This window comes from Manihot esculenta, chromosome 11 (assembly GCF_001659605.2).
Source record: "Manihot esculenta cultivar AM560-2 chromosome 11, M.esculenta_v8, whole genome shotgun sequence".
Classification (NCBI taxonomy): domain Eukaryota; kingdom Viridiplantae; phylum Streptophyta; class Magnoliopsida; order Malpighiales; family Euphorbiaceae; genus Manihot; species Manihot esculenta.
The window spans coordinates 14543445-14615533 of record NC_035171.2 but is presented as its reverse complement, the minus strand read 5'-3'; the positions used below and the strand labels follow the sequence as shown (position 1 = coordinate 14615533).

At 33.8% G+C, this 72089-nt stretch overlaps 2 protein-coding genes and 2 long non-coding RNA genes across 17 annotated transcripts; 2 read left to right on the top strand and 2 right to left on the bottom strand.

Moving 5' to 3' along the window:
- The first annotated feature begins 6246 nt into the window (after positions 1 to 6246).
- Positions 6247 to 15604, top strand: LOC110626434 (protein root UVB sensitive 1, chloroplastic). 3 transcript variants are annotated; one of them, XM_021772337.2, is made up of 9 exons: positions 6247 to 6645; positions 9019 to 9496; positions 9590 to 10206; positions 10331 to 10606; positions 10978 to 11034; positions 11222 to 11420; positions 13888 to 14003; positions 14157 to 14333; positions 14991 to 15604. In XM_021772337.2, the coding sequence occupies exons 2-9, from the start codon at positions 9433 to 9435 to the stop codon at positions 15273 to 15275; spliced, it is 1791 nt and encodes a 596-aa protein (XP_021628029.1). In that variant the 5' UTR covers positions 6247 to 6645; positions 9019 to 9432; the 3' UTR covers positions 15276 to 15604. The 3 variants fall into 3 exon arrangements, with proteins under 3 accessions (XP_021628029.1, XP_021628027.1, XP_021628028.1); XM_021772335.2 differs by having other exon boundaries at positions 9019 to 10206; XM_021772336.2 differs by having other exon boundaries at positions 8573 to 10206.
- Positions 15605 to 35034: 19430 nt separating this feature from the next.
- On the top strand, positions 35035 to 60356 carry LOC110626858. Of its 12 annotated transcripts, none has more exons than XM_043961956.1 (18): positions 35035 to 35056; positions 40502 to 40776; positions 40868 to 40997; positions 41123 to 41229; positions 41365 to 41509; positions 41615 to 41753; positions 47134 to 47227; positions 48250 to 48402; positions 54516 to 54616; positions 55208 to 55321; positions 55749 to 55972; positions 56771 to 56829; positions 56918 to 57103; positions 57192 to 57315; positions 57557 to 57612; positions 58755 to 58900; positions 59058 to 59225; positions 59815 to 60356. In XM_043961956.1, the coding sequence occupies exons 2-18, from the start codon at positions 40716 to 40718 to the stop codon at positions 60115 to 60117; spliced, it is 2310 nt and encodes a 769-aa protein (XP_043817891.1). In that variant the 5' UTR covers positions 35035 to 35056; positions 40502 to 40715; the 3' UTR covers positions 60118 to 60356. The 12 variants fall into 12 exon arrangements, with proteins under 12 accessions (XP_043817891.1, XP_021628687.1, XP_021628683.1 ...); XM_021772995.2 differs by lacking the exon at positions 35035 to 35056 and adding an exon at positions 35715 to 36053 and having other exon boundaries at positions 41126 to 41229; XM_021772991.2 differs by lacking the exon at positions 35035 to 35056 and adding an exon at positions 35715 to 36053.
- Positions 37645 to 38794, bottom strand: LOC110626860. Its single transcript, XR_002489792.2, has 3 exons — positions 38125 to 38794; positions 37904 to 38033; positions 37645 to 37774 (listed from the first exon to the last, which is right to left on the bottom strand). It is a non-coding gene; the product is annotated as an uncharacterized LOC110626860 (long non-coding RNA).
- Positions 60357 to 60599: 243 nt separating the features above from the next.
- On the bottom strand, positions 60600 to 61508 carry LOC110626861. Its single transcript, XR_002489793.2, has 2 exons — positions 61323 to 61508; positions 60600 to 61180 (listed from the first exon to the last, which is right to left on the bottom strand). It is a non-coding gene; the product is annotated as an uncharacterized LOC110626861 (long non-coding RNA).
- Positions 61509 to 72089: the final 10581 nt, after the last annotated feature.

Here is a 72089-nt window from a genome sequence, read left to right as displayed (position 1 = left end):
GTGTTGGAGAAGAAGATTTGCTGGAAATGAAGGCTGTGATGGAGAAAGAGAAGAGAAGGAAGGAAGGAAGATTTGCTGGAGAAGAAGATTTGCTGGAGAAGAGAAGGGTTGTGCATGCAAAGCCGCGTGGCTGTGCATGCATCAGAAAAGAGTGAACTCTTTTCCGCATGTTCGGCACCAATGGTGCCGAACATGCCTCGCTGCAGCCACATCACAGAGTACTCTGCTCCCGTGGCACGGAACCAATGTTCGCCGCTATGAATGGCGAACATTAGTAAGTTCGCCATCAATGGTAACGAACAATTGATTGTCGAGCAATATTTCAAATCATTGACCCTATGGTTTAAGCCTATTTTCTTATTTTTGTGTTGTTCATTATTGACCCTTTTCTTATGAGGAATATCCTTATTTCCTTTATTAGAAGGATGAGATTTCCTTTTTTTTTGTTTGCATATCTTTGTCGTTAATTATTGGAGGAGGATTCAAATCCTCAAAACCCTCTTTTGCTACCGCTAAATCTTGCTCAACATCTACTTCTGTAAGAATAGTGAAATGAGAACTTGAGCCCGTTGATCTTGGCTAGTTAATTACCTTCCTTTTCTGGAGCAATTTTTCAAATCATGCATAATATAAAAAATAATTTTAAAATCATGTAGGATCCGAAAATATTTTCGAATTCTGTGTGTCAACTCTGTGGGTTCGCCAGTCAAACTGGCGAACATGCTAGTTCGATATTGGAGGTGTCGAACTTATGGAAGTTCGACACTTAAAGTGGCGAAGTCTGTCTTGTTCGACACTATGAATGCCGAACAAACATTTCATTGCCACGGGAGCAGTTCAACTGCCTCCGTGGCAGCATGCGTAGCTCTTCGGCACTTATAGTGCCGAAGAGCTGCATGCATGCAGTGAATGGCCACTGCCTGCATCCATAAGAAAATAAAAATCTAATATTAAGTTTGTATAAATATTTTGTAATATATAATAAAATTTAATATTTTTAAAATAAATATAATTAAGAAAATAAAATGTAATAATTTTTTTTAAAATATAATATAATTTTATTTTTTGTTCACTGCATACATGCAGCTCTTCAGCACTTGCTACGCATGCTGCCACAGAAGCAGTTCGACACCCATAATATCGAACTAGCATGTTCGCCAGTTTGACTGGCGAACCCACTGAGTTCGACACACAGAATTCAAAAATATTTTCGGATCCTGCATGATTTTAAAATTATTTTTTATATTATGCATGACTTGAAAAATTGCTCCCTTTCCTGGTTCTGCCTTGTCGATGCTGCACCTGCATCCATTCCCCGAAATCCTCCTTCGGAGTCTAAGGTTAAAATATTTAGAGTCTACGAAGGGAAAAAATATGGCCTCTCGCGCTCTCTCTATGACCAATGAATGACCTCTTACAATGGCTGATGTTGAAGAAGATCTGGCCACAAAAAAGTGCAAAAACCGGGAATAAGATTCCGCTCTAGTGCGCAAGAGGATCTCCTTCAAGGATAAAGTGGTGGCAACCATGGATCTGGATGTGGAGAGGGACTTGGCTACGGAGAACGAAGTGGACTTTGATGAAAACAAAGTTGTCATCTCACTGAAGGGGCCCATTCCACTAGTTAATTTCTTGGATCAACTAGAACAATGGCTTGCAGAGCAATTTTTTAAATCATGCTAAAATGAAAATATATTTTTAAAATCATGCAGGATCTGAAAATATTTTTGGATTCTGTGTGTCAACTTAGCGAGTTCGGCAATCATAATGCCGAACTCGCAACAGTTCGGCGCCATAACTTCGGCATCTATGGCGCCGAACTGTTGCAAGATGGCATCTATGGCGCCGAACTGTTGCAAGTTCGGCACTAGAAGTGCCGAACCTTGCACGTCGAGGCTTGTTCGGCACTATGAGTGCCGAACAAGCCTCGTCCATGCCACGGGAGCAGTGCACTGCTCCTCCCGTGGCCACTGCCACGCTTCGCCAGATATTTGAAAGAAAAGGTTCGGCACTATAAATGCCGAACCCTTTCTGCATGCATGCAGGCCACGCGGACTTGCATGCCTGCTGCCTGCCTGACTTTTACCAAAGTCTCAGACCCACCTATCCAATTTATTTCACCCTGCCCGACAGTTTCACTTTCCTTTCTTTTTTCTTCTCCAGCTTTCTCTTCTTCTTCTCTGAGCTCTCTGTTCTTCTCCTCTCCAGCTCTCTGTTCTTCTTCTCTTCTCCACACTTTACCTTGTTTCTGCACCTCCACCTTCAGCAGCACGCCGGATCTTCTTCTCCTCTTCCACCTAACCGCTGAAAATTTTAATTATATATATTTTTGTTTTTATTTTATATATAAAAATAAATGTATAAATTTGAATGTTAAATGTTAGGAAAAATATAAAATATGTAAAATTAAGTAATATTAATAATATAATTTTTTATGTAATTTTTATAAATTTAAAAAATATAAATAATAAAATAATATATATTTTTAATTATTAATTTCAAAAATTAACCGTTGAACTAGCCAACGCTCAGTCCAATTACTTTTTTTATATATAATTAATTTTTTAATTTTTTTATATAATTAATTTTTTTCATCTCTCAAATTTTCAGCGGTTAGGTGGAAGAGAAGAAGAAGATCCGGCGTGCTGGTGAAGGTGGAAGTGCAGAAACGAGATAAAGTGTGGAGAAGAGAAGAAGAACAGAGAGCTGGAGAGAAGAAGAACAGAGAGCTCAGAGAAGAAGAAGAGAAAGCTGGAGAAGAAAAAAGAAAGGAAAGTGAAACCGCCGGGCAGGATGAAATAAATTGGGTGGGTGGATCTGAGACTTTGGTAAAAGTCAGGCAGCAGGCATGCAAGTCTGCGTGGCCATGCAGAAAGGATTCGGCACTTATAGTGCCGAACATTTTCTTTCAACGCTGACGCGTGGCCACCTCAGCCGAGCGTGGCCACGGGAGCAGTGAGCGTGGCCACGGGAGGAGCAGTTCTGGCATGGACGAGGCTTGTTCGGCACTCATGGTGCCGAACTTGCAACAGTTCGGCGCCATAGATGCCGAAGTAGCGAGTTCGGCATTATGACTGCCGAACTCGTTCAGTTGACACACAGGATCCGAAAATATTTTCGAATCCTGCATGATTTTAAAAATATATTTTTATTTTAGCATGATTTAAAAAATTGCTCATGGCTTGCACAGAGATGGAAAAAGGCTGTGATTGCGAGCAATTTTTTAAATTATGCATAATATAAAAAATAATTTTAAAATCATGCAGGATCCGAAAATATTTTTGGATTCTGTGTGTCAACTCAGTGGGTTCACCAGTCAAACTGGCGAACATGCTAATTCGATATTATGGGTGTCGAACTTATGGAAGTTCGACACTTAAAGTGGCGAAGTCTGTCTTGTTCGGCACTATAAGTGCCAAACAAGCTTCATGCATCTCCTGCATCCATAAGAAAATAAAAATTTAATATTAAGTTTGTATAAATATTTTTTAATATATAATAAAATTTAATATTTTTAAAATAAATATAATTAAGAAAATAAAATGTAATAATTTTTTTAAAAATATAATAATTTTATTTTTTAGATTATTTCATCCATCCGTTTTATTTTTTTATTATTTTAAAATTATTTATTTATTTTATTTATATTATTAAAATATATAAATTAATTAGTATTAATTTTATTTTATGTTTAAATTTTTGTAAATATTTTTTAATATACGCTCAAACAAAATCTGAATTTGTAGTATAAATAAAAGATTGGAATTCAGCCCTGCATGCATGCAGTGGATGGTCCTGCATGCATGCAGATGAAGGTAAGAAAATAAAACTTAATATTAAAGTTTATTAGAAATAAAAAATATTTATAAAAACTTAAATATAAAATAAAATTAATACTAATTAATTTATATATTTTAATAATATAAATAAAATAAATAAATAATTTTAAAATAATAAAAAAATGAAACGGATGGATGAAATAATCTAAAAAATAAAATTATTATATTTTTAAAAAAATTATTACATTTTATTTTCTTAATTATATTTATTTTAAAAATATTAAATTTTATTATATATTACAAAATATTTATAGAAACTTAATATTAGATTTTTATTTTCTTATGGATGCAGGAGACTGCATGCATGCAGCTCTTCGGCACATATACACTATAAGTGCCGAAGAGCTACGCATGCTGCCACGGAGACAGTTGAACTGCTTCCGTGGCAATGAAAAGCTTATTCAGCACTTATAGTGCCAAACAAGACAGATTTCGCCATTTTAAGTGTCGAACTTTCATAAGTTCGACATCCATAATATCGAATTAGCATGTTCGCCAGTTTGACTGGCGAACCCACTGAGTTGACACTCAGAATTTGAAAATATTTTTAGATCCTATATAATTTTAAAATTATTTTTATATTATACATTATTTGAAAAATTGCTCTGTGATTGCCAGGCTCCTTGGCAAGAAAATAGGCTATCGTGCCTTGGAATCAAGGCTCCAAACTCTATGGAGCACTGAAAAACTTTAAGATTCTTGACCTTGGTAATGATTATTTTCTAATAAAGTTCTTTACTGATGCATGTTTTCAAACATCGGTCTTGGATGGCCCATGGATAATTAATGGGAGCCATCTTCTGACACAATCGTGGTACCTTTCCTTTGATGTAGCCAATGATGAACTACATATGGCAGTGGTTTGGATTTGTTTATTAGGACTCCTAATATGATAAAGGTGGATATAAACACGACGGATGAAGTCCGAGAGAAATACGCTAGGCTTGCTATGGTAGTGGATCTACGCAGACCATTAGTGTCTAAGGTACAAGTTAGAGATAGGGTTCAAATCATTGAATATAAAAACTTGCCGATAATCTGCTTCAACTGTAGTAGAGCAGGCCATAAGAATTCAGATTATTCTTTGAAAGCCCAACAGGATGGAGATATGATGGGAAAGAAGGCACGAAGGAAATAACTCAGTATTTAATAAAATTTAATGTCTTTAATTTGAATATAATAGAAAAATTAATAAAAAAATTATCTTTTTTAATACATATAAAAAAGTAAAATAGACAAAAATTACGAGATAGAGAGATTTAAAAAAAAATTATTTGAGCCCTTAAATACTTCTCTATTCTATAATATTCAGTTCTATTAGGAGTGTAAATGAACCAAATTATTCGTGAGTTGCTCGAGACTCGACTCGATAAAAGATTAATCGAGTTTGGCTCGAGCTCAATTTTGAAACTCGTTATTTAAACGAGCCGAACTTAAGTTAAATAATATTTAATTTATTAAAACTCGTGAACTGACTCGTTAAGCAGACTCGTTAAATAAGCTCGTTGAGCATGCACGGTAAATAGGCTCGTTAAGTAAATTTGTGAAATAGTTTGTTAAATAAACTCATGAACAGGCTTATTAAGTAAGTTTAAGAACATGCTCATTAACAAGCTAATTAAGTAAACTCATAAACAAACTCATACATTATTTCATATTTAAAATCTAGTATATATTGTTTTATTTGAAAAACAATTTCATTATTTGATATACTAAAATTATTCATAATATAATCATAATATTAATTTGATTTTTTATTACAAAATTAATATTAACATCGTAAATAAAATGAAATGAAAACTTTAATTAAATGAAAACTTTAATTTTTGATATTTAAACATTTGAAAGATGATAATAATTATAAAAGTAATTACAATGTATATTATATTTTTAAAGAGTTTTATAATTATAGTTTAATTTTATTTAGTATATATATTTATAAAAAATATTAAAATATAAATAAATAATATAAAATATAAAATTAAATTAATATTTATGTGTAAATTCGAATAAATTATTCTAAAAATTAATATTATTAAATAATTAAAATAAAAATAACTACAAAATTATAAAATATAAATTATTATAAATGCTTAAAAATCATATTTTTAAAAACCACAAATAACTAATATAAATTATTATAATAAATACTATTTAATATCATTATTCAAATAATATTATATAATAAATTAAGTTGTAAAATTAAATATTTTATAAAATTAAAATATAATTATACAAATATTTCTAAACTAAATATTGATATTTATATCTAATTAATTATTATTATTATATTTATATAATTATTCACATGTTGCATATAAGTCTTTTCACTAAACTTCATAATTTTAATTAAAACAATTTAATTTTAAATGAAATCCTCCCCTGCAAATTGCATCTGAAATTTGTCTCCCAAGCCAATCACGCTGCATCAGACATCGTATTTCAACCAGAGAAGAGAGGACCCTTCGACCGCCTGAGCAGCAGCACGTCGTGCCAGCACACCGCCGCATCACGTGCCTGTGAGGTGCCGCACCACTGCATCTCGTGCTCGTGAGCCGCCGCACGCCGCACCTCTGCTTCGACCGACCACCGCTCGTTTGCAGCCCACCTCTGCATCGCGCGACTGGAAACCCCCGCACCACTGCACCTCGTACTCGTGAGCCGCCGCACGCCGCACCTCTGCATCGACCGCTCGTTGCAGCCCGCTTCTGTATCGCGACTGTGAACCGCCGCCGCACGCCCGCACCTCTGCATCGACTGCTTGTTTGCCGCCCACCTCGCTCCTCTGCAGTTCAGCAGTTCAACGGTAAGTATTTTTTTTTAAATCTGAAGAAAATAGTTCTGGGTCGAATTTTGATTGGTATTGTTGGAACCATTATGAATTTATTAAGACATTCAAGTGTTTATAGGCATCATAATGTTGATTAGACATACTTAGCTTGTAGTTCCAAAAAATGGAGTCCTTTATGGTTTTCTTTGACAATGGAGGTGTTTATTCCATTCTGTTTCCTAATCACAAGTAGATTGAGTGTTAAAAGTACGCAACATATGAATATTCATTATTTTTATCAATACTTAAGTAGTTAACTTGCAGAAGAGATATATTTGATAGCATCTTGCTGTGCAAAGTTCATATTGTTAAACGTGATTGATATGGTATGTTATTGTAAAGTGGGCTTGGAGTAATTTCACTTTGGTTTTTGGATAATTAATTATTTTATAAAAAAATTATTTTTTAGTCCCTTAACCACTTACGTCCCTTTATCTAGCCGACCCAACACTTAAATTCCTCACTTTTTCTTACGTCCAAATTCATAGTCCTTCCATCCATTTAAGCCCTTTGGTCAAAGATTCAAAGGTGATTCAAAGGGGAGAATTGAAAATACCATCCTCTCTACATGAAATCTCTATTTTTCTTCAATTTCATATCTTCTCCATTTCCTTTTATCCATTGTTAATTCTCCTCTTCTTTTTTTCTCTCTTTTTTTCATCTTTCTCTCCCTCATATTTTCTCTATTTTCTTTTGACATTGTTGATTTTTTTTTTCTCTTTTTCATCTTTTTTCTCCCTTATATTTTCTCTATTTTTTTTACATTGTTGATTTTTCTTTTTTTTCCTCTTTTTCATCTTTGTTCACCCTCATATTTTTTCTATTTCTTTTGATATTGTTGATTTTTCTCTTTTTTTTTTCCTCTTTACCATCTTTCTTCTCCCTGAAGCATTATTTGAGAGCAGAAAGGGTAGGAGTTATGGTGAAGAAGAAGAAGTTGCAGAAATGGTAGGAGTTATGGTGAAGAAGAAGAAGAAGAAGAAGAGACATTGAGTTTGGGTTTCGTGGAACTTTTAGTGATGGTCAATTTTGTCAATTCACGTGTTCCAAACGGCTATTTTGGAAGGAAGGACTACGAATTTGGACAGAAGAGAAAGTGAGGGACTTAAGTGTTCGGTCGCCAAAATAGAGAAACAGAAGTGTTAATTACGTTAAACCTCAGGGACTAAAAAGTAATTTTCCCTTATTTTATTGTTTCCATCATTTCTCAACATGCCCTCTCAGCATTTGCAAAGTGGAATTGTTTGAAAAATTACAGTGAATTCTCTCTAAAAAAAGTTATTATTATTAAAGGGATAAATATGATGAATTTAATTAATTTTAGAAATACTCGACTTATTAAAAGTAAATAAAAAAATATTTAATAATAATCGTTAGAACTATAAAATATTACTTAATTTAGTAATATTTTATATTAATATTACTGTTTTTCTATGAGATTGATCAACTTCACATGATTTAATTTGGTGCTGTAAATATGTTCACGCTTTCATGGGATGCCTGGGTTTGCATTTAATCTGGATTCTACTTAGTATTCATCATTTTTGCTGTTGTGGTTTCATCATATTTGTTTTATGGAAATTTTGGGTTTTGTCAACAGTTGAGGTGCCTCTAACTTATCAATGCTGCTCCATTTTTACGGTTTGCTCTTTTATCTGCTAATAATGTATATGTGTTGATATTTTTTTATTCTTGTTTATTTGCTATTTAGTTAATTTTGAAATGTCAGCATTAAATGGCAAGTTGTACATGTGCTATTGAGGAGGATGTGGATTGGAGTATGCATTTCGTAGTTGCATTTTATGAATCTTTTCCAAAGTTTTTGTTTATAATTTATATTATTATTATGACATGTTTTTTAAAAGTGTAATATTCTAATGCTTTTTATTTTTCTTTTCCGAAGGCTTTGAAGGAAAACCATCTTGCATTGATATCTTGGAGTTGGAAGATTACATATTTGAGCTCCTTCTTGTTGTAATTTGTGATAACATTTTCAATATAGTGTTGTTTGGCTTGCTTGTTTTATTTAAAATGACTATGTCTTGGAGCTTCTTTTTATTGCAATTATTTTTATGTTCTATAGTTATTATTAAGTGTTATTACTACTGCTACACTTCTTCTTACTATGATGCCGAAAATCTTTTTAGTGCATAGTTCTATTAGTTTATTGCATTCCCACATGTTGGGTCTATAGGGATTATGGATAGCAAGGTAGGAAAATAAATTTATGCATTAAGTGTTTTTGGAGTTATTTGATTTGAGTGTTTTTTCCCTTCAACTTTGGCCCTTTGATTAAAGACGTGGACGGTTACACTAGAGAATTTTCATAACAGCCTTCACTCTATGCAGGTACAAACTAGGTGGGATGACTCTTGATTTTTGTTTCACCCATTGTATTCTGCTGTTGATTTTTGTTTCACCCATTGTAATCTGGATAGCTTCTTACCCAAATTATATGGTTTCCAAGCTGGAAGCTATTGAGCTAATTTTTAGCTTTCTACGGATTGAGAAACATATGGAGAAGCTTTAGATCCATTCTTCTTTTACCAAAAACAAAACCTGTTTTTATCTCCAAAACTATCCATGCATTAAGCCTAAATTTAACTTCAAATATAAAGTTGAAGTTACCCCCAAGTCTTACATTGTCACTTGAGCAAAAACCTAGGGATCCTTGGACGTTCTCTCTTTAATTTCTGCAGACAAAGCCAAGACCTATATTTCTTTACTGTTAATCCCCTAAGAAGAAGGAGAGGAATAGATAAAATGGGTTGCAGTTGCAGTCCCTTGTTCCTTGGGAGATGTTGGACTTCCACTTCCATTAACATCAGTCAGTCTCCAACTATTTTTAATAATAGCAACAGCAATAGAACCTCAATTTTGCCATCACTGACTCTTTTTCATCTTTGTCATGCATCAAAAGACCTTCAAACTGGTTCTATGCTTTGCTTCAATGCATCACTGGAAACTAATGCCAGTTGCAACAAGGAATTGACAATTACCCAAAGAAAACCCTCGCCATTTGATTTTCCCTTGGGGAGTGGTGGTAGTTGGAATAACAACAACAACAATAACAATAATCCCATTGATCCATGGTGGTGGAATGATGGTAGTGACTCCTCAGAGAGTCATTTTCCCTTTATCTGCTTCTTATGTTGCTCTGTGGTTTTCTGGGTTTTCATCAACCTGCACTTGGCTTCTTCAGCACTTGCAAAAGCAACTCTCTCTCCAGAGGAAGAGGAGGTTGTCGATGAGAAGGTTTGGGAAATTAAAGGAAGCAAGTGGATTAGGCTCATTCCTGATTTCTTCAAGGATGAATTTCTCGTTGCTCCATCATCATCAGGACCATCACATGATAATAGATCACCGTCATGGTTGAGCATTGGGGGAAATTTATGGCTACAATGTAGAGCCCTCTTCATTCAACTCATGCTCCCTGAAGGATTTCCTCTCAGCGTGACATCTGATTACTTGGATTACTCACTTTGGCGGGGTATACAAGGTGTTGCCAGCCAAATAAGTGGTGTTCTTGCCACCCAGGTATATACCATTCTTAAAAATATTATTTATATTTTTCTTTCCATTCGGTTTGTTTCACTTGTGCTGTTGCAGCTACTTATTATTATGATTATCATATTTTTTTGGTTTGTTAACACATAAGTAGGCATTGCTTTATGCTGTTGGATTGGGTAAAGGGGCCATTCCAACTGCAGCCGCCATCAATTGGGTCCTCAAGGATGGAATTGGGTATCTCAGTAAAATCATCTTGTCCAAATACGGGCGCCATTTTGATGTCAATCCTAAAGGGTGGAGGTTGTTTGCTGATCTTTTGGAAAATGCTGCCTTTGGTTTGGAGATTTTGACTCCTGCTTTTCCTCATCTCTTTGTTGTTATTGGTGCTGCTGCTGGAGCTGGACGCTCTGCTGCTGCTCTTATCCAGGTACTTATACTTACTAAGCAAGACTGATGATATCCGAACATTGCCAGAAGGAAAAAAAAGGCAATGCTTTTGACTTTATAACCTTCTGATAGTTATTCCTTCTGTGTTTCATTGTGCTTTTGGGTGTCATTTGGCACAGAAAGGTAAATTTCAATTTTTGGCATGAAAGTGGCTTTCTTTTGGATTTTTTTTTCAGCAATTGTTTAGCTTAATTTTTATATGCAATTATATGCTTGTAGCTTAATAAAAAGTTATGGCATTTGCATATTTGAATTTTTTTTAATGTTGTTATTTCATAAAACGAGAGTCTATCTTCCAGTATTAACTAGACGTCATGATAAAGGGTTGCTAAATTTTGACATAATTAATAGGCTGCTACAAGGAGCTGTTTCTATGCTGGTTTTGCTGCTCAAAGGAACTTTGCTGAGGTATGAAAATGTTGCTTTAGATTAATTTTTAGTTCAACTGCATTTGAGAGCATACAAAGTCTCTTTCCTCCATTGTTTGGCACAAAGTTGGATTCGTGTGTTGCTACGGTCGATGCTACCATGTCCTCATTTACTTTCGTAACTTCTATTCTATGTTGTTCTTTCTAACAACAATTATTAATTGTAGGTAATTGCAAAGGGTGAAGCTCAAGGAATGGTGAGCAAATTTATAGGCATCATGCTTGGTATCGCACTCGCCAATGGCATAGGCTCTTCTACTCCCCTCACCCTTGCTTCATTCAGCGTGGTGACATGGATCCACATGTTTTGCAATCTGAAATCATATCAATCCATTCAACTGAGGACCTTAAACCCCTATCGTGCAAGTAATTTGCCTATTCCTTTTGTTGTCTTTTTTCCCATTTACAGTAGTTTCCTAATGATGTTCTTATTGCTTTGCTTAAAAAATGAATTATTATAGAAGGAAATGAAGTGAAATTAGAGGCAATAAATCACTGATTTGGAATAAAACATTGTGATGCAAACAACGGATATGATAAATTATTGGTTTTACTTCATTTAGCTCAGGGATTTATAGCATACTTAGACATACATGGATGCCCCAGCAATGTAACTTGGATGCCATTATGCTGGTAAGGCTATCTGCAACCCTAAATGCCTAAGTTAAGCAGCAATGGACATCCTCCAAAAGAACCATCTGAGCTGCTCCCTTTATTATCGGCAAATTTGTTGGCTATGGAGTTTCTTTGTTTTGAAGAATCATTTAAGAAAAGACCTTCTGTGTGAATGTGATTAGATGGAGAGAACAAGTTAATCACTTCTGAACATGGAGAGTGAGGAGGATATTTCTCGAAGAAGGTAAAATGAATAACATGGTGATTAGTGAGGTGTGATGTCTTATTTAACAGCAAGGTTGTTAAGTTGATGCAGAAATTCTAAAAAACCTCAATTTGTTCAGCAATGATAAGTGTAGGTGATAAGTTTTCATAAGATGACTATGGTAAAGGATGGGGACACTGAGATGGATATGTGGAAATATAAGGATTGGATGAGAAATGAGTGCATTCGTAAGTGAAAGCAGCCTTCATTGAGAATAATTTGTCAGAGTGGGGAATGAGATGCGTAGACTATTAGATGTACTGATGCTAAAAGTCGAAAACTTATGCAAGTTGTAGGAAAGAAGATGAGAGGTAGATGAAGTCACGGGCGGCTAGAATGACTTTAGCATTCCTTACACCTTAAGGAGTATGTAGCTTTAAACTGAGTAGTGCAAATGAAATGATCATATGACTAATTAAATTACTAACTTAGTTTTGGTTGGGTGGCAAGTTAAAGTCACAATTTGATGTAAAATATTACTTCATCTCTACGAAGTTGACCTGAAAGGAATCTTTTAGCTGCTTTCTTTCTATTAATTTGAAACAGAACAAGGCAGTGTCATTGATGTTTTTACTTCTCAGTATAATGTCATATGGCAGAAATTGCACTGTTAAAGTTATTTCTGTTACAAATTGATTTAGACCTGGGCTAGTCTCTATAACTGAAAAAGAAATGCGCTTATACATGCATATATGTGTATCTTATAAAAAAATGGATCATAACAAGTTAGCAAGTAATAACTTCTCGCAGAATATTATTATAGGATACATATAAGATTAATTTTTTTAGTTTTCTTTTTTAATTAACTGTTTTAGATTCATTATAAGTACAGCTATTAAAGCATGAAAAGTACGTAAGTGTAGCCATTGTCCAGTTTAGGCCAGGAACCAGGCAATAATTAGACTGACTGGAACCACAACTTGAACTAGACCAGTCTGATTCCCAGTCCAAACAGGATGTCCCCTTTTGAAAATTGGAAAAAATGGGTTAATAATTAGATTGTTCAAACCAGACCAAACAGGCACCAACAAGCACTAGGGGGATCCTGCAATCTGATCCTGGTATCCTTGAGCCTGAACAAGCACTGGACCAGCGATCAAGCCCAAAGGTGTTTATTGCTTAATGTTTTAATTAAATTTAGAGTTTGTTTGGTTTGAGGTTGGGGAGTTAGAAAAGCACTTGTTAGGGAAAGTGTTAAATTTGGGTCAGACCTGACTCATCCCAAAAGCTAGCTCAAGGGGGATGATTGTCTATGGCCCATATAAGGGGCCCAAATTTAACAGAAAGCAAAATTTTGGATGCTTTTTAGAAAAAAAGATATTATTTTGGTGTTTTTATGGCTAAATTATGACAAAAATAATTTTAAATCAAGTTTTAATATTTTCTAACTGTTATTTTTTAGGAAAGTGCTTTTCTTACTGCAGCTCTAACAAAAATACCAAATAGGCCCTTAGTATCTTGAAAGCTTAAAATAATTAATCATTTTTGCAGTCATGAATTTATTTTTAGTTTTAATTTTGAAACATTTTTTTAAACATCCATGCAGTTGAAGTGTAACTTTTCTAAGCAAAGTCGATAAGTATAAATCATTTACTTATGATATAGAGGAAGAAAATGTTGTATTTTATTTTAAATAGTTACATATGTTTTTTTTTTTCTTTTTTTTTCTGTAAATGATCATCTCACAGCAGCTCTAGACAAGTGTTTGGCAGCAACTAGAATTACTCTTAAGGTTGAGTGTTCGATTGAGAGTCTTCTAAAATGTCAAATTCTCTTTGATTTTTGTTCAATTGGGTGACATGGCATCTTCTGAAGTTATTAAATTATTTTTACCTTGACCAGTCCATCTATTTGAACTATGACTAGAATGCATTAATTCCCACATCGTAATCTCCATCATAAGGCATAACCATAACGTATAATGGAATGAATTTTCTTTCATTGTTTTATCAGGTTTAGTTTTTAGTGAATATCTTCTCAGTGGCCAGGCACCTCCAATCAAAGAGGTTAATGATGAGGAACCACTTTTTCCAGCTTTGCCATTTCTTAACGTAAATTGTAAGGATAAAGTGAGTTGCTCTATTTGGGACTTCCAAGTTGCCTTTTCTGATATTATTAATGACATTTCAGTTCTGAAAAGTTACAATTATGTGGATTAAGAGTTTTATTTGTTTTCATATTGCAAGTTGCTTTATTTGTATCTGTCTTGTTGTCTATTTCAGCCACAGTCAGCTGTACTATCTTCAGGAGCAAGGGATGCAGCTGCTGAAATTGAGAACCGGTTGCAGCTTGGCTCAAAGCTTAGTGATATTGTGAAAAATAAGGATGAAGTGCTTGCATTGTTCAATCTGTATAGAGATGAAGGCTACATTTTGACCGAACACAAGGGAAGATTCTGTGTAAGTCTGCTACCTTATTATTTTGAATCTGAATTTTCGCTCACTTTCAGTCCAAACTGAAGGGAAGAATAATACTAAAGGTTAATTGGGTTACTTTCTATCACCTTTATGCTTTGTTTGCATCTTTTTCATCCCACGTTCATTGATTTCTTTGTTTGGTTTCATCCTTCATTTTATTGATATCTTTGATCTGTCTGTTACATCAGGGAAAAGGGGGCCTAAAAATCATTACTTCAAAAGGCCATGTTACCTTGCTTTCTTCGTAATTTCTTGTTTCCAATTCATTTCTTGCAAAATTCTCTTAGATGTCGCCTGTCATGAAACAAGTAAAATCCCACTGAGGTGAAAAGTGAATAGAATGAACAATATTTCTGCATGTGCATGTGCCCAACCAGTGTGTGGTGTTTCTGATGAATTGAGAAGGTAGTGAATTACCATAGTAAGCATGCAGTCGACGAAAGAAGATGTGAACACCCAAGGCATGCTGGTGAATGAAGACAATATTGTCCATTTAAAACCTGTTTTAATTTCTGCAGAAAGCAACCGAAAAAATGAAAGGACTGTCGTTACTTTTATTGCTTTTATTTGAGTGACAAATTATTAATACAAGGTATTGAGCTTAATAGTGTTTTATTTTGATTTATTGGGTGGGATCAGGTAGTGCTTAAAGAAAGTTGTTCAGGACAAGACATGCTCAAGGCAGTATTCCAAGTGAATTACTTGTACTGGTTGGAGAGAAATGCGGGCATTGAAGCAAGAGGTACCTGTGCTGATTGCAGACCAGGGGGAAGGCTACAGATATCTCTAGAATACACGCAATGGGAATTCACCCATGTCAAAAACGATAGCGTATCAATGGGTTGGGTTGCTGATGGACTTATTGCAAGACCTTTACCAAACAGGATAGGTCCAGGTGATATGGCTCCGTCAATAGCAACCTGAACTGATACCATCTGCTAAGGATCATGATTGGGAATTGTTTGATCATCTTTATCCAAGAAAGAGATGCAAACTACATATCCTGCTTCAAAAATGGTAACTAAACACTGATTCAACCAACCATGATTGAAAAGTTTCACAAGGTTAAGCGAGCGAGGCACTGAACACACAAATCTAATTTTTACAAATAATTTTCAGATTTCAATCATTGATAGTGGGAGAATGTCTTTGCAATGGGACTTCCTTTAGATGTAGTTAGGGTTTTGAAAATTGGGTAGTACTATTTGTATTGCTCAGTGAAATGTGGATTTTCGCCTGTTACTATTGTTCTCTGTCTCGTCTTTCTCTTCTATTCTCTCTAATTCTGCTTTCTTTCTCCAGAATCTCTGTTTTATTCTTCCTAATTCTTCTCTGTTAGGGCTTAATCCTAACAGTGCAAAGTAATTTTATTATCATTATTTTTAAATTAATGCATTCACCAGCTTTGGAATTGAGAAACTGGTTAGAATGGGTAAACTTTTATGTTATAAATTAAAATTTGGTCACGACCTTGTTAGATTTAATTTAATTACCTGAAAATATTTTTTACGTGAATTTAATTCAGTGAATTTAATTCAGTTCGTGGAAAGTGCATCCTGTAGCCTTGAAAGGTCTAAGGTTCAACTCCCCCAACCCCTATTTCAAAAAAAAAAAAAAAGAATCGAAAAATTAAATCGAATGGAGTTTGAATTGGTTTTTTTAGTTCAGTTATTACATTTTAACAGTTTGGATGTTTTTGGTTCGGTTTAAATTAGTTTAGTGAGGGAACTGAACCAACCGATCTTTCTTTTATCTTAGTTTTATTCCACCGTTACATCGAAAATTAAGTTTTAACTCAATTCACCTACATTATTTTATTTAAAATCATATTTGTCATTCTCATTGCAAAAGATAATAAAATAATATACATATTTTTAATAATAAAATATAATTTTTTTTTTTAGTATGTAAAAAAAATTAATAATGAACACTAATTATTCTTATTTTTATTGTTTTAATCAAAACAAACAATAGTTATTGTATTTTTATTATTTTAATTATAAAAATAAATTTTTCAATATTAAATATAAATTTGTTATTTTATTTTGCAAAATTATTATCATTTTTAAAGTAAATCTAGTCCTTAATAAAAAGTTTTGAGTAAATTAAATGAAAATTTAGATTCCACTTATTCGCAAGCAAATAACTTGTATTCAAAATATATTTTTCACTTAAAATATTTTAATAAAATATTATATAATTTTTTTAAAAAAATAACTTATTTTTTATTTTTTAATTGTAATTTTAAAAAATTATTCACTTTCTTTTACATTATGATTGTTATATAAATTGAATATTATAATTTATTTTTAATATAATTTTTTTATTAATTATTTTTTAAAATGAGAATTTAAATTTTAAAATTAATAATAATTTTATTTTACTCAATTTGTATTAATATGAGTATAATGGAAAGATTAATAGAAAAAATTTATATTTTAATTAAAACGAGAAAAAAAAAGTGAAACTGATAGAAAATAAAAAGATAATAGATAGAAGGTAAACCTGTCAATCTGAGGTTTATACTTCAGCGTTGCTTTCTCTTAGCCAAAAAAAAAAAGTTTTTTGAAATTTATTTAATAATTTAAGATTATGATAAATTTATTTATTAAAAAAGATTTTACGGTTTACGTTGGTGAGGCGCTACTCTTGACATACTCGTAAAATATAATTTGTCAGTCAACATTTTCTTTTTAATTATAATTTTAAGTGGCGTCAGGTCAAGAAATATATATATATTTTAATTATTAATATATTATAATAATATATTTATATTATATTAATTTAATAATATTATTTATAATATAATTTTTTGTAATAATAAATATTTTTAATTATTTTTTATAAATATATTTTATTATTTTTAATATATTATTGTTTAATTAAATACTATCAGATAAATGTGTATAAAATTCTATTTATAATTTATTAATGAAAAATAAATAAATAAATATAAATATTTAAAATTATAAAAATTAAATTTATATTTTATTAAATTATTTTATATATGTCTAATAGTAAAATAATATTAATTTTATATAGTGTAGTAATATTTTTTATTTAAATATTAATAATAAAATATATTAAATATTAATATATTATATAGGGCTGAGCATTCAACTTAAAATTAAAAAACCGAATTCATGTGAATCGAAATTTTTGTTTGATTTAAAATTTTAATTGATCAGTTTGGTGTGAATTTTAATTTTTAAAAAATTTTAATTTTTAAAAAATTTTAATTTTTTGATTCCATCAGTTTGGTGTGAGTTTTAATTTTAAAAAATTTTTAATTTTTTGATTCGACATTATTTTTTGGAATTCACTTGGTGCATTTTTGAGTCCAAAAGGCATAATGTTCCATTCATATTGTCCAAATGGAACTGTGAAAGCAGTTTTATACTTGTCTTGTTTAGCTATCTGAATTTGCCAAAATCCAGATTTCATGTCAAATTTTGAAAATATTTGTACCTTATATAATCTGTTTAATAAATCTTGTTTATTTGGTATTGGGTATCTAATCCATTGTAAAACTTTATTTAAAGGTTTATAATTTATAACTAATCGATGTGCTCCTCTTTCAATTTTTGCATTTTTTACTACATAAAAGGCAGCACAAGACCATGGTGATTTGCTTGGTCTAATAAGTTTTTTATCTAGTAAATCTTGTATTTCTTTTTTACAATATTCTAACATTTCTTGATTCATTTGTATTGGTCTGGCTTTTGTTGGTATCTTTTGTTCACTAAAATCTGGTTCATAAGGTAAAGTAACAATGTGTTGTTTTCTGTCCCAAAATGCACTTGGTAAGTTTGAACATAAATCTTTTTCGAATTTATCTTGAATTTCTTTTATATATGTTGTTGAACATTTAGTTTTTCTAATTGTTCTTCTATTGAGTGTAAATCTTCTTTTAAAAACTTTATTTGGTTTTCTAGATTATTAATTTTACTTATATTTACTTGTTGGAATAAATTTATATCATGGTAATTTATTGGAGATATAAATTGGAAAAGAATATCTTGTCCTAACACATTAGTTTCTAGTCCTAATTGTGTTACCTTAAAGGGATATAACATTTGTAAAAATGGATTTCCTAATATAATTTGTGTATTAAGATTTTTTATTAACATAAAGCTAGTTTTAAAACAAATTCCATTGTTACAAATATGTGCACTAGGTATTTTGTAATCTATTTTAACTTTAGTAGAATTTGCTGCAGATAGAGTTTGTTTAGTCTTATGAAAGTATTTGCTTGGTATAATTCCTTGGTCTATATAATTCATATCTGCACCTGAGTCTAACATAGCTATGGTTTCTAAATTAAAATCTTTAATTGTTAAATTTAGTTTTACATACCATTTCTGATATTTAATTCTAGTAATATCATTAAATTTCAATGTTTGTTCTTCTTCTGTATCTGTATCTGTGTCTACTATTTCTTCTAGTTTAGTTTTGTCCTTTCCTGAACTCTGTCCTACACTTTGGTTTTGATTTTGCTGTATTTTTTGATTCTGTTCTAAATAATCACATCTTAATTTTAATTGTCTAACTTCTAATTTTAATTGTCTTATTTCTGATTGTAAATCTATAGAAGAAATTGTTGTTACAGGTTTTTTCTGTTTAAACATTTGTTCAATATCTTCAAACTTAGTTGGTGGTTCAGTTTCTTGTCTTATTTCTTCATTAATTAATTTTGTTAATTTTTTAAACATTTTTCGTTTAATATTAGAATCTTGTACCTGTTCTATTTGTTCTAATACTTGTTAATATTCTGTTAAAACATTTACTTTATTATTACAATTACAAATTTCTCCTTGACAATTATGATTACTATCGGTGCTATTTATTGTATCTGATGAATTGTCGCTACTATATTCATTTTCGAGTTCTGAAGAGGATAATTTTATTTGATCTATTTTATCTAGTAATTGTTCTATATTGTCAATTTTTAATGCTAAACCTAATTCATATATTTTCTTTCTTGCAGGACATTCTTTTGCAAAATGTCCTTTTTGGTTACATAAATAACATGTTATATTGTTCTTATTTTTTGGTCTTCGGAAATTATTTTTCTTATAAGTATTTCGTCTAAATTGTTTTCTTTTAAAAGGTTTTTTGTCTACTTGTTGATTATATTGCTTATTTCTATATGTAGATTTTCTATAAATTTTCTCTGTTCTGAAAGGTTTATATTTCTTTTTTTTATGTTTCTTTATTGTTCCAAATCCAAATTGTTCACACCAATTTCCTAACTCTTTTCTAGATTGTCTATTCTCCATTTTTAATTTTTGTTGTAATTTCATATCTCTGCATAATCTTAGTCCTGTTAAATTTACACATGTTATTAAATCTCCATATGTTAAATCATCGTATGATATATGGCCAAATTTTTGTTCAATTGTTTCTTTTACTTTTGTTGTAAATAATCTAGGTAAACCTGTTAAGAATTTTTCTTTCCAATGGTATGCATTTGGGTCTGCTAAAGCATAGACTCGTTTTAGAAAGTTGTCTTTGTACCATCTAAAATTTTCTAATTTCCTACATTTTAAATTTTGTAATATTTCACTGTTTCTTTCTGTATATAAGTCTAAATCTCCTATGAAATGTGAGATAATATTGTATACTAGGTATGCTAAGGTAAAAGATTATGGTTGTCCTGTTGTTGGGTCAATAACTGGTTCTCCTGTAGTACTATCAATTCTTCTTGCTGTTAGTATATTGGTTTTTATTTCATTACTTAGTAATTTGTCCCACCAAGTTCTTAACTCTCCTGTGAATCCTAATATTATATTCTCGGCTGCATCTCTTTCAGTAATACCAACTCTTTGTTTATAAATATTTCCTACGATGACCATTTCTTTGGTTACTTGTATTATTTCTATTTCTGATAAATCATCTATGTTCCATTCATAAATATTCTTCGCATTATATTGTTTTTGTTTTCTATCTAACCATTTCTTTGGTTACTTGTATTATTTCTATTTCTGATAAATCATCTATGTTCCATTCATAAATATTCTTCGCATTATATTGTTTTTGTTTTCTATCTAAGATTTTTAAATCATCTGGTTTATTATTTTGCCTTTCTATGGTATGAATATTAATGTCTTGGTCAGAGTCTGATACTTCTAAAGGATTGTATATGGTTTCATCATCATCATCAGAAGAAGTTTCATTGTATTCAGTTAGAATTGTTATCTTACCTTTATCTTTACTAATGGTTGGTTCTTCTATTTTTATTCCTCCTGAAGTACTAGTTTTTGGAGACATACTTTGTTCATCTAGTATTTTCTTTAATATTTTTGACATGTCATTCAATTCTGTCTTTGGATTTATTGTTACTATATCAATTGGATTTTGTGATGGTGGAATCATTTTTGTGAAATGTTTATTAATTTGTTTTTTAGCTGGATCTATGTCGTATGGTTTTGGATTATTATACCTTTGGGATAAATATGTTGTGTTTGGTTTGGGCATTATAGGAGATGGTGTTCGAGGTGTTTCTATATGTTCTATATTTGTAATTTCTTCGTGATTTCTATCTATTTTTTCTTCTATTCTATGTAATGATACATTGGTCCAATTGTTTTGTAAATTAATATCTCTTATATCATTACTTTGTATATTTGTAGTATTTACAATTGGTTGCATTCCGTGAGAAATTTGGTTCTTTTTGAAGAATACTCTATCCAGTGGTGGTCTTTCAGTTTCATGGGCTATATCACTAGGTTCTTCTGCATTATTTACTTTGTGCCATTTATGGATTTTCTTTTCTAATACATTTAATTTATTTTCATGAAAATATTTTAAGTATGTAAAAAATGGAATAGTTTTTTCTACGTGTTCACAAAATGTAAAAAATTGTTTTTTCATTAAACTCTGTTCTTTTCGAGAATAGGTTTGTAAAAATATGTCTCTCTTCCCCCGGTTTTTATCTGACATATAGTCAGCTTGAATTTGATCTTTGTCAAGTATAAAAGTTTGAGTTAAGGTATTAATAGAAAAATCACTATCTTCATATGGTTGACTAAATTGGCCTTGTCTAAATACTCCTTCTTGTATTTTGATACCTTTGGTAGTAGGCTGTGGTATGGTTTTATGATCAAAGGTTTCTTCTATAGGTTTAGTTCCTGATGTTTCGCCAACAAAGGGTCCTTGGTATTGAGGAATAGTAGAGTCTTCTGAGATGCTAGTATCTGTTTGTATTTCTATATTGTGTCTCCTTCGAGAAGCTTCTAAAGAATGTCTAGATGGTTGATATATACTAGGAGTAGTTTGTCTAAAAGAATTGGATCTTTTGAATTTTAATTCTACCGTTCCATCATTATTTTGAATAATATAATCTATTTCTGTGTTTTCTTTAGCAGGTAAACTTGGCATGGTTTTGACTGGATATTTCTATGTTTCTGGTAAGCTAACGTCTTTCCATTGTATAGCTTTTGGTATATTTATATTAGCTTTGGTTTGGTCAATTTCCCAAAAAATTGTTTCTCCGGATTGTCTATTATGATCAATAGCATTAGGACATAATCCTGTATTCATTATTTTATAATTTAATCTATAAAATACTTCATAAATATGGGATCCTTTTAACATATTATAGTTATGTGTTAATATGTCTAATGTCAATATTTTCATTATATGAGGATCAGTTAATGAAATTGTAAAATTAGGGAAACAGTTTGAATATATGGGTCCATTAGTTAAACTGGTTTCAAATAATCTTAATAAAGAATCTTTGTAATTCAGATGTCTACAGTCTCTTAATGCTACATGCATACTTGTATTTAATCCTTCTACTGTTAATGGTTTTATGGCAATTTGTACTAATCCTATATGCATAAATCTATATCCTTGATTGATATATTTTAATATGGTCTTTTTACTTAATAGACTCATAGATTGGTTTTCAGAATATAAAGGTACTACTTTTTCTTTTGTTGTAATCGCTCTGGCTGATTTAAAATCTAATATACCTGTTTTATATATTGTATCTATTGGTGTTTTAGGAGGCTTCCAATTTGTTAATTGTTGATTGTTCCAAATACTTTCTCTAGATAATATTGTTTTACTATTATCTGTATTAATATTTAAATCATTTATGAGCTCGTCATCAGGTTGTCTCGACCTAGAAGATCTATTTCTTCTAAAGAAACTCATCTTAAACGTCTAGGGTTTTCGCATACACTTCCTTCTCTACTCGTTCTGCAGGACTTACACCTTTTGCCTGACTTATGACTTTCGTGACACAGTTTCAACCCTAACAGTTTAATTTGAATTTATTTACAATAAATAGAGCCTTCACTGGCTCTGATACCATAAATTCGAACCCAGGTAATTCATACAGTTTTTATATAATTAATTACTTTCTTTTAAAAATTATTGTTTCTTAATAATTGATCTAAATATCTTATTATGCAATTAAATAAGTCTAATGTTCTTTGTGTTTCTCTACAGTCACATAAATTGTTATGGTTGGTTACATGCCATTCATACATATGTGTTCCTTGTCTTACTAAACAATGTCTGAAAATTTCTACTTCACCTTTATTTGTTAAGTCTATTAAACTTAATTGTTCTAATGCGCTTATTATAAATCTCATTTTATTGATGATAGATTATAATGTCCAAGACGGAATGGTAAAGTATATAAAGAGATACTCCATAATAAACATGGTATTCAGTAACATATCTATTATCAGATTCATAAACATAAATTAAAATTAAATATTCCATTATTTGAGTTTAAATTTATACAATATCAAGACTAAGATAAGGATCGGTAATATCAACAGTATACCAATTCCTACAGTCATAACAATAATATAGAATATAAAATTGATTACAAATATGACAATAGAATATTCCTATTTCAATTTCCATGGTGAATACAATTTCTGATGTGCCAGATCAGTTTATACTGCAAGCACAGAGCATACTTATTTTGGTTAAGGTTCCTGCACTGTTAACCTGTAATCCCAGAATTAACTCAGATTGGTAATCGGAGAAAGAGAGAAATAGTTTGCCGTCAACACGGACTTACACAGTACCAATTGTATAATACAAATATTATTAATACAAAATATCAAATACAACTTACTTAATACAAACTTTGTTTAAACATAAACTGCTACGTTCCAGTTGTAGTAAACTTGGAACTCCTTACAGATTGTAGAAAAATAGGCTAAACTAAGCATGAAGTACATAGAGAGAAATTTCTTGGTGAATTTCGGTGTGTCCCTCAAATGGTCTGGACCTCCATATTTATAGCCGCGGACGTCAAGCATTGCTTCAATTTGGTTTAGCGGTCCGTGAACTTTGAGTGAATGGTGGGTCCCTATGTCTGTGTCGGTGTCTGCCACTTGTTCATGTGTGCGAGTCATTTGTCTTTAAGCGGTCCGTGAATTTTGAGTGGATGGTGGGTCCTTGTGTCTGTGTCGATGTGTCGGCCATTTTGTCGGCATGTGACGTCATTGCTTACGTCATTATTTTGTCAGCTTGTGGGTCTACTGTGGGTCTACATCTCTGCTTGTGTAAAAAAGTCATCATTGTCTGTAGTGATATCTACAAGAGATGAGACAGAGCTCTTTGTTTCCTTCAATTCTTCCAATAATTTCTCATATTCATCTTCAGAAACACATTTGGCCATTTGGGCCATAATTTGTTGTTTTTTGGCCAAAAAGGTCTCTTGTTTGGTTATTTGAATTGGGCTCAGGGTTTTGCAATATTGAGGTTGAGAAAAAAGAAAATTATCAACAACTTTAGTACCACAGTTGTCAAGGTCGGTTTTGGACCACCATTTTATTTTGTATTTGCGGATGAGATTTGGTATCTAGAAATTATTGAGGGTTTGGTCTTTTATCTGGTATTCGGTCATATGAATCCAGGGGATATGAAAAAGGTGAGAATAGATTAACCATTTTGGAGATAGGAGAATAGTGTCAGGTAGTTGGGTATTTTCAAAGAATTGGTCTTGAGCAATCTGGATTTGTTTTGGTATAATACTTTGGTCTATGCCAAATTTATTCCACCATTGGTGGAACCAATAAGGTATTGGATAGGAAAAATCATCAGATATGTAGAAAAAGAAAGAAATTGACAATTGGTCATTCTGCTTTAAGAATGTGCGTTCCCAAGCAGTTTGATAATCATAGTAATTAAATTTGGTCACTTGTCCATTTGACAAAGAGATATCTTTACTTTTGTGAGGTTCTTGTCCCCAATCTGAGATGGTCAATACTTTGAGTATCCTTACTTTACAATATCTTATTTTATCTTTAAAATGAGGATCAAAGTTATTATGCATGATTATAGAGTTGGTTTTCACAAGTATTGATTCATAAAAGGATTGACTTTTAGAGAAATTATCAGGAATATAAAAATGGGTTTTTGGGAAAATCGAATTGCAAAGTTGGTAGACATTGAGATTGGGATTTTGTGACCAGTATTCTGGTTCAATGGTAAGAATAATGTCTTCAATGGGTTTATAACAGTATTCTATTTGGGTCATAGATATTGGTGATGGATTTGGGCTTTGGCTTTGTCCAATGACAGCTTGTTTGAAGGTTGATGGAGTTATTAGTTCTTGAGGCTGTATGGGAGAAAATTTGTTGAGTAAAGTAGATTGTGGGCTTGATGGTTTAGGCTGAGGAGAGCTTGGCCTTACAATAAGGGCACTGGACATTGGGCTTAATGGTCTATTTATTATACTGGTAGTACTAGTATAAATTGGTCTATGAATATATGCACTGTGTCCTGATGAACTTGGTCTAGGATTTTGCCTGGATAATGAAAATGCAGTTGGTCTAGGACTTTGTCCTGAAAATAAATTGATATTGGAAGCATTGTTCACATGGGTTTTTGATCTTAATGAGATCTTTGGGGCTTCTTCCTCCTTGTTCTTGTCTTTGTTCATGATTTTCCCTGCAAAAATTCTCTGGTTAGGAAATCAGCAATGGAATTGTCAGTCCCTTTAATATGTACAATATCAAAGTCAAATATAGATAAAAATGCTTGCCATCTGGCCAAAATATGTTTTGCTGCTAAATTTTTTATGTCTTTTGTTAGAACATCTTTTGCAGCTTTGCAATCCACACGTATGGTAAATTTTTGATTTACTCTTCATCTTCCTTCTTTTTACTGTTTCTTTCACTCCTCGTCTGTCTTCTTCTTCTAATTCTAATGGGTTCATATTTTTTTACAAAAGTAATGAATTCATTCGTCCCATCTGCTTCATCTTTATTAATTTGACCTTTCATCTTCATCTGCTTCATCTTTATCTGTTGGATCTTTCGTCTATTTAATTTGTATATATCAATTATAGGTGGATTTAAGATCCGTATATTGTTTTAAATCCTTTATTACATTCTTAAATTATATGTATTTATTATGTATATGTTTATGGATATTTATTTATTAAAATCTGTAAATAGATTAATTAAATAGATTTGAGGTGTATTTGCGTATGGTATTTGAAAATTTAAAATTTACAGTTTGTTAGGCTGTGTTAAATGATAGATTATTAAATTTTTTGCTTCAAAATCAAAGGTTTTTAATCGAGTCAAATTGAACCGATCAATTTGATTTGATTCAATTATTCTTTTATTTCAATTCGATTTTAATTAGCATTTTTTGTTAAATTGATTTTTCAGTGTTTTAATTTCGATTCGGTTTAAAACCGAACCGACTGAATGCACATCCGTAATATTAATTTTATGATACTGAAATTATATAGTGTAAATAATATTTTTTATTTAAATATTAATAATAAAAATATTAAGTATTAATATATAAAATATATTAATATTTAATTATATTGTAATTAAATGCGAGATCACTGAATTTTTTTATAATTTATAAATAAATAAATAAATTATTTAATTAATATGAATGTTTGAAATTTCAAGAATTAAATTTACATTTTATTGAGTTATTATTATGCAACCTTACCTATTTAATTATAAAATAATATTAATTTTATAGTTCTAAAATTATATAATAATAATAATATTTTTTATTTAAATATTAATATATATAATATATTAATATTTAGAGTTATAAGATAATATCATACTATAACTAAATGTGTATAAAATTAATTTATATTTTATTGAATTATTTTTATACAATTATACACATTTAATCGCAATATAATATTAATTATATAATATAAAAACTATAGTATTAATAATTTTTTATTTAAATATTAATAATCAAATATATTAAATATTAATATATTAAAAATTATAAAAAATATTTATTATCATGAAAAATTATAATATAAATAATATTATTAAATTAATACAATATAATATATTATTATAATATATTAATATTTGAAAAAATAAAAATATATATTTCTTGGTGTGGCGCTACTTACACAAGCGCGAAGCCAAAAAAAAATTCCACTGTCAGGTTTATAAATCGCGCCAGATCCTGACGTACTTTATGAGCGCTTTAGGAGCGGGTCTGACCGCTGTATAAGTGATGAAATCAATTTTTAGCAAATAAATTTACTATAAACTTAAATTGTCAAATATTTTTTTTTTTAACCTCAAAAAGTTAAAAAGTTCAAAAAAATACAGTCGCTCTATCTCTATAAGCTAGAATACGCGACTTCGCCACCTAGGAGTACCGCCGCCTGGCACTTCCCTGCATCCCTTGCCGCTCAACTCCTCCTCGGTAACTCTGCTCATCCTCAGTTACACTGTCGCTGCTCCTTGCCACTCGTCCTCAGTCCTTTGCTACTGCAGCTCCGCCTCGCTGTTGCCGCTGCTCCATCTCCTCCTCTCTGTAGGCCTGCAGTTCCATCTCCTCTTCCCTGCTGACCCGCTGCTCCATCTCCATCTCAAGCTTGTTGCTGTTATCAATAGAAAAAGTCTGAGTTAAGGTATTAATTGTGAAATCACTATCCTCATATGGTTGACTAAATTGTCCTTGTTTAAATACCCCTTCTTGTATTTTTATTTCTTTAGTGGTATGTTGGGGTGGAGTTTGATGGTTAAAGGTTTCTTCTATAGGTTTGGTTCCAGAAGTTTCTCCTGTAAAAGGTCCTGTATATGGAGGAATAGTAGAGTTGTCAGATATACTTGTATCAGTATGTATTTCTATATTCGGTCTTCTTTGTGAGATCCTAATGAATGTCTAGAAGGTTGGTATATACTAGAATTGGTTTGTCTAAAAGAGTTTGATCTTTTAAATTTTAATTCTACTAATCCATCATCATTTTGTATGATATAATCTATTTCTTTATTTTCTTTTGCAGGTAGACTTGGTATTGTTTTAACTGGATATTTCCAACTATCTGGTAAGATTACATCTTTCCATTGTATAGTTTTTGGTATAGTAATATTTGCTTTGGTTTGATCAATTTCCCAAAAAATTGTTTCTCCTGATTGTCTATTATGGTCAATAGCATTTGGGCATAATCCTGTGTTCATTATTTTATAATTTAATCTATAAAATACTTCATAAATATGTGATCCTTTTAACATATTGTAATTATGAGTTAAAATGTCTAATGTCAATATTTTCATTATATGTGGGTCAGTTAATGATATTGTAAAATTAGGAAAACAGTTTGAATAAATTGGTCCATTAGTTAAACTAGTTTCAAATAATCCTAGCAAAGAGTCTTTGTAATTAATGTGTCTACAGTCTCGTAAGGCTACATGCATACTAGTATTTAGTCCTTCTACAGTTAATGGTTTAATAGCAATTTGTACTAATCCTATATGCATAAACCTATATCCTTGATTAATATATTTTACTATTGTCTTTTTACTTAATAAACTCATTGATTGATTTTCAGAGTATAATGGTACTACCTTCTCTTTGGTTTTAATAGCTCTAGCTGATTTAAAATCTATTATTCCTTTTTTATATATACTAGATATTGGGGTTTTTGGTGGTTTCCAATTTGTTAATTGTTGATTAGTCCAAGTACTTTCTCTTGATAATATTGTTTTTGTATTATCTGTATTAATATTTAAATCATTTATGAGCTCGTCATCAGGTTGTCTGGACCCAGAAAATCTAGTTCTTCTAAACATATTCATCTTAAAATCCTAGGGTTTTCACATACACTTCCTTCTATACTCACACTGCAGGTCTTACACTCTTCTGCCTGACTTACGGTTTTCGTGACACAGTTATAACCCTAAAATCTTAATTTGAATTGTTTAAAATTGCTAGATACTTCAAAGGCTCTGATACCATAACTTCAAACCCAGGTATGATTTAAATATGATTAATAGACAATACAACTTATGAACTTATGACAATTATAATAACGGTTTTAATTAATATATCATTTAATATGCAATTTATACACATGCATTTACTATTCTTGTATTGTTTATCCATTTATTTAAAAATTATTGTCTCTTAGTAATTGATCTAAGTAATTTATCATGCAATTAAATAAATCTAAAATTCTTTGTGTTTCTCTGCAATCACAAAAAGTATTATGATTTGTTATATGCCATTCAAATATATGAGTTCCTTGTTGTACTAAATAAGATCGGAAACTTATTACTTCCTGTTTATTTGTTAAATCAATTAAGCTTAGACTTTCTAATGCAGATATTATAAATCTCATGATAATGGTCTAATCGATGTATTCATAAAAACAATATGCAATTATATATTCTGTTCGTGTGGACATATAATATTTAAGAATATAACCATTTTCTAGTTCAATAATATCAAATAAAACAATAAACATTATCCAACAGTTACTGTTTGTTTTAATTATTGCAAATGAACAACACACTTTCTGATGTGGCAGATCGGTATAAACCGCAACCACAGAGCATACTTATTATGAAATGCAAAATTTTAATTTGGTTTAAGGTTCCTGCACACTTAAACTGGGATTCCCAGAATAAGCTAGATTGTAAAGCGGAGAGAGAGAGAATGGATTGCCGTCAATACGGACTTACACAGTAGCAATTGTATAATACAAGTATATTAAAGCTTGAATACAAACTTACTTTGTAAATAAAATAATTACACAAATACTGCTATGTCTAGGTTGTAGTAAACCATAGACTCCTTACAGATTGTTGAAAATAAAACTAAACTAACTGTTGAATACATGAGAGAGAATTGAGAAGATTTTTATGGTGAAATTTCTCGGTGTCCTTGTAATGAACCGAAGGTGCCTTTTTATAGCCGCGGACGGACTTCAAAATTTTATCCAATGGAACTGAGCGGTCCGGACTTCAAGTTGGAATTGAATATGGTTGAGCGGTCCTTCAAGGTAAGTGCTTTGCTGGGTCATGGTGGGCCATGATGTTGGCCATTTGTGTCTGCCATTTTTCTTTGTCGGTAAGCTGATTTTGTCTTGATGATGATCTGGCATTGTAAGGCATCTGCTTTAACTTTGTCGGCCACTTGTCTAATATGGGTCATGTTCTGTCAAGTCTTTGTCAGATTGTGGGTCTACTGTGGGCCTTACATCTCTACTTGTGTAAAAAAGTCATCATTGTCATCTGAGAGATCCACTGGTGAAGCTGTTGAATTTTTTGTCTCATTTAATTCTTCTATTAATTTCTCATATTCTACCTCAGAGGTACATGCTGCTAATTGAGATATAATCATTTGTCGTTTTGCCAGAAAAGTTTCCTGTTTGGTTATATTGGCTGGGCTTGGGCTTTTGCATAATTGTGGGTATTTTTGAAAAAATGGTTCTAAGGCTTCTGGGCCACAAGCCTGCAAATTAGTCTTGGTCCACCATTTGGTTTTATATCTTCGGACAAGAATGGGTACTTGAAAATCATCAATGGTTTGATCTTTGATTTGGTATTCTATCATTAATATCCATGGTATGTGAAAGTAATGGCTGTAGATCAACCATTTTGGGGAGCAATTGATAGTATCTGGTAATTTGGTTTTTTCAAAAAATTGGATTTGGGCTGTCTGGACTTGGTCTGGAATAATATCAGTATGGATGCCAAATTTTTTCCACCATTGGTGAAACCAATATGGAATTGGATATTCAAAATTGTCAGCAATATAAAAGAAAAATGAAATAGACATATGGTCATTTTGCTTTAGGAATGTTCGTTCCCAAGCAACTTGATAATCATAATAATTGTATTTTGCATTTTGTCCATTTGTCAAAATAAATTCTTTTGTCTGGTGGGGCTCTTGTCCCCACTCTGCCAGAGTCCAAACCTTCAAGAGGCGGACTTTACAGTATCTGATTTTGTTTGGGTATTGGGGATCATAATTGTTTTGAATGAGGATGGAATTTGTTTGGATAAGAATGGCCTCATAATATGTTTGAGATTTGTTAAAATTGTCTGGTATATAAAAATGTGTCTTGGGAAAAATGGAATCACAAATTTGGTAGGCATTAAGATTTGGGTTTTGGGCCCAATATTCGGGTTCTATTGTAATAACATGGTCTTCAATAGCCTTGTATTTATAGTCTGCTGAGATAAGTTCTTGTGAAATTGTTGGGCTTTGGCTAGAATATGGAGTATTTGTCACAATTTGCTTAAAAGTAGAGGGTGTAATGGGCCTGATTGAGCCCATAGGATTTTGTAATGGACTATATCTATTTAGTGAAGTAAAATTTGGAGAAAGGTTTGGTCTTGGCGATCTTGGTCTAGGATAGCTTGGTTGGGTTATTAATGCACTAGAAATTGGAGACAATGGTCTATTTATAATGCTAGTACTACTAGTATACAATGGTCTTTGTTGAGTGGATGGTCTAGAAGTAATTAGTTTTGCATTTGTCAAATTTGTCTTAATAATATTGGTCTGAGATCTCAGGGAGATCTTTTTAGTTTCTTTCCCTTTGTCGGTCATTTTCCTTGTAAAAATTCCCTGGTTAAGAAATCAGCAATGGAATTATCAGTACCTTTAATATGAATAATATCAAAATCAAATATAGATAAAAATGCTTGCCATCTGGCAAAAATATGTTTTGCTGCTAAATTTTTTACATTTTTTGTTAATACATCTTTTGCAGCTTTGCAATCAACACGAATGGTAAATTTTTGGTTTAAAAGATCACTTTGGAATTTGGTTACACATAGAACAATGGCTAAAATTTCCTTTTTTATAGTAGAGTATTTTTCCTGAGTCGAATTCCAAACTCCTGAATAGTATCTTATAATATAGTCTTTATTATTAATGTTTTGTTTTAATATTCCACCATAACCTTGATCAGAAGCATCTGTTTCTACAATTTTTGGTATTTTTGGATTACAGATATTTAAACAAGGTAAAGTTTTTACATGCTTTTTTATTTCTTGTATTATTTTAGTATGTTCTTCTGTCCATGGTTTAGGATTCTTTTTTAATCTATTATATAGCGGTTTACATAATATTCTTAAATTTGGTAAAAATTCAGCAATGTAATTTAAGGAACCTAAAAATCTTTGTAATTGATTTTTATCTTTAATTTCATCTGGGAATTTGTCAGCAAACTCTATACTTCTCTGGATTGGTACTATGGTATTTTGATATATTTCATGACCTAGAAATCTAATTTTTGTTTGAAATAATTTCATTTTTGGTTTTGACAACACTAAACCATTTCTTTTTACAGCTTTGTAAAAACTATTTAAATGTTTCATGTGCTGATCTATATTTTGGCTAAAGATTAAAACATCATCAATGTATGTAATAATGAAATCATATGGATTAAATATATCATTCATTATTTTTTGAAATTCACTTGGTGCATTCTTAAGCCCAAAAGGCATTATATTCCATTCATGTTGTCCAAATGGAACTGTGAAAGCAGTTTTATATTTATCTTGTTCAGCTATTTGAATTTGCCAAAAACCGGATTTCATATCAAACTTTGAAAATATTTGTGCTTTATATAATCTATTTAATAAGTCTTGTTTATTTGGTATAGGGTATCTAATCCATTGTAAGGCTTTATTTAAAGGTTTATAATTTATAACTAGTCTTGGTGCTCCTCTTTCAATTTCTGCATTTTTTATTACATAAAAAGCGGCACAAGACCATGGTGATTTACTAGGTCTAATTAATTTTTTGTCTAATAAATCTTGTATTTCCTTTTTACAATAATCTAACATTTCTTGATTCATTTGGATTGGTCTAGCTTTTGTAGGAATGTTTTGTTCATTAAAATCTGGTTCATATGGTAAGGTGACAATATGTTGTTTCCTATTCCAAAAAGCAGTTGGTAATTCTGATCATAAATCTTTTTCAAATTGTTCTTGAATTTCTTTAATTTGTTGTTTAATCATTGGTTTTTCTAATTGTTCTTCTATTTTCACAGAATGTAAATCTTCTTTTAAAAATTTAATTTGATTCTCTATGTTATTTATTTTACTTATATTTTCTTGTTGAAATAAATTTACATCATGGTAAGTGATGGGTGATATAAATTTGAAAATAATTTCTTGTCCTAATACATTAGTTTCTAAGCCTAATTGTGTTACCTTTAAAGGGTATAACATTTGTAAAAAATGATTTCCTAAAATGACTTGTGTATTAAAGTTTTTTATTAGCATGAAACTTGTTTTAAAACAAACTCCATTATTACAAATATGTGCACTTGGTATCTTATAATCTATTTTTACCTTAGTTGAATTTGCTGCTGACAAGGTCTGTCTAGTTTTATGGAAGTATTTACTGGGTATAATTCCTTGATCTATACAATTCATGTCTGCTCCTGAGTCTATCATAGCGATGGTTTCAAGTTTAAAATCTTTTATTGTTAATGTAATTTTTACATACCATTTTTGAAATTTTATTCTTGTAATATCATTAAATTTTAATTCTTTGTCACTTTCATTTTCTGAAATAATTTCTTCATATTCTACAATTTTTTCTTTATTTTTTAGATTTTGGTTTTGTTCTAACTGATCACATCTATATTTGAGTTGTCTAACTTCTAATTTTAACTGTCTTATTTCTGATTGTAAATCCATAGAGGAAATTGTTGTTACTGGTTGGCAAGTGACGCATAACCGCCATTCTGCGTTGATACCCGCTGTCATTATAGAATCACACGTATGAATGTATTATGCCATTTTTCATTATCAGACGATCATTTCATTCGGAATGCGGACACAATTATAATATATTAATATATTATTATAATATATTTTATTAAATTATAATAATTAATTGTATATGTCTAATCACAATATAAAATTAATTTTATAGTGCTGAAATTATATAGTGTCAATTATTTTTTATTTAAATATTAATAATAAAATATATTAAATATTAATATATTAAAAATTATAACAAATATTTATCATCATGAAAAGATATAATATAAACAATGTTATTAAATTAATATAATATAAATATATTATTATAATATATTAATAATTAAAAAAATAAAAAATATATATATTTCTCAATCTCATCCCACACAAATATTAAATTAAAAATTAATTAAAATAAATTTAATTATTTTACTGACATATTTGTAAAACGTGTTACGTTTTTGAAGCGCGTTAGATCTTAATGTATTTTACCTATTTTATAAGTGCGCTAAAAATAGAGTACGACCACTATATAAATGATTAAAATTTTATTAATAAATAAATTTGCCATAAATCTAAATGGTTAAATAATTTATTTTTTATTAAAAAAGTAAAAGTCTAAAAAAAACAGTCACTCTCTTTCTAAGCCAGAATACGTGACCCCGCCGCTTAAGAGTGCCGCCGCCGCCGCACGCCACTGCTCTGCGTCCCTTGCCGCTCAGCTCCTCCTCGGTAAAGCTGCTCATCCTCAGTTACACTGCCGCTACTCCTTGCCACTTGTCCTCAGTTCCTTGCTGCTGCAGCTCTGCCTTGCTGCTGTCGCTGCTCCATCTCCTCCTCCCTACTGGCCCGCTTTTCCATCTCCTCCTCCCTGCTGGCCCGCTGCTCCATCTCCATTTCAGGCTTAGAAACTGCTGCTCTATCGACAGACCTGCATTCGCAGACCAACTAAGTTCTGTTCAGGTACGCCTTTTTTTCTCATGTGTTATTTCTGCAGTATTCGGTTTAAATCCAAATAACTGACAGAATTCATTAATTTTAATTTTAAAAATTTTATTCGATTTTATTTTTAATTTGATTTGGTTCGGATTTAATTTTTTAAAAAATTTATAATTTCAATTAGATTCGACTTTAAATTTAAAAATTTCAATACTGAACCGAAATTACCTATACTAATACTACGTCACTGAGTAGCGACGACGCTAATCTCCATTTCACACTGCCTCACGTTACACATGCCTGTGCCTCTGAGCAATGAGCTCCACCACTTTCAGCGGGTCCACTGTCCACCATCCAACCTCCACTCTCCTTCCGACATATGTCGACTGATTAACCATCGCAGCTAACTCGGATCATCGATCTTCACTACGTTGCGGATGCGCGACTTAGCAACGCCGAGTCGCCGACTCCTCTCACCTCACTGTCACTCTCTATTCTCTCTCTCCACACAATTGTCGGCGTCAGTAGCTCTCCACGCAATCGTCTGCCGTCGCTCTCCAGTCCATCGGGCTCTCCACACAATTGTCGGCGGCGTCGCTCTCTCCATGCAATCATCGGCCATCGCTCTCCATCGTCGGCCATCGCTCTCCATCGTCGGCCATCGCTCTCAAGTCCATCGGCTCTCCGCCCCGTCAGCAACTTGGTTGTCCTCAATACTCTGTCTTTCTCGGTCCTCAGTCTTCCTCAGTTCTCAGTCCTCGTCAGCAACTGTAAAAGGTAATTAAATTTTTTTGTTGTTTAATTTTATGATGATGTTTTTGTTGTTTAATTTTATGTCCTTTCAATGTTTGGAATTTGAATCATGTAATTTTGGCCTTTTATATTATTTTATGATTATTATTGATTTTTTATTTGTAAAAATTAAAATTAAAATATTTCAATAAAATTTTAGAATGAATGTAAAAGAAAAAAAGAAAGTTTAAAAATCGGTTCAATCGATTGAATCGAACCAAATCGGTTCGATTCGATTCAGTTATTCTTCTTATTCAGTTCGGTTCTATTTGCGTAAAATTCTACAATTCGGTTTTTGATTTATTCGGTTTGATTTGATTTTGAACCGAATTGACAAAATGCTCACCTTAATAGTAGGGTGAATAATATTCGGTTTAAACCGAAATAACCGATCAAACTGATTAATTTCGAAAATTTGATTCGGTTTTATTTTTTAGTTCGGTTCGGGTTGAAATTTTTGAAAAATGATGATTTTGGTTTGGTTCGATTTTAGATTCAAAAATTTCTATTAAAACGAACCGAACCGAAATCATCACTACTAAGTCGTTTTTAACAGTTCACTTATTTGCCCTAAATCTAAAAGTCATCTTGTCTGCCACAGTCCGCATTCACGCTCTGTCGCTCTCCATTTCAGATTCCACGCCGCCTGCCCTCACCTCACACTCACAGTGCATGTGCCTCCATCCACCACTTCCAGCGGCGCTTCCACCGTCCAACCTCCACTTTCCTCCCGGCAACATCGACCGATTGACCATCGTCGGGTAACTCAGCTTGTACGTTGTGGCTGCTTGACCCGTCGCCGCAATCGTCGGTGCCGCGTCACCCATCGCCGCTGTCGTGTGCTGTTGTGTCGTACATCTGCATCGTTGTCGTGCACTGCCGCGTGCTGTTGTGTCGTACATCTCTCTCTCACGCCTCCCGCCCTCAGTTCAGTCAGTTGTGTCGTCCATGTGTGCTGTTGAACTTGTGGCAACCGTAGAAGGTGAGTAAATATTTTGAAAACAGTCCGTGTGATGTTGTGTTCTGATTTATATATATTAGAAATTAGATGTTGTGTTGTGTCTTTATTTCAGCATCTTTCATAGATAGTAGTACTACTACTATCTGGGTAAAACTATTGAGAAATTTATAGTCTATAAAGAGATATTTTAATAAATATTTCAGTTATAGTCTATAAAGAGATTCTCCAGCTTTTTGTCATGTTTAGCCTTATTGACGGTTTGATGGGTACTTGTTTTTTTAAAAGATTTCCTGCTTATCCTGGAAATAACCATTTCTGTTATATTTTTAAGCTTGCGCTGTTTTCTTCTTCTTTTTTTAATAATGTTTCCAGGTAGAAAACTTAGATCCCTTGCTACTCCAGATCTTCGGGGTAAATGCTAAATATAGAACATGGAAATTAGGTTGCAAATAGCCTATGTCCTTCATGTTTTTTAAGTTTTCATAATATACTTTGTTCTAAGACGAGATGTTTATTCTTCTGATATTGAGTTTATTGGAACTCGTTTAATAATTGAGTTGATTTTTTGGTGCAACTATTCTTTCAAATTCTTTGAATAGCATAATAAAATTGATGAAAACCCAGAACTTTTGAGGCTTCACGTGTCATTAAGGTAAAAGGATGGAATTGCCATTGCTGGCAGGTCGTTTAGCATTAAGTTTAAACGAATTGCTCCAAAAACCAATCGAACTGACCGAATCGAACCGAACCGATTTGGTTCGGTTCAATTCGGTTCGGTTTTTGTAAAGTTCTTCAATTCTGTTTTTTCGGTTCGGTTTTGAACCGAACCGACCTAATGCTCATCCCTAGCTAATAGTGTACATTCGTTCATATTTTTTACACTTGTTTATTTGGTATTTAGTAGAGAATGTGGATTGAACTTTGAAGTATGCATTTCATAGCTGCATTTTATCAATATTTTCCTATATTTTTTTAATAATTTATATTATTATCATTATTATAGCCTATGTTTTTTAAAAGTGGAATATTCTAATGCTTTTATTTTTAGAGTAAATTACACTTTTATTCTTAAATTTTAGCATAATTAATGTATTAATTTCTGTATTTTTTAAAACAGAATACTTAAATTTCTCTGTTAATTAGTCCATTCAAATTAGAGATCTTTCCATATATTTTTACTATTAAAAGTGTGAAAATATTTTTTATCCCTTTTAAATGGATAAACTACATTTTAGTCCTTGAGTTTTAGCATAATTAATGGATAGATCCCTATATGTTTAAAATTAAATACTTAAATCTCTCTATAATCAGTTTATCTAGAGTCCAATCTTTTCAATCATTTTAAATGGATAATTAAATACTTAAATCTCTCTTTTAAATGGATAAGTAACTTCATTTTTTCAATCATACTAACAATATGAGAATTCTCAAAGAATTGTCCAGCAAGAGCCAAAAAGATTCCATCTTTCTTGAAGTGATCTTCATCTCCTTCAACCCTATTTGGACCTGTACAAGTCATTCCAAAAAGTTCAATAAGAATCCAGTCTCAAGATGTGTCTTGCAGCAAAATATAACAAGTAAAATTAAAAAGGGAACACATAAAAATTAGTATAGATAGACACTAGTTTTGGTTTCAACCTTCAAGCTCACTAAAAGTGGACTGGATGAAGGATAATATATCATCAACAAGGAGAGGAGTAGACTCATCTGTCACTTGGATATTGTTGGGTACCTGAGAGTAACTGCTGTTCATGAGTTAGGCAAAATCACCAATAATTACTGTGAAGTACTCAAATAACTCGACCAAAAAAAAAACAGAAAGGAACCAAACAAAATCGCAAGAAACAAAAGAGCACGATGCAACTAATTACCGCTGAGAATGAACCTCTTTATCCAAAATCCTCGAGTCACTGATTCTATAATTGCCTGAATGGTGCACTGGGCCTAAAAAGGAAGACGAACACAAGTTTATGGCTTCTCTAGATTGCTATAAATGATTACCTGCCAACAATTACAAGAATAATTAGACACATCACCCTGCATCTCTATGAATCAATTACAAACTTAAAAAATAGTAATGAAAATGCAATACCTAGGAAAATTCGAGACAAGGAGACTGAAATTTGTCTCAAATGTCGATATCTCAGAGACATTTTCTCAAAGAACTTCTAGTTAAGCTGGTGTTAGATGCAAAAGAGTATAATCTTAGCAAGATTTTTCACGGTAGGATTTAAGCCACCCAGTTGCAAAATCCAGCCATCTCACATCGTGTTAAATTGTTGGCTTGGCAGGCGTAACAATCGGTTGAACTGTAAACTGAAAAATAAAAATCTAAAATTATGAGAACCAAACTGAAAAGGAGTTGAATTTGATACATCATTTCTCAATACAACGATAGTCACAGATATATAAATAATAAATAAACTCTAACATCCAGATGAAATCAACAATATAGCAAATCTCAACATTTGACATTCTCATTCTGAATAATTCGGTAATTAAAAGGGAAAACCATGTAGTCGGCTTGGCTTGGAAACCCACATACAAATCACAATAGTCAACAATATACAACCCATCAGAAAGACATACATAAAAAGGAAACCCATAATAAAAAATGAATGGACTTTAGAGATTGCAGACAAACCCATACTCAACTAAAAGCGAAGGATTGATGTTGAATTTTATATCACATAAGGTATTTCTGCTTAAATATGTGGTAATGATAAAAAAATTTTGAGAATCAGTCTAGTAAATTTTACCCACGATATTGAACTTAGAGTTCTAAGAGTGATAATTAAACTTCAATTTATAACATAAAACTTTTTAAATTTTAATTTGAATGACATGAAGATCTATTTTACCTGCTTAATATCTTACAAGACATATATAATTATGTTTATTTTTTAAATACAAGATTTTTTTTTTAAAATCTAAATGGAGTGAATTTGGAGTTGAGATTTGAGCATAGTTTGGATTAAGAAATTAATTCTCAGGAATTTCGCTTTGGGGTTTTACTGATTTTGGTTACTTGTCTTCTCCTTCTTTTTCCTACCTGGGAAATAAATGCTCCTTTATATAATTCATCTACGTAATTTGTTTAATTAATTAATGAATGAATTTAATTAATTAATTAAAAATTAAACAAAGCCCACAATTATAAACACCAAACTGAGTTTTAAGTCCAAAAAGCTCAAGCCAAACGCCCAAGTTTGAAAAGACAAAAGCCCAACCCAAGGAACGTTGAAACCCTAGGTTGTAGATGGCAGAGACTCTCTGGAGCAATGTTGTTGCCGCCGCCACCGCCTGAGACCACAATCGGAAGGGAGGCTACCAGGTCATCATCAATAGAGATAGGATAAAAAGCGCAGAAAATGTTAGGAACCAGAGAAGCCACTACCATAAAGGCCTTGAAACCCATAGACACAATAAAACACTATCAAACCTTCACATGAGCCAAGGAAGGAGACGGGGATCGAGCTCGTCGGCAATATTAAGCCTTAAGGATCAACCGTTCAGACTAGATGGAAGCGGCTAAGGATCCCCGAGATACTCCCCTACAACCACTTGAGGGATCCTTCCTTCGGCCAAGACAGTTTGTACCAACTGAAACACAAACAGGTGAAGATTGAATCAAGTCAATTTGAATTTTTTTTTTGTTCAGTTAATACTTTTTAAAAATTTGGGTTTTTCGGTTTAATTCAATTAATTTAGTAAGGAAACTGAATTGACCAATCTTGTCCCTCTACTATGCTATGTTGTTTCATTGTTCTTATATATATGTATCATGTGTCATGAAGTTTCAGCTCTCTCTCTTGGCCGGTGCCTCTCTCAGTCCTTTCAACTCTCTACGTCTCCTTCCCACCTTCACTGGACCCATAAACATGACTTAACCCAATCACAACCATTCCTCTCCTCCAGCGCTGCATGCCAAAGTCTCTAGCCACATTGTCCTACGACCTACATTGGTATTGGTCCCTTCAAACAATCCACGGTCGTAAATCCACTTGGCTACTTTTGCTTGAGTCCTCATGGCTCACTTCTCCTCTCATCCTGCTTCTAGTTGACTCCTCATGCCCTACCAAAGGGACTGCATACTATCGATTGCATCTAGACTCCCCTTCGCTTTTAGTTGAGCATGGGTTTGTCTGCAATCTCTAAGGTCCATTCATTTTTTATTATGGGTTTCCTTTTTATGTATGTCTTTCTGATGGGTTGTATATTGTTGACTATTGTGATTTGTATGTGGGTTTCCAAGCCAAGCCGACTACATGGTTTTCCCTTTTAATTACCTCTGAATTATTCAGAATGAGAATGTCAAATGTTGAGATTTGCTATATTGTTGATTTCATTTGGATGTTAGAGTTTATTTTTATTTATATATCTGTGACTATCGTTGTATTGAGAAATGATGTATCAAATTCAACTCCTTTTCAGTTTGGTTCTCATAATTTTAGATTTTTATTTTTCAGTTTACGGTTCAATCGATTGCACACCTCTGCCTCTTGCAGTCATACCTCTCAAAACTAAATTTGCTGATGCTTACACCTGCCAAGCCAACAATTTAACCCGATGTGAGATGGCTGGATTTTGCAACTCGGTGGCTTAAATCCTACTGTGAAAAATCTTGCCTAGATTATACTCTTTTGCATCTAACACCAGCTTAACTAGAAGTTCTTTGAGAAAATGTCTCTGAGATATCGACATTTGAGAGAAATTTCAGTATCCTTGTCTCGAATTTTCCTAGGTATTGCATTTTCATTACTATTTTTTAAGTTTGTAATTGATTCATAGAGATGCAGGGTGATGTGTCTAATTATTCTTTTAATTGTTGGCAGGTAATCATTTACAGCAATCTAGAGAAGCCATAAACTTGTGTTCATCTTCCCTTTTAGGCCCAGTGCACCATTCAGGCAATTATAGAATCAGTGACTCGAGGATTTTGGATAAAGAGGTTCATTCTCAGCGGTAATTAGTTGCATCGTGCTCTTTTGTTTCTTGCGATTTTGTTTGGTTCCTTTCTGTTTTTATTTGGTCGAGTTATTTGAGTACTTCACAGTAATTATTGGTGATTTTGCCTAACTCATGAACAGCAGTTACTCTCAGGTACCCAACAATATCCAAGTGACAGATGAGTCTACTCCTCTCCTTGTTGATGATATATTATCCTTCATCCAGTCCACTTTTAGTGAGCTTGAAGGTTGAAACCAAAACTAGTGTCTATCTATACTAATTTTTGTGTTCCCTTTTTTTATTTTACTTGTTTTATATATTCTGCTGCAAGACACATCTTGAGACTGGATTCTTATTGAACTTTTTGGAATGACTTGTACAGGTCCAGATCATTGTTGGTTAAATAGGGTTGAAGGAGATGAAGATCACTTCAAGAAAGATGGAATCTTTTTGGCTCTTGCTGGACAATTCTTTGAGAATTCTCATATTGTTAGTATGATTGAAAAAATGAAGTTACTTCAGCAGAAGTAAGTCAATATCAAATATTTTCTTCTTTTAAATTTATTAAATTTGGATGAGTTAGGTTTAATAGATGATTCACTCTAAAGATGCTATTATTTTTGTCATGCCAGATATCCTGAGCTCTGTGTTTTGGGCTTCCATTCTGGAAATTCGATTGGAAATGCTGCTGTTCAAACTTGCTTTATTGAATTGATAATGCAGGAGTACATTACATTTCCTATTCTATTGTCCAACAAGAACTTTTTGGAGGTGATATTATAATATTTAATTTAAAAACTGAAACTTTAAATTATAGAAATAAGATGTTATGCATCCACAAATTTTATTGTCCATGATGACTGTTTTTAATTAAAAAAATTCAAACTTAAATGATACTAATGAGATGTTATACATGATACATTCACAAATCGTCATGTCCAGTATTGCCATAGCCTTTGGCTACAAAGTTACAATGGCTCCAGTGTTATTGGGATATGGCACTGATTGTGTGCATGTGTGTGAAAATATATATGTATATATATATAATGTATGTAACGTATAGCTCTAATCTGTGTATATGAAGCTCAAACTTAAACTTACATTAGGGAAATAAGACGTTATGCATCCACAAGATGCAATATCTAGGATGGCTTTAGTCTTTGGCTACAAAACTACGATGGTTGTGGTGTTATTGGGATATGACATTGATTATGTATATATTGTGTGTTTAGTTCTATTTGAGACAAATCTCTTTGCACTAAAAAAGGATTATTGTGTGTTGTTGCACTTGCCACTGTTTGAGATATTGGTGAATGATGACAGGAAGCCATGAAAAATACTGGTATGATTTGAAGTTTCTTTGGTATGTCAATTGATTTATATGGATAAACAAGGCAAGTCAAGTTAATACAAGTTAATATGCATTGTTATGTGTTTTGAATATTGCATTACATTTTTTTTTGTTATGAATAAATAGAGCAAGGCAAGAGAGCACAAGATTAATGAGTAGGGGCTCCAAGGCAACTTCTACTTTTGTTTTCATAATGCTGGATGCCCTGAATATTATATTCTGTTAGGTGTGTGTATTTGGTTATCCTTATACATAGCTATGCATGTAAAACATATACTTCAATTAATTTCAAATCACTGTGTAACAAGATAAGGAATAATTGCGTAATTTCCATATATTTTTCCATTGAAGTAAGTGTGTATATATACAAATTACAAGGACTTGTTAAGGCAATTCCTAAGAATCCTTTATTAATCAATTAGCCTATAATTATATAATCTCCTATGATCATGTATAGATTATGTTCACACTCTAACACTTCCCATCAAGTTAGATCACAGATGTTTATCATGCCCAACTTGTTAAAAAGATATTTTATTCGAGATCATTTAAAGTTTTGATGAGTAGATCACCTGTCTTCACATAACTGGTGGAGATTAAATTTTCTTGAATCTTCTCACGGATGAAATGACAATCAACTTCAATATACTTAGTCCGCTCGTGATATACTGGATTGGAAGCAATGTGAAGAGCAACCTGATTATCACACCAAAGTTTTGCAGGTGACGTAACATCCATACCAACTTTCTTAAGCAGATGATTTATCCACATAATTTCACAAGTTGATTGAGCCATGGCCCTGTATTCTTACTCGGTACTGGATCTGGATATCACATTTTGCTTCTTACTTTTCCAAGACACTAGGTTTCCTCTAACAAATACACAGTAGCCTGTAGTCGACCTTCTATCACTTTTGCATCCTGTCCAGTCAGTATCAAAAAAACACTCAAGTGCAGTATGCCCATGATCACTGTAGAGTATACTGAATCTAGGAGTCCCTTTTAGATAACATATAATTTGTTCTAGAGCGGTCTAATGTTTCATCATAAATGCAGACATAACTGGCTTACAACGCTTAGTGCAAAAGCAATATCTGGCCGAGTTATCCCCATAAGATAGTTCAGCTTTCTAACCAACCTCTTGTACCTCTCTCTTTATCATCATAAGAGTTTTTGTCATCCATTGTAAGACATATATTAGGAATCATGGGTGTGCTACGTAGTTTAGTTCCCATCTTCCTAGTTTCTGTAAGCAAGTCAAGCACATACTTCCTTTGAGACTGGAAAATTCTTCTTTTACTCCTCAAGACTTCGACTCCTAAAAAATACTTAAGCTGACCCAAGTCTTTGGTATGAAAACTCACATGCAAGTAGCTAGTACTAGTATCTGAAATACTATAGAAGACTGAATAGTCACACTTGTTTTTTTCCAATCCAAATTTTTGAACAACTTCACTGAACTTGTCAAACCATGCACGGAGACTTTGCTTTAAACCATACAAAGATTTCTTCAAATTTCTTATACCCCCTGAGCAACAAACCCTGGTAGTTGCTCCATATACACCTCTTCTTGGAGGTCACCATGTAAAAATGCATTCTTGAACAACTTCACTGAACTTGTCAAACCATGCACGGAGACTTTGCTTTAAACCATACAAAGATTTCTTCAAATTTCTTATACCCCCTGAGCAACAAACCCTGGTAGTTGCTCCATATACACCTCTTCTTGGAGGTCACCATGTAAAAATGCATTCTTGATATCTAATTGGTGTAAAGGTCAATGCTGAGAAGCAACTAAGGAGATGAACAAGCAAACTGAGGTCATTTTTGCCACAGAAGAAAGTGTCAGAATAGTCAATGCTATAGGTTTGGGCATAACCTTTGGCAATAAGACGGGGCTTAAGCCTTGCTATGGAATCATCTGCATTGACTTTGATGGCAAAAACCCATTTACAGCCTACAGCCTTCTTGCTAGAGGCCTTCTTGCCAAAAGGGAAATCAATTAGTTTCCATGTATGATTTTCATCTAGAGCCTTGCATTATGCCATCCAGAATGAGCCAGGGCCTCTTTAACTGTCTTAGGCAAAGAAATGGAATCTAGAGAGACAATTATGGAGGTAGAAGGAGACATGTGATTATACGACAGAACGTTAGCAATAGAATAGGTAGATTTACACTGTCATTTGCTTTTACGAAGACTAATGGGGAGGTCAAGGTCACTCGGTGGTGGATCCGATGGCGAAGAAGATTCTAGTGCAGGACATGTATCATCAGGTACTGGTCTCCGAGAGTAAACTTGAACAACTGACGGTTTAACAGGAGGCTGAATACTAAGAGGAATGTTATCGTCATATTGTACAGCAGCAGAAGGCATATTCGAAGAGGTCCCACCATCAGATATGATTCTATAGATGAGCCACGCATCGTCCTCCTCTTGATCGGGCGAGGTTTGTGCAACAGGATAAGAAGGAATTTGCTCAGAAAAGGCTACATCTATTGAGACCAGATATTTATTGAGGTTTGGGGAGCAACACTAATACTCCCTTCTGAAGGCGAGAATATCCCAAAAAAACACACTTCAAAGATTTAGGATCAAGTTTAGTCACATGAGGTCTGACATCTCGAACGTAGCAAGTGCTGCCAAACAGTCATGGTTCGAGAGGAAATAATAGTTTCTTAGGAATAAGGACATTATAAGAAGTATTACCGTTTAGTACTGTGGAGGGCATGCGATTAATGAGAAAAGCATGCAGTAGAGACAGCATCAGCCCAAAATTGCTTAGGAACTTGCTCGAGCAGTCTCAAGAAGATGTCGATCCTTCCTTTCAGCTACCCCATTTTGAGCGGGTGTATCAACAAATGAGATTGGTGAAGAATACCATGTTGAGTCATATAAGTCTGGAATGATTCTAACATATATCCTTTAGCATTGCTGCCCTGCAAAATTTGAAGAGACATTAAATTGAGTCTTAATTTCAGAACAAAAGGCAGAAAAATGAGAAAATACTTCGGAACGATACTTCATAAAATAAATCCAAGTCATTTTAGAGTAATCATCCACAAGTGATAAAATATCTTAATCCAGTCTTAAATCCAACTGGACATGGGTCCCAAACATATGAATGAACTAATTCAAAAGCAGCATTTATTGACTCTAGGACTTAAAGAGCTTCGATGATGTTTTGCAAAATGACATGACTCACATTCAAGTAAAGATACCTCATGAAATTGAGGGCATACCTTTTTCAAAACTGATAAAGGGTGTCCCAACTGACAATGTGTTTCAAACGGAGACACGACACTGGAGCAGGCAGGCAACAGACCGAGGCACCCATGCATCCAAAATATAGAGATCTCCGGATACATGTCCTTTACCAATAATCTGCTTTGTCACAAGATCCTAAATGAGACAATGATTAGGAAAAAAGGAAACAAAACAATTTAGGTCTTTGGTAAGTTTACTCATAGAGATTAAATTAAAGGCAAGATTAGGTAAACTTAACACAGATGATAGGATAATAGGAGTAGATTTCACAGTCCCTGAACCCTCAACATTATAAGTTGACCCATCAGCTACAATAGCAGGACATGGTGTTTTATGAAATCGAAAGCTAGTAAAAATATGAGGATTACCTGTCATGTGATCCATGGCACCAGAATGAAAACCCATTTATATGAAGAGGAAATAAGACATGTTTTACCAGTCTCAGCCGCTACTGAAGACGTTGGAATAATTTTAATAATATGGATCTTACTGTCAGAAATCATTTCAAACAAAACTTTATACTCCTATATCTTCAAACGAATTAAAGGAAGATAACAAAATCTAACCCAGTAAATAGTAATCGAGTGAACTGTATCTGGTGTGAACAGTGTCAAAAAAACCTCCAACCCAATACCCAAACGGCAAATGAACCACAGATCTGAAAAGGGGGCTGCAAGGCGACTCCGGCGTCCTCTAGATGGGCGATGAGAGACAAATATTACCTTAGATAGGTAACCCAAAAGAACAGGAGTCCTAAGTTTTCAAAAAGAAATTTAAAACTCAACGGGAGAGAAAAAAAAAATTAAATCTCTATGGAAATGTCTCTGATACCATGTAACAAGATAAGGAATAATTGGGTAATTTCTGTATATTTTTTTATTGAAGTAAGTGTATATATATACAGATTATAAGGTCATATTAAGGCAACTCCTAAGAATACTCTATCAATCAATTAGCCTATAATTATGTAATCTCTTGTGATTATGTGCAAATTATATTCACACTAACATGTCTGCTTTTTTTGCATTACCTATAATTATGTCTAATAAATTAACAACTGAAAGAACTATGATGGGAAATGGATTTGGCATTTCTATATTCTTGCACTGGAGCATACTCATATGTGGGCACGCGTAAAAATTACACATTAAATGTCATAAAGCATCATGTGCAATGCATGTGAGTAATGGCTAGTGTGTAAAGGTGTGTTCATCATAGTATGGAATATTTAATTTCAGTCAAATGAAATTTGTTCTAACTACAGTGTCTGAAAGGGTACATATACTTGGTTTCATTTAGTTAGGATTGAGGCATATTTGAATAAGTTGTATTTCTAGATGCAAGCACATAATATGCATATTGATTTTGAACACTATAATTAATAACCAATCTTGTCATAAGCTGACATATGTTTGTTTATTTATTTATATATTTATTTGAAACATGCTGGTTGAGTTCCATATTGATGTTATGGTTTCTTAATACTGGACAGTTGTATGTAGTATAACTTGCACATTGTTTTGCTGATGTATTTAGTTGGAAAGTGGAGCTTGCTACATTTTATTCAGAGATATGATGACTCCTTTTATTTATCATGAGAAGGATTTGGATCTTGGAATGCTTAACAGAGGTATGTGCTTATATTTTTGTTTTACTGTCTAAAATGGAAAGCTTCTCTTGCAACATAATAGCTTTCACTTATTAGTTGTCAATTTTTATCAGACGATATCTTTGTGAGCCATTTCCCCTACTTATCATTATCATCCCTTTTCCTTGTGTGTTTGTTTCCAATTCTTTTACCATAATCTTTGTACAACTTGAATTTTGGGCAAAAAATGCAGTATGTTGCTGCTTGTACGTATCATCTGCACTTCTTGTATGTAAACGTGTTTAAAAACCTTATTGGAAAACAGACTTATTTTGACTCTGAAAATATGGGCCAATAGTCATATAGGCACTTTTAACTCTTTTGGGTCCAAACAGATCCTTTACCTAATAAAATAGATCAAATAATTCTTCTAAAATTTTAAAGCGGATTAAAAAAGTCTTTAGGGAACATATAAGCCTTTCAAATTTTAAAATGCGACAAATAAGTCCTTTAACTTTTAAAAATAGATCAAAATAGACTAATATAACTTGCTTCCAATTTAAATAGAGTCAAGGTCATGCACAAAAATATTTTAGTACACAAGGTCCTCATCGACTATCTTGTGTATTTGATTTGCAAATTTGTGGGTGCCTGGAGTAGATTGATAAGTTGTTATTTGCCAAATGGTTTAAAAGGTTTCTTTGTGTGTTTCATTGTTTTTGTTGCAGTCATCCCCTTCTTTTACTTCTGTCTAAATTTCAAATTTGGTTCTTGCTGCTTGTTTGGGTTTATGCTTTAGCTTTTTAGCCATCATTGATGATGATGTAGAGATGAGTAGGTTATGTAAGCTCACAGACATTGTCAAAGAAAGTCATAGAGAGATGAGAACATAAAGAAGAATATGAATTGAAAGTAAAGGCTTATTTATCTATTTTTAATTAGAAGGGTGGTCTGTTTGGGATCAAGCAAATTTTACTAGCTTATTTATTCTATTTTTAAAAGCAAAAATAAGCTTTTTTTGCCTAATCAGTATGTTTATTTTCTCACTCAATTCTCTTCTGCAGACATTGAGGAGTTACATATGCAACAGAATGGGAATGTTGTTAATAAGAATTCAAGTTCTCACAACTTGAAGAACACTTGGGTGAAACAAGCTGAAGTCATTAAGGAACCAGACCTTTCCTCTCCTCTGCAAAACATGCTCCTCTACTTCCCAGGTAGAGGCTTTCTTGGTGGCGCCCTTTTCTGTGGCCTTATCATGTAACTGTATTTCTTTTTAGGGTATCATGAAAGTCAAATTTTGTTGTGTTGGTTGTATACCCAAATATGAAAGAGTAGAAATCTACTTAGTTCTAAGACCAAGATCTTTATATGGTGTGAAACAATGCAGTCCCCTATCTGAAACTACTGAGACCTCAAATAGGATGGTGACCTGATGAGTTTGCTCTTTCCCTCTTAGCTGATTTATGCAAGAAGTGACCTTTCTACAAATGACTATTAACTATTTATATACTATTGTCAAAAATAGTTAAAAACTTAAAATTGATTATCTCCCCTCCCTACTGTACAGCAGGAGAAACATAACATGAAAAGTATTCATATGATTTATATGTGTATGGATCTATATAAGGAGATATGATAAAGTTTACACTAGTTGTCACGTAATGCAACCGTCCTCTTTTGTCTAGGATTGTAGCCCGGCTTTTTATAATCTAATTGAGGCTATATACCTAAGCAAAATATGAGCTAGGATGACATATATGTGTGTGTGTGTGTGAGTGAGTGTATATATATATATATATTTGCATATCATGTGTACATTCTTTTGTAAGCATTCTATCACTTGTTTTTTGTAGTATGCTAGTACTTGATACTAGTATTCAATATTAATATAACACTAGCGTTTTATGTTTTGTGCATATGAATATTATTATATAGTGTAGAAATATGCTTTCCTATTCTTTTTATTTATCTTTTGTTCTTTCTTCAACTTAAAAATGAGTTTTTGATCGGTAAATATATGGACTTCTCCATAATGGTTTTATTTTATCTTATTTTTTTCCGTTTGTCCCATTTAATATGATTTTGCTTTTAAAAAAAGGAACTGTGGGTTAATGATAGGCCACTACGACGTACCAGTAGAGTCATTATAAAAAATAGAAAGTATTTGGTTTAGTGCTGATATTATTTATTTTATTTATTTGTTTTATTTATTTTCCTAGTCAAATGGTTGACAGAAAATCATGGAATAATATCTCTTAGTGCCGAGTTGTGGCCAAGAGAATAGGACTTAGTGGTTGTTTCTCCTTTCTATTTATTACTTGTATCTGCAGCATTGAGGGTATGAAAAAAAATTATCAGAAACTTCTTATTCTATTTCTGTTCTTTTCTTGGCTTTGATTGGGACCTAATATTGGTATCAGAGCCGTATTTATTTTTTCCTTTCTTTCCTTCTTTCAATTGCTACGAACAAGGAAAGGATCGAAAACCTTGAAGCGGGGCTTGGCCAACTCCAAGACAATCTGTCACGAATGGAGAAAGGGATTGGCGAAGACTTACAATTTATTAAAGCAGCAATTTCAAAGTTATTAGAAAACTCCTTATCTAATAAGGAAGAATCCAGTGCCGCGAATGATCAAGTTAGTCAAATACGTGCTACTCCTGAAGTCTCTAAAGATGGAGGGAGACCGCTATTTTCGGCTAAGCTCGCAAAATTGGAATTCCCCAAGTACACAGGGGACGATCCGACTGAGTGGTTTACCAGAGTAGATCAGTTCTTCGAATACCAGGGAACTCCAGAGACCGAAAAAGTTTCTTTAGCCTCTTACCACCTCCGTGGTGAAGCAAACGAGTGGTGGCAGTGGCTCCGATGAACACATGGCAGGAAAGGTTGTTTCGTGGGAAGTCTTCTCCGAAGAATTGTGGGCGCGTTTTGGGCCTACAGACAGTGAGGATTTTGATGAATCACTTTCCAAAATCCGTCAAACAGGTGATCTGCGTGATTATCAGAGGGAGTTTGAACGCCTGGGAAATCGAGTGTAGGGATGGACTCAAATGGCATTGGTTGGAACTTTCTTGGGAGGTCTAAAAACTGAGATTGCAAAGGGGATTCGGATGTTTAAACCCAAGACCTTGAAAGACGCCATAAGTTTGGCTCGAATGAAGGATGAGCAATTGCTACGTAATAGAAAAGCAATTCGCCCATCTCTCCAATCGAGTTCTTTTTCTCCGACCAAAATTAAACAGACAACTCCAGTTAAACGTCTGACCTGGGATGAGATGCAAAAACGAAGAGCTCAAGGGTTGTGTTTTAATTGTGATGACAAATTTATGCCAGGACACAGATGCACCAAACCTCAGTTACTACTTCTGGATGGCGGTTGTGAATTGGAGGACGAAGATGATACAGAAGTGGAGATTTCCTTACATGCCTTAACAGGGTGGTCTTCAGCAAATACTATGAGGGTTGTGATCCAAATTAATGCGATCGAATTAATTGTTCTCATTGACAGTGGATCAACTCATAACTTCGTCAATGAGAGAATCACCAGATTGCTCAAGCTGCCGACCATACCTACAACACCGTTCAATGTCAAAGTAGCTAATGGCAGCCCTTTGCGGTGTACTGGCAAGTTCAAGGATATTCCGTTCTCTCTCCAAGGTATACCATTCACTGCCACATTTTATTCTCTTCCTATAATGGGTCTCGATGTTGTTTTGGGAATACAGTGGTTACAACAGCTGGGTACAATGGCCTGCAACTGGAAGTTATTGACGATGGACTTCTTCTGGGAAGGAAAACAACGCCACCTGCAGGGGATTCAAACACAGCAAATTGAATCGCTCTCCTTGAAAGCCATCTCCAAGGAATTGCGTCATAACTCTGCAGTCTTTGCTCTTTGCCTTGAATCGCCCACTATCACTCTTCCTACGGATCTCCATCCTGATATGCTGCACTTATTAACTAAATTTTCAGATGCCAGCTTCCCCCACAGCGGGATATTGACCATCACATTAATCTCCAAGAAGGTGCTGATCCAGTAAATGTTCGCCCTTACCGATATGCCCACTTTCAGAAGGATGAAATTGAGAAACAGGTCCATGACATGTTGACAAAGGGACTGATTCGACCCAATACTAGTCCTTTCTCATCTCCTGTTTTATTAGTAAAAAAGAAAGATGGCTCTTGGAGGTTTTGCACAGATTATCGAGCTCTGAATCAAGTTACTGTCAGAGATCGATTCCCGATTCCGACTGTTGAAGATATGCTGGATGAGCTCCATGGTGCTACATATTTTACTAAACTTGATTTTATTGCAGGATTCCACCAAGTCAGGGTACACCCTCCTGATATTCATAAAACGGCATTCCGCACTCACAATGGACATTACGAGTACTTGGTGATGCCCTTTGGGCTTTGCAATGCACCCTCCACCTTCCAGGCACTTATGAATACGACTACATGGGAGTCTCATCTTGAGCATGTTCAATTGGCCTTTGAATTATTGCGGCAACACAGATTTTTTATCAACCTCAGCAAATGTGCCTTTGTACAACGGCAAATAGAGTATTTGGGGCATGTTGTTTCCGGTGCGGGTGTACAGGTGGATCAATCCAAAATCAACACAATTCTTGACTGGCCTTCTCCATCTTTTGTCACAGAATTGCGTGGGTTTCTGGGACTCACTGGATACTACAGAAAGTTTGTTCTAAATTATGGAATATTGGCTCCGCCCTTGACCACCTTGTTAAAGAAGGGTCATTTTTTTTGGTCTGCAGAGGCAGAGGCTGCTTTTATAGCCTTAAAAAATGCAATGACAGCAACACCTACACTAGCTGTACCTAATTTTAATGAGCCTTTTATTATTACTACTGATGCTTCAAATACGGGTATTGGTGCGGTCCTATCTCAGAATGATCAACCCATCGCGTTCATGAGTCGCGCCCTGGGCTCTTCCAAACAATCTTGGTCAACTTATGCTAAGGAGATGCTGGCCATTTTACAGGCGATCCGTACCTGGCGCCCCTACATCCTGGGCCGCAAATTCATTATTCAAACAGACCAAAGAAGTCTCAAATATTTGGTCGAACAACGGATTGTTACCCCAGAGCAGCAGAATTGGGTTTCAAAACTCCTGGGTTATGATTATGAGATTGTGTACAAACCAAGCAAAGAAAATCATGTTGCAGATGCGTTATCACGCGTCTCTGGTAGTCCTAGTCTCAATTCTCTGTTTTTGCCGCAATCTTCTCTGTGGGATCGTATTAAAGCTACTCTCTCTTCAAATCCGTATATGATTAAAATTGGCCAGCTTGCATCTGCTAATCCGGGAAAGCCTTACTCTTGGAAGAACGGTTGCTGTTTTATAAGAATCGGGTGGTAATTCCTCCTAACACTGATTTGCCTATTTAGCTTTTGCAGGAATTTCATGACTCACCCTGTGGTGGCCACTCTGGAGTCTGGAGTCCTTCGCACTTTTAAAAGAATTGCCCAGCAATTCTATTGGCCCTCTATGCAACTTCAAATTAAGAAATATGTTGCTGCATGTACTGTTTGCCAAAAAAATAAATCGGCAACTACTTCTCCTGCTGGTCTTCTCCAGCCGCTGCCCATTCCTCACCAAGTTTGGGACGATATAGCAATGGATTTTATTGATGGCCTTCCAGTTTCAACGGGTAAAGATTCAATTCTTGTTGTCATTGATAGGTTGAGTAAGTATGCTCACTTTCTGCCTTTAGCACATCCTTATTCTGCTAAAGTGGTTGCTGAACTATTTGTTACTGGAGTTGTTAAATACCATGGCTTACCAAGGTCAATTGTTAGTGACCGTGATCCGATTTTCATGAGTCATTTTTGGCGGGAGTTCTTCAAGCTTTATGGTACTAAACTTAATATGAGCTCTTCCTATCAACCTCAAACGGATGGCCAATCCGAAGTCACAAACAGGTGTTTGGAACAGTATCTTCGTTGCTTTGCAAGCCAACAACCACGAAAGTGGTGTTCGTATTTACCATGGGCAGAATTTTGGTACAATACGTCCTTCCATAGCTCTATTGGAATGACACCCTTTTTAGCTCTTTATGGCAGGGATCCACCAACGATTCCTCGTTATGAACCTGGTTCTTCTTTGGTTAACGAAGTTGATCGTAACTTGGCTACCCGGGATGCAATTCTGCGTGATCTGAAAATCCATCTTTCTCGATCTGTTCATCAAATGAAACAGGTTGCAGACAAAAAACGCAGGGATGTGGAGTTCTTTCCTGGAGACTTTGTTTATCTTAAGTTACAGCCTTATAGGCAACAATCCGTTTCAAAACGTGCCTTTCAGAAGTTGGCTTGCCGTTTTTATGGACCGTATCTGGTCGAAGAAAAGATTGGGAAATTGGCTTATCGCTTACAGTTGCCTGCAGAATCCAAAGTTCACCCAGTTTTTCATGTCTCACTACTAAAAAAATATGTAGGCGATGCTGCTCCAATTTCTTCAGATATTCCACAGCTTACTGATGATGGGTACTTTGTTTTTGAGCCTACTACAATTTTGGATACGAGATGGGTGCGACTTGGTAATCGCTTCACTGAAGAAAGCTTGGTCCAGTGGACGCATTTGCCGAAAGAAGATGCCACTTGGGAAGTTACAGCTGATTTGTCCGCCCGTTTTCCACACTTGAACCTTGAGGACAAGGTTCATTTTGAAGGGGAAGGTATTGATAGGCCACTACGACGTACCAGCAGAGTCATTATCAAAAATAGAAAGTATTTGGATTAGTGCTGATATTATTTATTTTATTTATTTGTTTTATTTATTTTCCTAGTCAAATGGTTGGCAGAAAATCATGGAATAATATCTCTTAGTGCCAAGTTGTGGCCAAGAGAATAGGACTTAGTGGTTGTTTCTCCTTTCTATTTATTACTTGTATCTGCAGCACTGAGGGTATGAAAAAAAATTATAAGAAACTTCTTATTCTATTTCTGTGCTTTTCTTGGCTTTGACTGGGACCTAATAGTTAACCTGAAATTACTAGTCTGAATTCAGGTTTGGACCAAACCAAAATAACCTCATCTAAACCTCCCTGAGTAACCTGACTGCTATATATGTTCATCCTTTTACGAGACAGGAGTAGATTTTGATATTCAACAATAAATAAGATCCACAATACATTCATATATAGTTTATCCCTTGATCCTTGGCTTCATGGTAGAGGGTGAGGTAACAATAAGCTTGGGTACGTGAATAGAATCATACTTATCCTAAAAGGAGTTGGACTGTATATGTAATTTAGTGGTTTCTCAATATTCTTTCCTTAAAACCTGCCTTGTTCTTTTCCACAGGCTGCATTTCTGCAGATGAAAGTAGTGATCGCATATTCCTTTCTGACAGCAATCATCATCGGATTATCATAATGGATGGAAATGGGAAGATTATGGACTGTGTACGTATTGAAGTTGTATAATTAATTTTAAGTCAAACTGCAATTAAATTTTCAGTAGCAAATACTATGTGCCACGATTTCCTTTCTATGACAAACCAAGTTGATATGAGTACTGATCATTGCTGTCCCCATCTGGCTAAAGGGCTTCTGTTAAATTTGGATCAAATTTATCTCACCCAAAATTCACCCCAAAAAATTAGCTTAAGGGCAGGAATGTCAGGATAAGGATAAGGGGCACGTCACCCCAAGCTCACCCCTCACGCCTAGAATTATACTAGAGCGTAAGATATTTATGGGAGGTCCAACATCGGTGGGAGGCTCTATACCATATTAAATTTGGGCCAAGCTTTAACTTCCTCAGAAGTTAGCTCAAGGGAGAGACACGTTACCCTTATCTCAAACCGATGTGGGATTCAACAGCTTCAATGTATATAACCTTATGATTGTTTATGATTTTTTTTCATATCACATTTCTGTTTGTTTTATTTTATTATGTTCTTATCCATATTTAATGCACAACATTGCAATTGTAAAAGGTGGAATTTAGATGAAAACAGAGCTTAGATTTAGCCTTACATTTTCATATGTCAGATTGGTTCATCCCCAGGTTTTGAGGATGGAGCATTTGAGTCTGCCAAGCTACTGCGACCTTCTGGTTCCTTTTATCATGATGCTGAGGATTGCCTATATATTGTAGATTCGGAGGTATTCATTCGGAAGCTTTTGAATGATTCCATATATTATGAAATTGAGGGGTCTATTAATGTTTGAGTTCACGCTAGATTTAAAATGGGAATTAGTGCGGGTTCCAAATATATTCACATTTATCAGCCAATGCTTAAGAATTGTTAATATCTGGTATTGCACCTTTTTATGTATAATGTGGTAGAAGGTTATTGATTGCTTATTATAATTTTATCTGCATATCTTTTTGTCTTACCTGAATGACATGTATAATTGAAGCTTTAGAGAGAGGATGAGTTTTACTATATGATATGCAATTGCTTGAAGAAAAAAAAATCGAAGCTTCATTTATTTTGTTGGCATGTTTTGGAAAGAAGTATAATCTTATTGCTGTTTTTAGATAATTTTGCAACTTACAATTTTGCTTTGATGATCAATATTCCCCAAGAACCAAGCCATCCGGAGAGCTGATATGAAGAGGCGAGTTTTAGATACTCTTTATCCCATTTGTAGCGTCAATAAAAGTAGCAGCATATGGACCTGGATTGCAAATAAAATTGGTTTTGCAACGGAGATTGATTCGAAGTCCAAAGAATTTAATTCCCAACTGCTGGCTTTCCCTTGGCATCTTTTGAAGTCAGTGGATGATAGTTTCTTAATCATCAATCGCAGGTAAAGGATGATTTTCTTGTTATTATTATTATTATTGTTGTTGTTGTTGTTATTGAATCCCACATCGGCGTTTGGAACAGGGTAATGTGCCCTTACAAGGTTTTAGCCACTCCTTTTTCTTGAGTTAGCTTCTGGGTGAGTTAAAACTGATCCAAGTTTAACACAGTATTAGAGTTTCTATATTGGTGGGCTCCCATAAATATTTTACGTTTCAGTGTAGTTCTGAATGTGAGGAGAGTTCGTTGAATCTCATTTTGTAAGGTGTAACGTGCCCTTTACAAAGGTCTTGGGTACTCCTCCCTTAAACTAACTTTTGGATTGAGTTAGATTTGACCTAAATTTAGCAATTATTGTTATTGTTATTATTTATAATAAGCAATAGGTTCTATGCTTGATTTTGTTTTCTGCTGTTGTAGGTAAGGATTAAAATCTATTGGTCGAGTTTGTGTCTATGCCCACAACATTACAAAGATGTGAATTTCAAGGAATAGATCCTTTAAATTAAACTAATGAGCAACCAATTGAGCTAGATCTTTATTGAAGAGTTTACAGAACGCATTTGCCAGGAATGATTTTGTATTAATTCATCTATCTCAATTTAATGAGTCCAAATATCTTAAAGCCAACTCATGACCTTCATATCTAATGTTTTTCCTGGTTCTGTTCAGGGAATCACTGACATAAGGATCAATGTGGTAAATTTTGTTTTTATTTGCAGGTTTGAAACCCTATGGATCATGGATTTGACTTCGGGAGAAATATAAGGATCAATGTGGTAAATTTTGTTTTTATTTGCAGGTTTGAAACCCTATGGATCATGGATTTGACTTCGGGAGAAATAAAAGAATGTATTGAAGGTTTGAAATTAATTTTATATCTCTTTCCCTTGGCTGCATCATAGCTCAACTATCTATATCTGATATTTGCTCATCCACACCCTGAAAGGATTTCCCAATATCTTCGAGACGTATGGACAGTTGATCATGGATAAAATATCCCTCTTGAAACAGATGCCAAGTGATTGGTTGCAAAGTCATATTAATGCCAATTCCTCTCCAAAGGGACTTCCATTTGCTAGTCTAATATCAGCTGTAACAACCTTCCAAAATTTCTTAGTTGTGTCTGACACAGGTACAAATCACATTAGCTTGTCGTGTTCTTATTTTCATCAACCATTTGGTTTTAGTTTTTTCTTATTTATTGGAATACTTTCTTGAAGTTGCACAGGGGGTGATGAAATTAGACACAGAATCAGGAGGCTCCTCGAACTTCCAGTTTTCAAATTTTGGGATCCTTGGATTTCCATATTGGCCATCCTTTTATTTGGAAAGAGTTTATCCTAAGTAACTATACTCTTTAAAACTTAAGTTCTATCGTGCTTCTGAATTCAACTGGAGTCCCACTCCTCTCCCCCCAAACCTCTTTTAGCTTGTTTCCTTTTAAATCCATTTGATGATCATTGTAATGTTCACTTTCTCCTTTTGCCAATATATCAGTTGCATGCCGAATTTTCTTTACGTTGAACTCCATGCACACACGCATGCATATTTTTTCATTTTTTCAATTTTTTCACTGGTTTGACAGTGCTCCACCATGCGGAGGATGGACTGATCATCTTCAATCTTTCAGCTCGTTGCCAGGTATTTTACAGTTGTTGATTTATTTATTCCAGACAGGAAATAAATATTCTGCGGCATCCAACTTTAGTCCAAGTAAAATATAAATGTAGCAAACAGTGCATTTGACTAGAGTTCTTTTGTGGTGCTTAAAGTTTTATTTATATGCCTCTGCCGGCAAAATATTTCCCTCTTAAATTTGGTGCGACATAGAGTTCACAAACTATATTGAGGATTGACTTCCATGTGACCATCTGAATAAAATCTTAACTTGAACTGAATGTATACACAGTACATATCTTTCTAAACCATTTATTAATTTTTTGTTAGACTGATGCTGCCTGTGACAATTATCATATTGATGGCTGACTGAGGCACTTCTGCAACTTTATTGATAATATAGGAAAGTTACTAGTGCTAGCAAGGTTGACTTCCTGCAACAATTTTTGTCATGGTCAAGCTCCATTTGTTTTGCAGAAAATATTTTCTAGGAAATTGTTCTCTGAGAAAATAACTTCTTTTCCATTGTTTTGGTTGTCGTGTTAAAAAGAAAGGGTGTTAATAAGATTCTTAAAATCCCTAAAAATGACTCAATTTTCCTTTAACCGGGAAATTGTTTCCCATTGGCCAATTCTTTCATTACTCCTAGACAACAGAAAATGTGAAACTTTCTCGAAAACATATTTTTTGCAAAATAAAAGGAGCCTGGAATGGAACAAGGTTTTGTGGATAATACAAGTACAGTTTCGCATGCTTTTGCATTTTTCATTTTGGGCATATGAGGTTTTTTCTTTTCCTTTTTTTTTTTTTTTGAGGGCCAGTCCATCTAAGCACGAGTGGGAATAATTTAATTGAATAAAAATATTAGAACAGGCAACCCCAACCAGATCAACTTGCCACCTCAAATGTCTTGATGAACTGCTTTTTCAAAAATGGTTGAGTCAACTAGCACAAGTTTGTACTCTTTGGATGCATCATGTGCTTGAACAACTATGTTATTTCTACGTGCAGCTACCTGGACTCTTCCAATCCTGATTTCAATAACAGGAAAATTTTGGTTGGGGGGGTGGGGGGGGTGGACCACGCACATGCTATATGCCAGCTACACTGATATGCCATATCCAAATGTCTTACTGCTTATGTAATTTAGGGTTGTGGTGTAACAGGTAGGATTGAGATACGGTTGAATGTAGATATCCCTATGGATGTAGAGCTAGTTGAACCATTACAAGAAGGATGCATATGGCGTCAGGCAAGAGGGGCTGCTACTGAAGTTTTAGGAAGAGAGTGTACAGTGGGATCCTCAGAGAAGGTTTTTAAGTTTTAAATTGCATGGCTTTAGTTATTTATTTATCCATATTTCATTTGTTTCTTTTCTTTTTTTGAGCCTTGTTGACTTGCCATTTGGTTTGGTAATTTCTATATTTCCAGAGCCTTAATGGGCATCGTTTATGGGTGCATGCAAGCAGGTTGGAGTTGCCCAACAATGGTATGATGATTTGGATAATCTGGCATTTTCAACTCCTGAATCTGAGTCTGAGATTACTAGTGAAGACAGTTATACATCAGATGTCAAGTCTGAAGATGGAAGGATGCACATTGATTGTGCCGTCAATACAAGTCCTGGAACGAGTGAGGTACGCAAATTATTATGCTATTTTTTATACAAGTCCTGCACGACACGCTCATGCAGTACATTTCTGCACAAACAGGACTTTATTAGAAGATTGTAAAAAGTGCACCTTCTTTCTTGCTACTGTCTTTAGCCAATGCAAAAAAATATGCTAGTTTGTAATGCTTAAAACTCTTTTGACTTTAAAACAACTTCCATCTATCGAGTTGTCTGTCAATGAATCATATTAGCTTATGAACAGATTAAATTCAATTCCAGAGTTGGAAATATTGTTGAGGCATCTAAGCCAAAGTAATTGCTCTTAGCTGATAGCTGAGGTGGACATGCTCGTCTGACTGGCTTTATCATCTGTCTGCATCATTATCGGTATTTTCTTTGGTTCCATTTCTAAAAAATATAAATAATGAAGGAAACATTTCTCTCCTAACAGCATGTTAATCGGTCATAATGAACTCACTATAGAATGAAAGTAAATAGAAAATTATAACAGCATGTTTGTTTCAAAATGCTAAGGTCAGTGACAGTTACTTAGCTTTCTTTTTAAAAAAAGAAAAAAAGTACTGAGCTTTTGTTTTATGTTATTTATACAACAGGTTATTATATATGCGGCATTGTATCTGAGACTTAAAAGAGATCCTGATTTAAAAGAAGACAGTAGGGAGAATGATGCAGCAAGAATAGCTGATATTTTAGATCCAGGGAGAAGAAGAGGAATCAGAAGAGATGCATGCATTCAACTGTTAAAAACGAATGCCAATTTGAGGGACCTCATTTTTATGAGACCTTTGCACGTGAGGATCAAATTGGATTGTGCTGATCACCCAAAAGCAGATAATGGAAAAGATATCATCCTGACCAATTCCAACATGGAAGTCAATGTGACACTTGACACATAAGTATTGCTGCTGCTGCTGCACAATTACAATACTGTTGTTGTGATGTAGGCTTCATTTAAACTTTGGAGCAGGAACCGGAGCGTTGGGCTTAAGGTTTGTATCAGTAAAGTACATTAGTCGGCAATCGCCTCATTTCTTATATACTTTTAATGACATCATGTATTTTTTTTCTCAGAAATTATATACTATTTGAAGTAAAATCTTAATAGTTAAATAAATGTACAAATTGTTTCCGTTTCCATGAAACAAAAATCATATTAAATTTTAGAAAAGTGAGCATTTTCAAATTTCTTTTCATGCTTCTTGCAACTTTGCATTTATATTTTTCCAATAAAAGAAAAACAACATTTTGATTGTTTGGTCATTCATTCAATTTGATTGGTTGGTCATTCACTCAAACCAATATTTTAGTTTATTATTATTATTTTTCGTTTTTTTTTTATCAAAGATGAAGGTCTCATTCATATGAAGGGGCTAAAAGTCAATATAAGGGTGAGTCCAAAGGCCCCATGGATATAGAAGAACAAAGAAACAACAACAAAAGCTTTTAGGGTCCAACAGAAAAACTAAATCCACTTAGAGAACAGGAACCCTAGGGCCTGGTACTCATGATCCAACACAACTAGATTCGATTCACAATAACAACAGCGCTGTCCCACCATTGCCAGAGGAAGCTCCAGTCGTCAAGAGCTGAATCAATATTGAATGTCAGATTCTCCTACAACACAACCCAAAAGTTATCAAAGCAAACTGAAGAATAGAGAAAATCCAGAGAGAAATTAGGAAAATCATAGCAGAAGAGAAGCGTGTTGAAACAACATATCTTCCACATGCACAATCGAATCTAGAGAGGAAAAGGTGGGGGTGGGGCATGTTGTTACAATGGGAAGATGTTCATAACAACCAACACAACAGCCACCGATCCAAGGAACAAGGGGAGCCTTCGCAGATCTGACAGAGCAAAGCGAATGGTCAGGAAGTGCCTTTTTCGGGGACCAAACACACACCTCTCGAGTTTTTCCTCACGAACCACCATCCATCACTTTCCGCCAAATATGGAGAACTAGAAAACATATCAGTGAAAACCTAAAACATATCTGTGAAAACCTTAAACAAAAACCAAGAACAAATTCATGCAGTCCAAAGGACCCTCTCTGTAAAAGCTCCGACGTAAATCATCGCAAAAATAAATAATATAAACTCACTTTGGCTGCAGGTACTGATTAGGGGAGGAGGCCTCTCTGGGCGGATGGAAACTGCCTATTACAGCAGAAAGCCTTTCGCCTAAAAGGAGAACAAAAAACGAGAGAGAGTTCGACAACCTAGTTTATAGAGGGTTTTTTTCTCAAATCAATTTGATATGCATATATTTGTATATTTTATTTTATAGATGCTTGCAAATATTTTTTGGATTTAATATGCAATTTCCTAGAGATAACTTTAAGCGTTGGTTGTTTTGAATTTAATTAATTTTTATATATCATGAATTTGATTCATAAAATTTAACGAGGATTGCTGGACAAGAAAGACTAAATGTTTGCAATTCTTTACTATTATGATCTCACTTTTTACTTTTAAACAATAGAGTCTATTTTTTTATTTTTTTTTATTTTATCATTATAGCTAATATTTAAAATTAATATTTTTTTTTATTTTAAACAATAGAGTCCATTTTTTTTAAATTATAATTTTAAGTGGAGCCAGGTCAAGAAATATATATATTTTTTAATTATTAATATATTATAACAATATAGTATTAATTTAATAATATTATTTATAATATATTTTTTATAATAATAAATATTTTTAATTATTTTTTATAAATATATTTTATTTTTTTAATATATCATTATTTAATTAAATACTATCAGGTAAATGTGTATAAAATCTGGTTTATAATTTATTAATAAAAAATAAATAAATAAATAAATTAATTAATATAAATATTTAAAATCATAAAAATTAAATTCATATTTTATTGGATTGCTTTTATGCAGTCTATATGTCTCTAATAGTATAATAATATTAATTTTATAATAATAATAATTTTTTTTTTAAATATTAATAATAAAATAAAATAAATATTAATATATTAAATAGGGCTGAACACTCAACTTAAAATCGAACTAAAGTGAATTGATATTTTTACTTAATTTAATTTTTTAATTGATTGGTTTGATGTAGGTTTTAATTTTAAAAAAAATTAATTTTTTAATTCGGTTAGAATAATTAAATGAAAAAATTGAATTAACCAAACCGAACTGATTTTTTTAATAATATAAACTTTCCTTTAGAATAATACGGCACCCTTTTTCCCTTTAAAATTTAACAATATAAACTTTCCTTCCCCAAATGTCTCTGACTTAATGTATACAACAGCCACCCTCTTCAATCCTTCTTCTTCATCGTTTCTCACCATTTCCTTCCCTACTCTTCATCTTCCTTCTTCTTCTTACTGTTTCTTTCACTACTCATCTGTCTTCTTCTTCTAACTCTAATTGTTCATATTATTTTACAAAAGCAATGGGTTCGTTCGTTCCGTCTGCTCCATCTTCATCAATTCGAATCTTCATCTACTTCATCTTTATCTGTTCGATTCTTCATCCACTTCATCTTCATTTGTGTGCATTGATTATAGATGAATTTGAGATCTGTATATTGTTTGATTTTATGTATATTATATATATTTTAAATCCTCTATTAGATTTTTGAATCATATGTGTTCATTATGTATATATTTATGGGTATTTATTTATTGAGATTTATAAATGGATTAATTATATAGATTTGAGATGAATTTGCATATGATATTTGAGAATTTAATGTTTGCAGCTTACTAGGTTGTGTTAAACTGTAAATTATTAAATATTTTATTTCAAAATCAAAGATTTTTAACTGAATCAAATCAAACTGATAAGTTCAATTCAATTCAATTATTCTCTTACTTCAGTTCGATTTCGATTAGCATTTTTTATTAAATTGGTTTTTCAGTATTTTGATTTGAAATGCACACCATAATATTAATTTTATAGTATTGAAATTATATAGTTTCAATAATATTTTTTATTTAAATATTAATAATAAAAATAGTAAACATTAATATATAAAATATATTAATATTTAATTATATTATAATTAGATATATACTAAATCACTGAATTTTTTATAATTTATAAAAAAATAAATAAAAAAAATAAATTATTTAATTAATATAAATATTTAAAATTATAAAAATTAAATTTATATTTTATTGAGTTACTATTGTGGAGTCATGTCAATTACATAAAAGTCAGCTGGGAAGACTAGCTGGTCCACTTGTACTAAAACATTGTCTAAGACACCTTTAGGGTAAACAATAGACCCGTCAGCCAGCTGAATAACAATGCTGGTGCTTTTAAGTGTGCCTGCATTTAATGAATCATAGATGGAAAGGAGCATAATATTGATTGATGCCCCAAGATCACACATAGCTTTCTTTATATCCATGTTACCTATTTTGCACGAAATAGCGAACATCCCTTTGTCCTTGCACTTAGTTGGAAGCTTTCTTTGAATGACAGCTGAAACACATGCCCCTACACTTACCTTTTCATGTTCAGCAAGCTTTCTACGGTTGGTGCATAGTTCTTTCAAGAATTTGGCATAGTATTTGTTTAACACCATCAAGCAAAGGTATATTGATCTCCACTTTGTGAAAGGTTTCAAGTATTTCTTTTTCTTCTTTTTCTTTTTGAGATCTTGCAAACCTTTCTGGAAAGGGAGAAGGAATTTTGAACTCTTCTTCGGGTTGCTTTTCTGTTTCTTTTCCTTTTGTTTGGTTTCTGCTTGGACTGTTGATTTGGGAAATCGACTCTGCTGGGCAAATCTGCCTGTCTGTCGATTTGGTCCATGATTTGGGCAAATCGATGCCCTGAGTCACCACTCGGCAGCTCCTTTTCAGTAGTCTGTTCATGCGTTTGGGCAAATCAATGCTCTGATCTATCAGTCTGAAGCTCTTTCCCACTTCTCAAGGTGATGGCACTAGCATTTTATTTTGGGTTAATATCTATTTGGAAAGGTAATTTCCCTTGTGATTCTAGCTTAATCATAGAGGTGGCCATTTGACTCATTTGCTGTTCAAGGTTTTGCACCGTGTTTGCTAAAGACTTCACGATCTCTTCAAGGGGCACGCTGGACTTTTGAGGTGCCGCTTGGGCTGAATTTCTTTGTTGAAAATTTTGATATTGATTTGCCCTAGCATAACTGAAGTTCGGGTGCTCCCTAAACCTAGGTTGTAGGTGTTAGAGTAGGGATCATATATTCGTTAGCCATTAAATCCTCCAATCGCATTGACTTGCTGGTCCTCTTCTTGAAGGGTAGGACATAGGTCAGTTGGATATTCTATGTTTGCACATATTCCACATGGCCTTATTTGCTAAATTTGTTGAGTTCGTTGAGCTAGTCCTACGACAAGGCTATGAACAGCAGAGATTAGATCAAAAATTTGGGAAGCTAAGAAAGATGTACTTACCTCGTTTACTCTCCTTGGCAGTTGTCTTTGATCGCCATATTGCTTTAAGACTGCTGCCATTATAGAAATTAGTTCTCTTATGGCTTGAGGTGTCTTGTCTTCAATCGATCCTCCACACGCTACATCAATAAATTTTCTTTCCGAAGGTAACAAACCTCCGTAGAAGTATTCAATGAGTGATTTGTTCGAAATATCATGTTGAGGGCAGCTTGTGCATAAGCGCTTGAATCTCTCCTAATATTCATATAATTCTTCAGAATCCCTTTGCTTAATACCACTTATTTCTCTCCGGATGCAATGGCTTTTGAGGTAGGAAAGTATTTGCTCAAGAATGTTCTTACCATATCAGCCCATAAGGTGATGGATCCGGGTGGCAAATAGAATAACCAATCCTTGGCATAATCATTAAGGGAGAAAGGAAAAGCTCTAAGTTTAATACATTCTTCAGAAATACCTTGAGGTCCATGGTTGAGTATCCGATGTGAAATTCTTTTAAGTGCTTATGTGGGTCCTCATTTTTCAAACCTCTAAATTTTGGAAGGAGATGTATCAAACCTGTTTTCAATTCAAAAGGTGTTGTCAAAGGTGGATAGGTGATGCACAAGGGTGCTTGATCACCCACGGGTGTGGCTAGTTCGCGAAGTGTCCTTTCTTATTACATTGGAGCTCTTATTGTTGCGTTTTCAACAGCATAGACAGCTGGTGGTTCAACAGGTACTCAATTTTCTGGTGCAGCAGCTTGTATTTTAGCTTCTGTTGCTGGTTCAGTCACAGGTACAACAGGTTGGACAACTGGTTGCTTAGTAATTTGTGTAGCAGATTGTATGGCAGATTCCAAATTTGTTGTTGTTGCTAATGAAGACAGTTTTGAGGCTTGGTTCCTCAAGTTTCTTGTTGTGCGTTCAATTTCTGGATTGTAAAGCAGGTTCTCTTTACGGCCCGTCCTGGTCATGAAAGGAAAATGCATTAAATCAACTCTTTGGCAACGGCGCCAATTTTTTGATGGGTGTCGAAGCCACCAAAAATAACTTATTAAAATATCAACAATTAAGAATTATAAATAGTGGTAATAGGATCGGATCCACAGGAAATTGACATTATGATTTTCCAAACACTTACTTGCGCAAATCAACAATAAAAGTAAAGTAAGGGGGGATTTTGATGATGAACTAAAATTAAAACTAAAGCAACATAAGAAATCAATATAAGAAAGCAATAATTGAAAGAAGAATAAATTAATGAGAAAAAGCTTTAGTTGAAGTATAGGATCCATTTCAGTTTGGTAATTGATCATCAATATTTGAATTCTTTTATTCGTTTCAATAAATTAGTTTTGGTTATGGAAGACGCTTCACACAAACAAATCTCTCCTTAGGTTTAGATCAATTACGTTCGCTAATCAATCACTATCTAACAAGTCGCCCAAAAAATGTCCTTGGGGTTTTTTTATGCTAATTTTCAACTTTCAGCTGCTTTAAGTAATGAGAGACCTAATTTTAACTAACCAACTGCGTGGTGAATTTGAGTTAGATCATGCAACTTCTTAGTTATTACACTAATTATTACTTGTGTTTGAATAACCTAAGCAATTACGGATTTAAAACATCCAAACTAACAATATACTACTTTGAAACCAAGAACAACGGGCCCTATTGATCCAAATAAGAAAGCAATAATAATATGAAGAATGAAATTGCATAAATATTGAAGAATAAAATATTAATAATAGAGTTTAGATCTCTCAATTCATATAGAAACTGAAATTTCTCCCAAGTTCAATTAGATGTGAGTTTTTAGCCACTCATGACTTTTACAAAAAAGAAATAAAAGAGAAGAAGATGAGAAAGTGGCTGAGTCGAATTGGCTGTGCGTCTAGATCGAGGATTTTGGACGATCTCGATGCCCTTGTGGTTGCCTATTTGCTGTCCTTTTATAGATGAACGAAAAACCCTAGAACAGCCTCTTGTGTGATAGAATTTCCGTTTAATTTAGTTTTTGATTCTCTCATTGATTGTATTTCTTCATAAATAGACTTTCTTGAGTGAAGGAATTCTTTTTGCTGGGTGTTTGATGTGTTTCAGATGTGTCCTTAGCGTGCTTGAGGATTTGGACTCTTGAATTTTGAATTTTGAGTTTTCCGCCTTTTCTGCTCGTTCTCTGTTTGCAATCATCGATTTATCCAGTGATTTGGCAAATCGTCGTCATCTGTCGCAGGTATGTGTTCTGTGCTAGTCATTAATCGATTTGTTTGGTGATTTGGGCAAATCGTTGGTCAAAGGCCTGAGCAGTTCTATGAGTCTGCGTGACACTGTCGATTTGCCTAGTGATTTGGGCACATTAAAACTTGAAGTTCAGCTTCATGCTTCCATTTACTTTGTGTAGCCTTCTTGGTCATTCTGAGGGTGATTTGTCCAAACTGCTTTAGCCAAATCAATCTTCATGCTTTTTAGGGCATTTTTCACCAAATCTTCATTTTTCATCATTTTTCTGTAAAATATGATTAAAAGTACAAAATTAGCTAGAAAATGTATAATTTAGCATCAATAATAACAGGAAAAATGCGCCTAATTTATGCTTGATCATGAAACGTCTTCCATAACCAAAACTAATTTATTGAGATGAATAAAAGAATTCAAGTATCAATGATCAATTCTCAAATTGAAATGAATCCTATACTTCATCTAGAACTTGTTCTTATTGATTTGTTCTTCTTTTAATTATTACTTTCTTACATTGCTTTAATCTTTATTTTAGTTCATCATCAAAATTTCCCTTTATTTTATTACTATTGCTTATTTGCCCAAGTCATTGTTTGGAAAGCCATAGTGTCTATTCTCTGTGGATTCAATCCTATTACCACTATATACAATTCTTAATTGTTGATATTTTAATAGGTTAATTTTTGTGGCTTCAACACCCATAAAAAATTGGCGCCATTGCCGGGGAGTTGATTTAAACTAACGTGTTTTCTTTTCATGACCAGGGCTGGACGTAAAGGGACTCTTCTTTACGATCTGAAAATTGAACGTACTGCCAAGAGCTTGAGAAAATAAGCAACCACGAGGAACCAAGCCTCAAAACCATCTTCATCTGCCACAAGCGAAGACCAAGAGCTTGTTGCACAACTTACTGTTAGGAAACCCAGAGATTACTGCAACTCAAACACGCAGCGGAAAAATTAAAAATCTCTCTGGTTTCCATCACAGGATCCAAGTGCTTCGTTTATTTCGAAAAGAAGGATACGAGATAACCTATTAGACTCGACGAGAAGATACTATTCCGGATTGATGGTGCTGCTTTTCAACGAACACCCTCTATGGTATCCACACGAACGTCTTTTATCCTTCTAGAGTGCTAGCTCTCTCAATGACGGATAAACTATGTGCTCCTAATCTGCAATTGAAAACGAATCCTCTAAAAACATTGTCCCCACAATTCGCAGCAGGAGTTTTATACGTTTTAAATCTTTTAGTTTTCCTAATATTCTTTTCGTAAAAGGATTGTGTTTATCACCCACTATCACAATCTCGCAGATAATTCAAATATCTTACGTGACAGTTTATTTTGATAAGAAAAACTGAAAATCTTTTATCTGTAACTTAAACATTATTATCTTATAATAATAATTAATATTAATAATAATAACATCTTTATTATTATTAATTATACTAATGGGCTTTTAGCCCATTAATATGACATAGCACATCAATAATGCCCTTTTGTGTGTGACCCAATAGGCTCATATTAATTGGTAATAGGCCTAGTCCTATAAGGCCCATAAATTATAAGCGGCCTCTAGCAAGACATTATGACTACCCAACTAATATGAGGATCGATAGTCCGACAAAGCCTAATAAATAGAATATGTATTAGTCCCTTTGTCACACGATATTTAGTTTGAACATAAGTCATGGTCAATGTCAAACTTATAATGTTCAAACTTGTGATTTCTCGATCGCTAAGTAGACGGATAAAATCAAATGATATTGTTCACACTATCAATTCATTTAAGCACGGCCATGCATTTTTCAGTCTCACTCATCGAGGGGCACAGAAGATATCTCTCTCAAAGAGAGGGACAAATCCTATCTTGATTGTTCAATATCCTCTACATAATTTTTATTATGCTTAATCATAACCTTTATCGTCCGATTAAAGATAATGTTTGGTTATGCCAAAACATAACAGTCTTTATGTTGGAAACTATGACAATTTCAAGCCAAAGGATTAAGGCATAACTACTTTGAGATTCACTTATGACACTAACCCATGTAGTGATCTCAATGCGGGTCCATCCAATACTTTGTTCTCTAACAAGTATTTATGATTATTGAATTATATCAACATATACATAATCATCTCATGTTTATCAATAAATAATCATACTAGTCATATTTTATCATTATCACTATAACAATAAGTAACTAGGGATGTTAATCATTATTATGCAACATACAAACAAATAATAATGATAGTAAAACCTCCTTTTTATTAATAACCAAAACGACATACAAAAAAGTCCAAGACAATGGCTTAGTGCAAATACACTAACACTTACTACACCAGTGACAGAACCAACAGCAGCTAGTATGCAAGTTGCTGCACCAGAAGCACCCCACCAAGCACCTGCAGAAGTTGAACCACCTACTGTCTTTGCTGAAATTGAAGTTGAAAATGTCGGGGTGAGAGTACCAATGGCACAAGAAAGGACTCTTCGCGAGCTAGCCACACCCGTGGGTGATCAAGCACCCTTGTGCATCCCTTATCCACTTTTGACAACCCTTTTTGAACTGAAAACAGAATTAATTCATCTTTTACCAAAATTCAGATGTTTGAAAAATGAGGACCCACATAAGCACCTAAAAGAATTTCATATTATGTGCTCAACAATGAGACCTCAAGGTATTTCTGAAGAACATGTTAAACTCAGAGCTTTTCATTTCTCCCTTGATGATTTTGCCAAAGATTAGCTGTTCTATTTGCCACCCGGATCCATCACCTTATGGGCCGGCATGGTAAGAGCCTTCTTGAGCAAATACTTTCCCACTTCAAAAGCCATTGGTATCAGGAGAGAAATCAGTGGTATCAAGCTAAGGAATTCTTAAGAACTATATGAATATTGAGAGAGATTCAAATGATTGTGTACAAGCTGCCCTCAACATGATATCTCAGATAAATCCCTCATTGAATACTTATACGGAGATTTGTTACCTTCGGAATGGAAATTTATTGATGCAGCGTGTGGAGCATTGATTGAAGACAAAAGACCTCAAGCCATAAGAGACTTGATTTCCACAATGGCAGCAGCCTCAAAGCAATATGGAGATCAAAGATGTAACGACCCGGAAACCGGTACCCCTCTGTAACGGCCCGACCCATCACTGGCACTAGAATCCAGATCGGCTTAAGGCCGCCGGGACCCGTAGCAAGCCGACTATACTCTCTGTGTACCTGATAAATCCCATACATGATACAACACGACTCAACAATCCTGTACAACTCTGTAGGCGTCACTACTGCTACTCAGATATGTCAATCTGAAATGGCCCTCAGGGCCTATACCAGGGACTACTATCTGCAGTGGTTCAAGGGAGTGAAACCCTTTTAATCTGTAATACAATCCACTGGTATCACAGCAAAGCCATACATGAAGCCTAACTCACACATTTCTCATCAAGAAACGTAAAACAGGATCCATGTACAAGGGATTAATCATACATCACACTATAGCAATGACACTAGGGAAAGCACAAGTCTATCAACTCTATATGACAGTACATTTCTATACATTACATTACAACTACTTTTTTAATTACATCATGTCCACTATGCTATTACACATTCATGCATAACTTTCCTCTGTACTCTTGCTGACTTTGACTTCCCATAGCTATCTCAGGACCTGCAAAACTGGGGTTAAGGGAGTTGGATGAGCTCTAGAGCCCAGTGAGGAGGAACAATAAAAACAGTTTATTCATTACATGCTCTCATGAAATGCATCACATCACAAACATATCATCTCAAGGATGAATTTGTCACCAATAACACTCAACTACATGTTATAATACTGCCAATTGTGCCAAGGAGACTATGTCATCACCTGGTCTACACTTATCTCTCTGAACCAACTGTGCCAAGGAGACGAGGTCTCACCTGGTCTACACTTAACTCTGATTTGACAGCCCAGCTGTCTCACTCATAGTACCAGGAGCGACCTGGACTATCCAGGGGCGACCTGGTATGGCTATCTCATGCCATAACTCTGTATCTGCTCTCTGTCAAGGGCTAAGGATCATCCAACATTCATCCACAGGAACAACAACATATGCAATGCATCATATTCGTGAAGTCTAATGCAACACAACCTAATACATAACATGGCAGTGTATGATGCATGGATCATGCTAGAATCGTGTCATTTCTCAAGATACAATATTAAGTTTAGTTCCACTCACCTCTAGTTAACTGGACTGACTCTGCAGGCTCTGAAAACTCTGGAGCAGAACTCACTGCTGCTCTCTCTGGTTCCTCTGGTCTGTACCTATACAGATAGACTGAAATGAGGGACCAAACTAGCTTATGACCAACTCTATGAAACTCCCCAAGAATCCCCTTAATCTCACTCTAACATCCATGCAAAGCATGCAAAAGAAAGCTGGACAGAACACTTTCGGCGGCAGGTTCGGCGGCCGAAAGTCCTCTCTAGGGACGAAACTCAAGCACCTTCGGCGGCACCTTCGACGGCCGAATCCCCTAAACAGAGCCGAACCTCAAAAACACTCGGGGGCAAGCTGTGGCAGCCTAAGCCACCATGCAAGGGGTTCGGCGGCCGAATGCTCCTTCGGCTGCCGAACCTGAGTTCTTCAAGAACTCAGCTTCTCCCGCAACCTAGCTCCTCCATCCTTTCCACCTCTCTAAACATGCATAACTCCATTCCTCAACACACATATACTCAAGTATATGAACAAAGGGTCCAAAACTACCTAAAAACCCCAACACAACAACATACATAACACATATACAAGCTTTCATGCATAAACTGTAATACCCGGCTAGACTCCGGTATCGAAATTCCTACCGTCCGGTGGAATTTCGGATGTCGGAGGCCTCTAGAAGGGTAAAACCATATTTTCATGAAATGTTTTAATGTTTTGATGATTTTAAGTAAAGAGGAAATGAGTTTTTGAATGAAAACACCCTTGGAGGAAACTCAGGTTCGGCCGCCGAAACTCAAAGTTCGGCCGCCGAACATGCATGCACTTCGGGAGTGCTTTAGGCCCCCGAAGGCATAGGTGAGGAAAGTCCAGGTTCGGCCGCCGAACCTCAAGTTCGGCCGCCGAACCTCAAGTTCGGCCGCCGAACATGGCATGCATGCGGAAGCACTTTCGGCCCCCGAACGTGGCCTGGCCAGCCACTATAAAAGGGTCCCTTAGCCGAAAACGGGCGAGCTTTTCCCCATTTT

Bases quoted from the DNA above. Each gene is read 5' to 3' on its own strand.
- LOC110626858 (XM_043961956.1), top strand. From the start codon at position 40,716: ATGTCTCTGAGATATCGACATTTGAGAGAAATTTCAGTATCCTTGTCT. The intron at 41,510-41,614 runs GTAAGTCAATAT...TTGTCATGCCAG, and splicing joins ATGAAGTTACTTCAGCAGAA to ATATCCTGAGCTCTGTGTTT. The intron at 57,104-57,191 runs GTACAAATCACA...ACTTTCTTGAAG, and splicing joins CTTAGTTGTGTCTGACACAG to TTGCACAGGGGGTGATGAAA.
- LOC110626434 (XM_021772335.2), top strand. From the start codon at position 9,433: ATGGGTTGCAGTTGCAGTCCCTTGTTCCTTGGGAGATGTTGGACTTCC. The intron at 11,421-13,887 runs GTAATTTGCCTA...TTGTTTTATCAG, and splicing joins CTTAAACCCCTATCGTGCAA to GTTTAGTTTTTAGTGAATAT. The intron at 14,004-14,156 runs GTGAGTTGCTCT...TGTCTATTTCAG, and splicing joins ACGTAAATTGTAAGGATAAA to CCACAGTCAGCTGTACTATC.